Source organism: Camelus bactrianus, chromosome 12 (genome assembly GCF_048773025.1).
Source record: "Camelus bactrianus isolate YW-2024 breed Bactrian camel chromosome 12, ASM4877302v1, whole genome shotgun sequence".
Classification (NCBI taxonomy): Eukaryota; Metazoa; Chordata; class Mammalia; order Artiodactyla; family Camelidae; genus Camelus; species Camelus bactrianus.
The window spans coordinates 59,467,809-59,537,762 of record NC_133550.1 but is presented as its reverse complement, the minus strand read 5'-3'; the positions used below and the strand labels follow the sequence as shown (position 1 = coordinate 59,537,762).

General features: G+C 53.9%; 2 protein-coding genes across 3 annotated transcripts; both read right to left on the bottom strand.

Moving 5' to 3' along the window:
* Positions 1-40,476: 40,476 nt before the first annotated feature.
* Positions 40,477-57,459, bottom strand: MCM5 (minichromosome maintenance complex component 5). 2 transcript variants are annotated; one of them, XM_045509820.2, is made up of 17 exons: positions 57,309-57,459; positions 56,888-57,062; positions 55,639-55,765; positions 55,425-55,553; positions 52,991-53,163; positions 51,260-51,415; positions 49,522-49,688; positions 48,899-49,070; positions 48,268-48,379; positions 46,882-47,025; positions 46,505-46,570; positions 46,097-46,273; positions 45,603-45,715; positions 44,165-44,293; positions 43,053-43,195; positions 41,646-41,773; positions 40,477-40,785 (listed from the first exon to the last, which is right to left on the bottom strand). In XM_045509820.2, the coding sequence occupies exons 2-17, from the start codon at positions 57,052-57,054 to the stop codon at positions 40,684-40,686; spliced, it is 2,205 nt and encodes a 734-aa protein (XP_045365776.1). In that variant the 5' UTR covers positions 57,055-57,062; positions 57,309-57,459; the 3' UTR covers positions 40,477-40,683. The 2 variants fall into 2 exon arrangements, with proteins under 2 accessions (XP_045365776.1, XP_074231555.1); XM_074375454.1 differs by having other exon boundaries at positions 57,235-57,316.
* Positions 57,460-59,930: 2,471 nt separating this feature from the next.
* Positions 59,931-66,752, bottom strand: HMOX1 (heme oxygenase 1). Its single transcript, XM_074375453.1, has 5 exons — positions 66,578-66,752; positions 65,331-65,451; positions 62,572-63,063; positions 61,420-61,519; positions 59,931-60,454 (listed from the first exon to the last, which is right to left on the bottom strand). The coding sequence occupies exons 1-5, from the start codon at positions 66,598-66,600 to the stop codon at positions 60,324-60,326; spliced, it is 867 nt and encodes a 288-aa protein (XP_074231554.1). The 5' UTR covers positions 66,601-66,752; the 3' UTR covers positions 59,931-60,323.
* Between the last annotated feature and the right edge of the window lie 3,202 nt (positions 66,753-69,954).

Sequence of the window (69,954 nt, the reverse complement as noted above, 5' to 3'; positions counted from 1 at the left end):
TGCAATACCTGTTGGGATGTTTGAAATCTAAGGAGGCTGAGAAGGATTTCACAGTGGTTTACAGGGCTCACGGGTCAACACAATAGAAAAGCTAAACGCACTGCTTCCTTCCACATGTTACAGAATCAGGCTCCATTGTCAAGCCCCTTGGATATTTTCAAGGGTTTGAAACCATTCTCCATACTAAGTACTGAACCACCCCATGCTAATGGGTCTTGATTCGTGTTCTTTATCTTTGTGCTGTGCGTATGGCTTTTCTCTTATTTTCAATTAGATATGTCCACAGAATTACTGACATGTTGAAAGGAGGGGGAAAAAGGAGTAATTGGGGTCAAACAAATATTTTCATTTATTTTTTTAAAAATGCCCCCCAGCTCCCCAGTGCGCTCTCTCCTCTCTTCGCCCTCTCCACCCCACCCCTTCCCTGGTGTTATCAGCCAATCCACAGTCTCCCACTGAGCAGTTTTGCCCCTTCCCTCAAGCTCCTCTGCCCTGCTACCCAGCCCCTGCACACAACAAGGACTCAGGAAGAATCCTGGGGCTGAGGGACCACATTGGCCAAAGGGTGGCTGGGAATGAAGGAGGCAGGTCAAGGTGAGGTCCGGACCACCTTAGCGCAGATGGAGGACTCTCTTGCCCTGTGGCACTTGCGTTGGGAGTCCTCTGGGGACCCAGTCCTTCCCATGTCCATGAGATCCCTCCTGAAGTGACTGGTTCTGCTGACCTGATACCCAGGCTTTGCCTCCAAACCAGACACAGAAGCTAGATGGGACCCTAGGACCAACAAGACCAGCTGCCTCGTTTGACAGAGGAGAGGAGACACTTGTTCAATGTCACAGGGCACAGTTTATGGTGATTAGATGCCAATCTGACCAGCTTCTCCTCCGCACAGAACCTTGCAGTGGCTCCCACTGCCCATAGGACAGGATCAGATGCCTCCACCTTGGCATCCAAGTTTTCAAGTTCTGCTCCTGCCTCTCCCCCCGCACTCAGCCCCACCTCTCACAGGACTCATCAGCCTTACCTCCTTCCCTCAACCCCACCCCCACTGCATCTTCACCCAGCCAGCTCAAATCCCCCTGCAGGGTCCTCCTCTCTAGGAGGTCCACTTGCCCAGGTAGCAGAGCTGGTAGCGTGAAAGCCAGTCAGACTCCAGAGCCCATGCTTCTAACTCGCTCGTGCCCCAGCCAGGACTGGGAGAGCCGATGGAGACCCAGCTTCTGATCCCCAAACCTGCGCTTTCCCTTTCACTCCCTACACACCGCTGGGCAGAGGCGGCCAGAAGTCAGGAGGAGGATGTCTGCAGAAGCAGGCAGAGCCATCCCACCCTCTGCCACGAACTTCATCACTCTGGTTCTCGAAAAGCACAAAGGGAAGGCAAATCTAGAGTTGGACCTGTGCTGGGTAGAAAGGAAGATTCTTCTGCTTCCTTCTCACCCCATACCTTTACTTTCAGGAGCCCAGGCAGGACCATATGAGGGCAGGATGTTGCCATGTGCTGAGGGTGGGGCTCTGTCCCACCCCAGGACTCATCCTGCCTCACCCTTCACACCGCCTTCCTCGCTGTGACCCCTGACCAGACACATGCTCTCCCCACCGAGCCCCACGCCCTCTGGTCCACCATCAGTCTCAGCCTCACCGAGGGATGCTCATGGCGTGCATCCCGGATAAGAACATGGTCTCAAGAGCCAGCCCCACTGGGTTTAAATCCTGCATTTGTCACTTACTGTCTATGTGACCTTAGGCAAGAAATGTAACCTCCCTCTGCCTCAGTCTTCTCATCTGGGAGATGGGGCAGTAGCGGTGCCTACCACATAGGGTCGTTGTGCCGAGGAAACAAGTTAGAACATGGTAAGTGTTTAGAATTGTGTCTGGTACATAATTAGAACACTGAAAGGGTTACTCATTATCAGAGGGCACCAGCCACGGAGCTAAGTTTTCATTCTTATCTCCACTAGCCGTGTGACCCTGGGCAGGTTACCTAAGCCACAACCCTCTTCCGCCGATATTAAATGGGCATAGTCATTGCATTGTTTCAGAGCACTGAACGCAGCAATTAGCACAGGGGTGGCCATTTTCAAGATGGTGTTATTGACAATTATGTGCTTGCCCTCGAGGAGCTCCCAGTCCAGCAAGGGCAGCCGACGGGTAACTGGCCTTTTATCTCGCAGCTCAGCAGCTGTGCTCCGGGAGCCCCTGGGATGGGGTGCGGGAGCTGACCATCTGCCTGGCAGCTCAGGGGAACCGGCAAGTGCCAAGGCGCAGAGGGAGAGGATACCTCATAGGCCTCCTTAGCCTCTCCAGGCTTCCTCCAGTGCAGCTGAGGGGATGGATAGGCTAGAGGTGGCCAGCTATGTGTCACCGAAGGGATAAAAAAGCAACTCATGTCCTAGTCATCTCCAAGGAGAGAACTTGGGCAAGGAGGAGGAAAAGAAAAAAAGGGGCCATAAATCTGGAGATCTGGGACCAGCTGCTATGTGACCTTGGACAAGTCCTCTGACCTCTCTGGACGTCAGCTTCATCTTTGGTCATGCATATGGTTTGGGATGCTGATCAATCCGCACTTGCCTGGCTGGCCTGGGAAATCAAGCCTGTGGCCTGGGATGGGCGTCCCTGGTCTCCATGCAGGTCACGTCCCAGATTTTTTCCTGTCCCCCGGGACTTGCCACATGGGAATGCCAAGCTCAACTTTCTTTAAAACCATGGGGTATCCAAGCAGCCTGCCACCCCCCACTCCTACCCCCCCCCCCAGCCTACAGCCTCGAAGCAAAGGCGAAAGTCTAGCAGAGTCCCATTTGCTGGAAGGCAAGAACTCAAGTTTGCAACCCACCTACTATGTGCCAGGTTCTGGGCAAGGATTAACTCCTTCATGCCTCACAGTAACCCAGTGAAAACTGTTAATGTTTCCATTTTATAAGTAAGGAAACTCAGATTCAGAGAGGATAAGTCACTTGCCCAAGGACTCCCAGCCAGTTAGTGGCTGAGCCAGGATTCTAAGCGTGTGCAAAATCAGCAGTTTGGCCTCTGTCATGATGCTCTGGGGACCAGAGGCACACCAGAACCCTGCAGGTTGAGATGGGGAGCAAAGAGATGTAAGGCCAGAGAGCATGGAGGCCAACCCAAGCAGGGGCTAACGCTGTCCTCACCTCCAGAAATGGCAAAGAAGTTCTATTCCTTCTGGGTCTTTTAGAACCACCTCTGTAACTGTTCATTTGGGGAGGAATCACAGCCATACACCAAGCATCTACCATGTGCCAGCTCCAAGCTGGACATGGTCACAGTGACCAACACACAGTTCCTGTCCTCTCAGGGCTTATGGTCCAGAGAAGGAGACAAAGGAAGGTCAGGAGTGTGCTAAGTGTCACAGCAATGTAGCCTGGAGACTATGTGAGCCCAGAGGAGGGATCCCTACACCAATCCAGAAACCAGGGAAGGCTTCCTGGAGGAGGGTACATGTACTAGTGGTTTTTCAATGGGCTCAGCCAAGGATAGTCTGTCTTTTTCACCTCTATCTCCCTAAGATTGAGGACAATGCTTGGCAAAAGCAAACTCTCAGGAAAGAATGGCTGAAATGGTTTGCTTCACTGGAAGCCCCATGACAAAAGGTGAGAGCCTTTAAGAATAATACCAGGAAGGATCTGAAAAAAAAAAAAATTAGGGTTCGAGATGCTACAGATGCATGGGGACCAGAGGGGGCAGTGGGGATGGGCAAGCTCTGTCTTCAAAATCTGCAAGGCATTCACAGGGAAGAGGAAACTGATTGTACCCAGGGAACCCCAAGGGGCAAAGCCAGGACTAATGAAAAGAGGCATATTTGGCTCAGTTTTAAAAAGAGTGTTTTAATAATTGCACATTTAGAAAGGTTGAGAGCTGGTTCAAGAAGTTGAGTCCCCTGTTAGAGGGGCTTAAGTTGAGGCTGGATGATCACTTATTAAGGCTGCTGGAAAAAATAAATAGATCAAAGGGCTTGGTGGGAAGTGGTGTCAGCTGACTTTGTAAGGTCCCATCTGTGGCTGAGTCTGGGATTTGCCTACCCAACCACCCATTTAATTTGACCTTGCTAACGAAACTCCCATTCAGGGTGGAACACCATGATGCTCAATACGGGGGCTGACAATGATTACTCTGAGCCACTTATGTCTATCTCATTCCCCTTTGACAGATCCTTCTCCAGCTTGCTTTGCAGTAGCAGTAGCTATGTTACCCACTTCTGGCTGATAGTATGTAAGGGAGGGTCTTGAGGGGGAAGGATCTTGTGTCCTTCCCACACTCCACCCACTCACTGCTGAGCTGGCCCTCACCCATCCTTATAGGGATGATGGTGTAAGGACATGGTATTTGGCAGCCATTTTGAGACCATGAGGCAACAAAGCACAAGCCTGAATAGCAAGCACTCAGGATGGAAAAGTTCCAGATAGGAAAGCTTAGCAATTCTAAGATACACCATAATTTCACATTTTGACATCTTTTAAATCAAAATATATCTTAAAATAATCATTAGGTATCAAGAGTGTAACTGGCTTTGTCTTTAATCATTAGAGGCACAGCATGGGATTTTCCCAATACTCCATAAATAATATGGTAGAACCAAGATTCCAATCCAGGTGTTTTCCAACTTAGCATGTGAAACATGGTCTAGGAGAAGAGAGGGAGGGATAAAAAATGACTAAGCCCCTTCCATGTGCCAGGCACAGGGCCAGACACTTCACAGGCACCACCTCTCTTAACTCTGACACCACCCTGGACTTGACCACCAACACCCACCTTGTAAGTGGCAGAAACTGGATTTCTACCTAGATCTGCTAACTCCAGAGTAGAGGCTCACATCATTTCTGTCCCTCTGTCCTCCTGCCTGTGCCTCCATCCAGACCCACAGCCAAGAGTCGAAGCCCAGGAGCCATTGCCTCCCTGCCAGGCACCACTATCCCTGTGGTCTTCATCCACTTGCCTCTTTCCCTCTGCTTTTCACCCCCAAGAGCTGGAATTCATCCCAAAGGCCAAGAGAAGCTACACAGTGCTTTCAAGGGGAAATCTTTCCTTTGAGTTAAGCATTGCCCTCTTCAGCCTCCTTGCTTAAAATGCAGGTGCCCCTGAGAGGCACACTCCTAACCTGAATCTTGAAGATCAAGCTGATTGCGGTCCTGGTGGAGGGCAAAGTGGGGGACACGTCCAGGGGAGGCCCCCATGTCAGCCTCGCTGGCTCCCCTGGTTGGCCCAGGGCCAGCAGAGGCCCCAGGCCGTCCCTCCGCCACGTTACTGCCCTAGCACTGACTTCTCCACGCTGTCCGCTGTCACCCAGGCCTCAGGCAGATGACGCAGCCAGCCTGGCTGCCTGAGTCTGTGTTTCTGCTCCACAGAGCCGTCTCCCTGATTCCACTTGAAAGTGGAGGCAGTGAAAGACAGTAGTTAAACACTTGGGTCTTAGATTCAAGCCAATCTGGGCTCAACTTTTGTCTCTGCCACTTACAAATAGGTGACCTTGGGCACGTTATTTATTCTCTCTGAACCTCGGTTTCTTTATCTGTAAAAGGGGAGTATTAAAACCTTACCATGCAGAGTGTTGAGACAAATAGGACAAAGAATATGCAGTATGTGGCACTGGGCTGGAGCAGAGAACATAAAAAATGTCGCTATTACTGTTACTACTGTTGCCATTGCCTAATCTGCAGGAACCAAGGCTTGAAGAGGGGATATGAACCATCCAGAATCACACAGTTGGAACCAGAACATGGCATTCTCTCCACCTAATATAATAATAAAAATAGCAGTAGCAATATATAAAATAGATAAACAACAAGGTCTTACTGTATAGCACCAGGAACTATATTCAATAGCTTGTAATAACCTGTTATGAAAAAGAATATGAAAAATAATATATATATATGTATGTGTATAACTGAATCACTGCGCTGTATGCCTGAAACGAACACAGCATTGTAAATCATCTGTACTTCAATTTTAAAAAAGCCATAACAATAATTGCAGCTAACACTTACCACGGACCAGGCACTGTCCTAAGTGTTTTATGTCTGTTTTCTCATTCAACTCTCACAGCTCTGTGAGTTCAGTATTATTACTATTACTATCCTTATTTTATATAAATGAGAAAATTGAGGCCCAGAGAGGTTAAACAATTTTCCCAAAGCCACGGAGCCAATCAGTAGGGATTTGAACCTAAGACATTCTGGCCCCAGAGTCCAACAAGTGCTTGTCACATGTGTAACCAATCCACTAAATGCCTTTACCCTCGACACATCTGATAAAAAGACACAACTCTAGTGGCAGCGGTCAGGCCCATGACAGGGGAGTTGGGGAGGTCTGGTGGGGGCACCCTCTGATGGGAGCTGCCGCCACCCCTCCTGCTCCCTCAGGCACAGACAGCGCTTACCAGCGCCTCCTGGGGCCACTGGGCAGGGCAGATGCTGAGTTCCTTAGCCAGCACAGTTACCCAGCACCCCAAAGCCGTCCCTGGCTCTGCACAGTATCCCTAGATGTCCGAAGGCCGTGTTCAGAGAGGCAACAAGACCAGGGCCAGGAATGCATGGAGGCCAGCCCAGTCTGTGGACCCCAAGGAGGCTGCAGGCCCCGCCTGCCCCCCATCCAGGCAGCAGGAGAGTCAGCTGTTCAGGATGGAGCCAGCCTCATGCTGCTACCCAGGCCTGGAATATTCGCTTCCTCCTCCCAGCACAACCTGTCCTTGGCCTGCCAATTCCTCCTCACCCAGCGCTCTCAGCCCAAGGGGCACAGCTCCCAAATCCACTCTGTCTTCCCTTTGCCAAGGGTGAGCAGCCTGCTTCTTAAGTGCCGTATGTGGAGTAGAAAGAATTTAGGAGGTGATGGAACTGTTGTGTCTTGACTGTTGTGGTTTCACAACTGCATGCGTTTGTCAAAACTCATAGAACTGTGCACTAAAATGCTGGACTTGACGCTGGTAGGTTACACCTCAAGAAACCTAACTAAAAATCATATGTAAATATAAACAAAGAAATAAGCATATGATTAAAATAAAGAAAGAGAAAGACCCCTCTCCCGGAGCTTTGCTGTCTAAGGCAAAGGTGAAGCCCAGGAGGGCGCTGGCCACCCTGGACACCCACAGCCCCTGGGGTGCCACCACTCAGGCCAGGCCAGCAGGGAGGACACAGCACAGTGGGAGAGAGCCTGTCCCCTCCCTCCGCCACCTCAGCCAGCCCATGCACATCCTGCCGGCTCAGCCTCCCAAACACTCCCAGAACATATGCCTTTGCCCCGGGGCATCCATCCCTCAGGCTTCTTGGGGCTCCCCGCCTGGCTGAGCCTTTTCCACAAGTGAGGTGCATGCTAGGTTTATTCTCATCTCATGTGAGACCAAATGGGGGCTTGGAGGAACTAAGGAACCTGCCCACGGTCTCCCAGCTGAAAACATGAATAATGACAAGGCTAAGCCCCTGGCCTTCATTATCCATTTATCCTCAGAGCTACCTTGATTTTCTAGATGAGAAAAATGATGCACAGAGAGGTCAATTAACTTGCCAAAAGTCACACAGCTCACAAAGAGGCAGAGTTAGGAGCCAAACCCCAAGAGACAGGCCCCAAGATTCAGCTCTCAGCCACTATTCTCTTTTCCCCCTAAAGAGCCACTATCTCACTCCTCTCCCCAGGACTACGCTTAGAGCCATCACTGTCCCTAGTGGTCCACTGTGGCTCCAGGCACCTTCTTCTAAGAGCCGACTGGCAGGATGGGCAGTCCCTAGGGCAGTCCTGTGGGAAGGTGCAATTTAGCCCAAGGCCTCACCTCCTGCAATGACCATCCAGCATCATCAGCTTTTTGGAGCCCCCTGAGTGTTCTGCCTCTCCCTCAATTTCTTCTGCTGCTGGAGGGGTAGGGGAAGGGAGGGCTGGGAAACTTCAGGACCTGCGGGTGGGAGAAGAGAGGAGAAGGGGTGCGGAGGGGGGCAGGGAGGCAAGGCCAACACCAAGGTCACCTTGAGGGTGGTTTCCCCCAAAGACAGCCAGACTTGCTGCTCAGTCATGAGGGTCTTACTGTGCTAAAATAGAGTCTGTCTTCTTCTTGACCATAAGCATTACTACAAAAGGCTGCCTTCTCCAGAGCACAGCATCATCCTACAGCATTTTGTTTAATTCAATTATTTAATGACTGTCTTCCAGATGGATGAGGAGAGGGGATGGGTTTCTCTTGTTTACAGCTGTATCTCCAGGGCAAGTGCGGATGGATAGATGGATGCGTGGAAGGATGGATAAATGGTGAGTGGGTGGATGGGTGGGTGCCTGGATGGATAGAGGGATGGATGAATGAGATAAATGATGCCCAGCAAAGGCTGGCGCTGAGGCTGAGGGAGACCATTTGCCTCCTCTCCACCTGCTATTCAGGGCTAAGAGCTTGTGATATCCCCTCTACTGGTCTTTTCAGGAAACTTGGTCCCTATAATCAGTGGGTCTGAGGCCCCCAGACAGGGACAGAGTGGCAGACTAAAGAGCAGGATCCAACAGAGGATAAAGGCAAGATGAGGGAGACCTGGGCGCAGGGGGTGAGGTGGGGGCAGATCTTCGCAGAACAAAAGTCTGGGGAAGCAGAGAGAAAGTCTTCAGCAGGTAGAGGAGAGAGTGGGTGGGGGCGATACAAAAGCTGGAGGCAGAGGGAAGAACTTGATCAAAGGAAAGACAAATTGGCAGTGATGCTCCCTGGTCCCCTCTCAGCACTTTGATGAGCTTGATGTGGGTAAGAGCCCGCCTGGCTGATTCCTGAGCCCTTTTGCTCTCCATTAGCGCAGCTCAGTCTCAAAACATCTCTGAGGGGTGGTTTTATTATTATCCTTCCATCAGCCTGGCCCCAAGAAGGAAGACACCAGCACTGCCTCCCTGAATCTGGATCTTTCTCCCCGATCCCTGGCTCCTAGGGTCAGGATCCTCACCTGTCATGCCGGGATGACAATGATACCACCTGGCAGGGGTGTCACAAAAAGGAAACTAGAGCATGTGTACAAGGGTCTGGTACCCAGGCAGCCTCACCATCCTCCTTTCCTCCCTCTTCCTCTCCCAAGACTGAGATGCAGGTGCCCGTGGAGCCAGGGTGCAGGCAGAGCCGTTCCTGCAGAGGAATCAGTGGGAGGCATCTCCATGGCTTCTCCATAGACCAGTGCTGGGTCTGCCCCAAGAGACTCCGGTCTCATTGACATGGGATGGGGCCTGGCCACCAGGACCCTTAAACTCCCCAGGAGATGTTAGTGTGCAGCCCACGCTGAAATGCTGTGGTCTGAGGCACAGACTCTGCAAGGAGATCCAAGGAACTGGTCACAGTTGGCAGTGAGGAGGGCAACTAGGTGACCCTGGGCACAAGGGTGGGAAGGAGGAATATTTTTCTCTGAATACTCCTGAACTTCTGAATTCTGTTCCATGTGCCCATATTATCTATTCAAAGGGTAAGTTTAAATGCCTATAATAATAAGCAAATGGAATTAAATCCAGCTCAACCCGCCCCCGAGATTGACAGGAAGTCCTTGGAGCAGCATCTTCTGTTCCTTCTCCTTCCCATGGATGCCACAGAACCCCAAGGTCTCCTGGTCCCTGGGAAACGGCGGTGGCACTGGCCTCAGCTGCAGTGGTTGCCACTACACAGCTAGTGTGACTGAATCGTGCTCCCCTGAAATTCATGGGTTGAAGTCCTAACCCCCAGGACCTCAGAATGTGGTTGCATTTGGAGATAGGCCTTTACAGAGGTAGTTAAAGTGAAAATGAGGTCTTCAGGGCAGGCCCTGATCCAACTTGACTGGTGTGCTCATAAGAAGAGGAGACTTGGACACAGATGCGCCCTGGCACAGAGGAAAGGCCGGGCGAGGACACAGCGAGAAGGCGGCCGTCTACAAGCCAAGGAGCGAGGCCTCAGAAGAAACCAACCCTGCCAACCCCTTGATCGCAGGCTTCTAGCCTCCAGAGCTATGAAAAATAAATTTCTGCCATTTCAGCCCCCCCGGTCTGGGGTACTTGGTTACGGCAGCCCAAGCACAGTGGCCTTTTATGCAGGACAGTGGGTCCCTCCACCAGTACCTTCCAGCCTGGCCACCAGGGGTGGCCATGGGAGGACCAGCTCAGGCCTAGACGTCCCCAGGCCCAGTCACCCCCATCCTAGACCCTAACCCTTGGGGGTGCCAGGCTTAAGGCCCAAGGCCTGAGGGGCCCCACAGCCCCTCTGCCCTTCCAGCCCCGAAGTTGGGCACACATCCCCCTGGACAATCTTACTCAATCCCTAGACCTTCGGACAACAAGGCCTTCAGGGCAACCACCTTGTGTGACAAACTCTCTTCATCAGCCTTGGAGAACAAAAAGTCCCTTATACCGCCTCTAAACACAAAGGCCCGGCTAGTGCCCTCCCTTCCTTCCCTCCCGGAGCATCTGCAGGGGTAGACCCAGCGCAAGGACATTTCTCAGCCTGCCCGCCTTCCCTGCGGTCATCCTCCTGCCCTCCTGCCCCTTCCCTTCCTCCCTGACCTCCTGTCGTCTCAGGACTCTGGCCTATAACAGACAGAACCTCACTTTAACCGAAGAGAATTGATTGTTTAAGGATAGAGCTGAAGAGTGAGGTGTGGGCTTCAGGTCTGGCTGATTCAAAGGTCTCAAATGACACCATCAGAGCTCTATTTCTCTTTTCATCTTGTAAAGAAACTGTCCTCATACATCAAGTATGAGGCCCACAAGCTGCCAAAAAAGTGTCACAAAAATCACCAGGGAGGATTCCACTTGAACCAGCTAAGACATCTATCCATTCCTGAGCTCTGACTCAGGGGACAGGGGACATTCTGATGGGCCAGCCTATTCTCTCACCCACAAAATGGGGAATTACTATTCCTACCTCCCAGAGGGTGCTGTAGGAACTAAATGAGAGAGGAATCTGAGGTGTATGGCTCTGTGCACAGGGTTTGGTATCTAGTCCTTCACTGAATCTTTTTCTGAACCTCAGTTTCCCCATCTGTGAACTGGAGCAACAACACCTCACCACAGGATTTGGGAGCATCTGGAGAAATGCTGTGTGCAAATCACTGAAACATGAAAGACCCCAAGGCACGGTGTTAGTGGTGTTCCCTCCAGTGGCTCTGGGACTCGGGAAGTTCATTTTCCCAGAGTTGAGGGCAGTCACCGGAATCTGGCAGATTGTGAGCTGTCCGGGGAGGAGCCAGAGGCTGCCTGCCTGGCCGGGGCCAGTACTTTTCTACTTCTTTCTATCTGGGGAGCCTCTGAGTCTTCCAAACCCTTCCTTTCTCTCCGATGTTTGACCCTCAGGGACTCTTGTCTTCCACCCTGACCTGAAGTCCCAGGCAGCGTGATGCAGAGAGTGGAGAGTTTGAGGGGCGCACAGACCTGGGGTGGAGTCTTGCCCTGCACCTTCCTGGCTGTGTGACCCTGAGCCAGTTACTGACCTCCCTGGGCCTCCCTTCTCTCTTCTGGATCCTCTGCTGAGAGGTGGGCAGAGGACCTTTCTCTACACCAGCTGGATGCTCCCCAGAAGCTGCTGTAATTGAATCCCATTTTCTGCACCCTGGGGGCTGACAGTTGAAAGGAACCCAGCTGAGAGCCCACTGAGAACATGAATGAGGAAGTTGACATGCAAAGAGACCTGGGCACCAGCTCTCCCTGTGCAGGGGGAGGAGTTCTTAAACTCCTTAAAGCTGTCCCAGGGGACGGGGAACCACCCTCTCCTTTCCAGGGCCTGGGAGAGTCCTGGAGAGAGTGACAGTAAACGGCGCCCACCAGGGTCCTGGAACACTGAACTGTCATCGTCACAGCTTCCATTACCCCTCCCCTGCCCCCTGCCGGCAACCACACTCAGTGACGCTCTGGGTGTAAGAAGAGTGGAGATGTCAGCGCATCTGAAGATGCCAAGGACCACGTGAGCGCCGGGGCTGTCACTGGGCCGGGAAGAAAGCAGAGTGACCAAGCAGGTTCTCCCACCCACTGTCTCAGTTCCCACTAGGGATTCAGAAAAGTGAAGCTTAGTGAGTCCCGTGCACACAGCTAAGGAGCAGGAGTGAGCTTCCAACCTGCATCAATCACAAAGCCCTGGCTCTGTCCCATTACAGCCTGTGGCTTTGTTGTCTTCCATTTGTCCCCTCCGCCCCTCCCCAACCCCTGCCATCTCACCTAGGTGGCTCTCCTGCCTCATACCTCCCTCCACTCAGCTTCATCCTTGAGCCATTTGCAGAAGTACTTTTTCCACAAAAGCTTGCAAGTGTTTCTGTCCTAGCCTTGCTCAAGAACCCGCCGTGGCTCCCCATCACTTCTAAGAACCAAGTCAGAAATCCCCAGCCAGGCGCAAAGTGCCTCTGAAGCACCTGACTCCGTCACCTCTATAGTCCGATCTCTCCTTCCCCCTAACCCCACAGTCCCTCAGCCCCAAATTGGCTCTTCTGCCAGTCCCCCAGCTGCACACGCTCACAATAGCCCCTTACCCCTCGGAAGCCCACGTGTAGCAGGCAAAATAATGGCTCCCCTAAGAAATCCACCTCTTAATCCCTGGAACCTGGAAATGAATTATGTTACATGTGACGGCAAAGGGGAATTACAGTTGTCTATGGAATTAAGGCTGCTAATCAGCTGATCTTAAAATAGGGAAATGGTCCTGGGTTATGTGGGTGGGCCCAATATAATCACAAGGGCTCTTAACTGCAGAAGGAGGAGGCAGAAGAGGTCAGAGTGATGCACCGTGAGGACTCGACTGCCATTGCTGGCGCTGAAGATGGAAGGGGCCACGAGTCAAGGCATGTGGGCAGCTGGAAAGGTAAGGACACAGACCTCCCATAGAACCTCCAGAAGGGATGCAGCCCTGCCCACATTTTAGCCCCCAAACAGCCATGTGAGCCCTCTCATCTACAGAATTGTAAGATAACAGATGTGTCTGGTCTAAGTCAGTGGTCATTTGTGATAGCAGCATTGGGACCTGCCTTCTTCATGGCCTTTAAAAAAAAACCTTTCTTATTATTAGTGATAACGGTAGCTATGATTATTCCAGCGGTCCTTGACCACGGGTGATTTTGTCGATGTCTGGAGACATTTTTGGTTGTCACAGCTGGACGGCGCTGCAGGCATCTAGTGAGTGGACGCTAAACACCCGGCGATGCACAGGCCCGTCCCCACAACCGGGGATGATCCAGCCCCAAGTGTCAATAGGGCACAAGCCCAAAACACCTGTGTTGTTCAGAGGCTGGTTTTAGATGTTGCAGCTGTGAGCCCCAAACCTTGCAGCAACTTGGCAAGGCAGCGCGAACAACCAGAAGACAAAATTTAGGCTCAGAAACATCAAGGAGCTTGTCCAAAATGACACAGCTGGAAGGAGGCCAAGGCAGGGCTCCATCACAGGCCTCTGCTGTCAGTCCTCCAAACCCTGACTGAGACCGCCTTCTGCAGATGGGGCGTGGGGGGCGGTCTGCGGCCCGGCTCAGTGTCTACAGGAGCCCCTTGCTGACGAAGACCTTGGCACCCAGGCTTGTCCCATCCGATCAGAGTCCACGCCTTGCCTCTGGGTGTCTCATGCTTTAAGGACAAAAACAGTGCATAGGGAAGTCGAGCTTTTCAAAGACATCACCCGAAAAAACCCACCCCGTGTTTTATAAAGTGCTTCATTCACTTAGCTGGTGAGTGAAGTTCTGTTGCACACCACACGCCAAGCACTGTCTGAGCCTCTGAACACACCTCCGTGGGGCCTGTGGACTCCGTGGTCTCTGAGGGGTGGGCACCAGCATGATACAATGGTTACAAGCGTGGGCTCTGAGCTTGAACTTGGCCCTGCTAACCCACTAGTTGTGAGGCCTTGGGCAAGTTAACCTCCCAGGGCCTTGGATTCTTCAGCTGTACGACAGGGACCATCGCATCCCGTCCCCCCAGGGTCACTGTGAGTTACATTTGCACAGTGCCTGACACACACACCATATATGTTAGCTCTCAGCATGGTGACCTGTCAGCAAGTAACAGGGACAAGTCGGTATGAATGTGGGACCCCTCATCCTCTCCCCCAATCCCTGCTGGTTCTCTGGGGTTGCAACCTGCAGGACAGACTGGTTTGGATCAACATGTTGCAATCCAAGCAAAGGGACAAGGGCAGGGTGGGGGCAGTGGGGAGAGAGGCACTGAGCAGTTTGGGCTCGGAGTCTGGGGACTTTGCAGGGTCAGAAGATGAGAGCAGGGGAGAGAAGCAGCCATGGTCTATGTGAAGAATATTGAGAGAGAGAGAGAGTTTGGGAGAGAGAATTTCTAAATGCTGCTCTAAATTATGAACAAACTTCTCCCTGACCCCAACCCTCCTGCCCACGTTGGGACTTCCTAGAAAGGCAAGAAATAAAGACCTGAGGTTCCTCTGACTATTTCCTGGTTGCTAGACTGTTCCTTGCATGTGTCACCAAGCCAAGACTGGACCACACGGAACACAGTTACAGGATGGTCACCCCGTTGTACAGACGAGAATACCGAGGCTCTGAGAAGGCAAGTGCTGGCCTGTCCCCTGGTCACAGGACAAGACGAGGGCACAATAAGAGCTCAGCCTTTGGCTGCCTGCCTCTGATTTTCCGTGTTCCAAACGGAGCATCTGAACCTCCCTTTCATATAAGTATCAGTCAGAGGAGACAGCTTCTCTGGTGCATCTACAATAGGATTTGGGGCACAAAGAAAAAGCAGGGTTGACACACTTGGCTTAGAGTCAGAGCTACTAGGCCTTTTCTGGCCACCTGCCCCCCATGCCATGATCTCCCTCAGCCAAGTGCCTGTGCTGGAGAGACTGTCCTGTTAAGACAGAATCCTAGTTCAAGAGGTACCACCAAGCCCCACTCCCCAGATCTCCCCAATACCCTGGCATTGTCCTCTCCCTCCCCTACTGAGCCCCTAGAATGAGCTGCCATCAGGAGAGGGTGGCCACCATTTCCCTGTGGAACATGAGATGGGTGGGCAGACTGCCTGGGCTGATAAAAGAACCCAGAGCCACTGATGCGTGTCTCCTTCTGCACCTAACACCTGCTCATGAATTGTGCACGTTCCTCAGGCTCGCTGTCTCCGTCATGGCTACTGTGCTGCTCTGGCCAGTTTGCTCAACTTCTCTGAGCTCAGCGGGAGTCACGACACCAAGGCCTCCTTGTGAGAAGTAGGTGGATGGGAAAGGAGCCTTGGAGACAGTATGGTCTTGGGCAGGCATCTCCTAAGATCCCGGGGGAGAAGGGGACCCTTTTCCTTCAGCGTCACTGTTAGTTTAACAGAAGGCAATTACATTCTCCAGAACACCCTCGAGGTGTAAATATTTACCCATGGAGAGCTGTGGGAGGCCCGGTCCAGGGGTGAAGTGAGGTCCTGAAGAACAGGGCTCAGGCTTGGAGGGTGGGGCAGAGGGAGGTAGGGGAGGTGGAGGAGGAGGTGAGAAGAGGAGAAACCACACGTACATAAGTGGCAGAACTGTTTAAAAACCATCCTGTTTCCATGCGAGCTGGCCGCGCCGGCCCCGCGGTCTCAGCCCAGAGGGTGGGCAAAGGTGGTTCCTGAACAGAAACCCACATGGAGGGCGAACCACCAGCTGGAAAATGGGGGGAGGGCTGGGCTTCTGCTCCTGGACATTTCTTCTGCACTTTGCACAGGAAGTTGAGAGCGACAATTGTCGTCATGGACACCCGGCCCGGTGCCAGGCATTCCCATGTGGAAGCAAGTGTGATTCTTAGTGTCACTTCTCCCGGGGAGCCCCTGAGGCAGCCATCTGCCCTCTCCTCCCGCATGTGCCCACTGGGCCCCGCCCTGATGCCCTCTAGGCAGGGAGGGGCAGATGAGTGAGACCGAGTTCCCTTTGCCTGGAGACAGACCTGATTCAGTGTGACGCCAGCAACGAAGATACTGGAGAAGGGGGTGTGGTGTGATCCAGAAGAAACTGGAGAAGGGGGTGTGGTGTGATCCAGGCCAGGGCGTGAGAGGTGGAGGGGAGTGAGGTGTTTAGAGGGACCGTGATCTGGGCAGGGGCTCCACAGGTGCAAAGTCCTGGAGGATGGAGCCGAAGGCATTTGGGAGATCAGGGCAGAGGCACTGGGACATCCATAGTTAAGGGGACCATGGAGGAGGGCAGGGCGGGGCGATATGTTCATCCCACCTGGTGAGTACTTACAGCAGGCCCTGGGTTCAACCCCCATCTCAGTCCAAGCAAGTTTCCCGCAAGGGTTAGAGGACAGCATTGGAGCAGAGGCCAGGGCTGAGGCTGCCAGGGCTGTGGGCCCCATCCCTGCCAAGCCAGCCTCACCCCGACTGCCCTACAGGACAGAAAGCCGACCCAGGTGGGGCTCAGACAGTCCCCGGAGGAGGCCAAAGGGCCTGATTGCCTTCAAGTGGCCTCATCTATTCACGGATCAGAAGGTGGCCGCTCCTCGCCACCTGCCAGCCTCAGTTTCTCCCTCCTTCTCCCTAGAGAGATGCTCATTCTTTTAACCCACACAGCAGCTGCTGCTGACACAGCCAGGGACACATTTCTCTGTACTGAGAGCCCTCGTCTGCTTCTGCCTGGGGGGCAAAGGACAGACCAGTGAACAAAGGAGGGCAGCGGTGAGATGGTGACGAAAAAGCACAACCCAATATGGAGATGACTGAGGACACAAAAGTCATGCTCCAGGAGCTCCGTCCACCTGAGCCTGCCCTGCTCAAAGCCACCTGGGGTTTATCCCTGTCGGAGAAAACCAAAGGCTGCAGAGTAATCATCTTGGCCCTTCGAGGCAGGCCCGGCTGCCACCTTGCCCACAAATGCACAGCATGGTGTTGGAGGAACTGCCTGGCAGAGGGGCCGAGTCTGTCTGACTTGCTAAGGGTGGTAATCTCCCCACACTGAGACCCACAGTGGTGTCTGACTTAAATAGTCTGGTTGCCGTGGCAACCTTCTCCGCCATCACTTCTTCCCCTGTCATTCTCCATCGCAAACCGTGGTAGGAAGTTTTTGCTTCAATTGGAAACTTATGGTTGCCAAGGCAACCCCCTAGAGCATCCTGAGGATGACAGTGGGCTGCAGGTGAGGTGGGGTTCTGTCTACTGTGGACCTGAGATGGCTGCATGGTGGGCAGGGGAGGGGCCCGGGGCAATGGTGGGGTGAAACTACCAGGTTTGGGGTAGAACATGGAGGGAAGAGGGGTTTTGGAAAGAGGACAGTGGGCTTCTGCAAATGCACACATTCATTCACTCCCACCCTTGTAAGTCATTCGTTCATTCACTCACCTGCACACTCTCCACTCAAGCATCCATTCTGCTTTCTGGCTCTTTTGCCTGCATACTAAGTGGATGGAGAGAGGGCAGAGCCCTCCACACACACGTGCGGCCCACGTGGAAAAGCAGGAACAGAAAGAGCCTGGCTTAGGAGTCCGACAGACCCCGGTTTTCATTTAGACCTCTGACCCTCTCCTCTAATAAGTGGCGTGTTAAAACTAGGACCTGCTTCTGAAGATGCTGGAAGCAGCAAACACCTGCGTGCCCGAAACTGCACATTGAGACAGGTCTTCTGCACCTGAGGAGTGTGTGGGCACAACCGTGGCTCAGGTCTGGTTCTCCGGTGGGGGGAAGGGCGGATCCCGAAGGGAAGCTGTTTGGAAACTGGGAAGGGTCAAGTCCGAGGGCAAGGCCGGGGAGGTCCTCACCCACTTGGAGAGAGACAGGAGCCCTCCTTCCTCCCCTGAGGTGGGTTCCAGAAGGAAATGAGGGAGGGATGGGGCAGAGGCAGGGGGAAGAGAGGGGTGTGATATTCCAGGAGGGCCTCCTGGCCCTCACTTTATCCCAGTGATCCCACCAGGCAGCCTTCTTTCCTGATTTTGTAGATTAGGAAATTGAGGCTCAGAGAGGTGGAATTAGGTCACCAAGGAGGTACGCAAGTCAATCTGGAATTCAACCGTGGGCAGAGCTCCTTCCATAATCCCTCATTTAATTCTTACCACAGTCCTTGGAGGCGGATTCCATTATCCCCACTCTGAGGATGCGAAAAGCTATCTGAAGCAAGGTAAGGCAGCTCACCTGAGATCACAAGGCGCCTTCCCACGCCCGCTCAGCCCAAACACCCAGACCTTGGGACGAGAGTGTGCCCTTCCCTGTCCAGAGGTCCGCACGGGGAGACGGACAGGAGGGGAACTGACATCAATCCATTATTTCTGCTCTACCCTCAACCCCCAACAGCCTGGCTTCTGGTCAGGGTGCGAGGTCGGGGAGAGAGGCTTGGGCAGGGCTGGCGGAGCTCCTGTGGCCACGCGGAATGTGGACCCTGGGCTGGGAGGCCAGGCAGGCAGCTGGGACGGGACAGCCCCATTTCCTGCTCCTTCACAGGAATTGTCCGTAATAGACGTCCTGGCAGCACAGAACAGACCAGAACCCCCTCAGACGACGACATGTGAGGATTGGAGGTGGCGGGGGGGGGGGGAGGAAGGAGGTGAGCCTGGGAGGTGGAGAGGTGTGTCTCCCTCCCTCCAGAGGCGGAGACCGTGGTTCAGAAACGTTAAGTGATGCATCCAAGGCTCACAGTGGCCAAGGACATGCAGATCTGAGACTCAGTCCCGGCCTGTGCATCACCTCCAGGGCCGCTCCGGCTGCAGAGGGGCAGCTTCTGTTTCTGAGCCCCTCCCTGCTTCTCCCCACACCGGCAGGGGCAGCCCCAGGCCACAGACCCTCAGACCCACCAGACCTCGTCCTCCCCAGGAGCTTGGCCCCTGCTCTCCTTCCCACCCACAACATTCTTCCCCCAGATGGCCACTCACACGCCATGCAGGACTTTGATGGCATGTCCCCTCTTCTGAGAGCCTTCCCTGACCATCTTATCTGAGATTCGCACCCCTTTGCTTCAAACAATCAGCTTTGAACCTACAATGAAAATGAATATGAAAAGGAAAACACACACACACACACACACACACAAAACTGAATCACTTTGCTATATACCAGGAAATAATACAACATGGTAAACTGACTATACCTTAATTAAAATTTTTTAAAAAGAACCAAAAAAACAAAAATAGCATTTTTTTCCCTGCTTATGAATTAAATACTAAGATTCATCTCTGGTGTTTCACTTTAACTTAAAAGAAAGTTTCATTTAGTTTGCATGTTTCCGGTCTACTGTAATAAGGAAATTTGAATCTTTTATCACAAGTAAAATTGTTTGGAGGTCAAAAAATAAACAAATAATCAGCTTCGGGGGTGGGGGATGGGTGCCAGACCAAGGAGACTAGGTGGCCGTGCTGGGTGATGGGCACCTTGAGTCGGGGGTGGTCATGGATCGGTTCTCTGTACCTTTGTATACGTTTGAAATTTCCCATAATGAAAGTTTTAAAATAACAAAGAATAGACATTCCTTCCACCCTTCTCTCTCCCATCACCCCGGTTCATTTTCCTTCGTCGTGTTTAACTCCCCTCGACCTCATGGCATGTGTCTGTCGGACCGTTTGTAGGCGGCTCTGTGAGAGCTGGGCTCCGTGTGATTCACGTCTGAATCCCAAGGATCTCCCTCGGTGCCGGACCCAGAGCCGGCGCTCAGTAAATATCTGCTAAGTCGACGAAAGAATCAGATACGGCAACGGAGGTAGGTATGTTCTAAAACACAGAAGTACCATGGATCGGGCTTTGAGCCTGGGCCCGTCTTAATCATAGGTGTAGGCCTGAGAGGGGGATGGGCTTATTTTTCATTTATTCATTCCACAAATGTTTAAGGACACCTCTTCTTGGCAAGGCCTCTGCTGGCACTGAATTCGCCGCGCTGCGTCTCCAGGGAGTGTGTTGGAGGCAGGCCCGGTGCTACGGGAAACCTCGAAAGGGAAACCTCGCCCAGTCTCGGGCACCGGGAGGGCCTCCTAAAGGAAATGATTTCCAAGTTTAATCTTAGATGAGTAGCATTTAGCCAGGGGAGGAGAAAGGGTGATCCAGGCAGGAGACACAGCGCAGCCAAAGGCCCGGAGGCAGGAAGGGCTCTGGGAGATCGGCCACACTCCAGCAGGACAGGGCAGAGAGCACCAGGGAGGCGCCTGCGGGCCAGGGCAGGGCTGCTTAGTGTGGACCGGAGGGTGGGCCCCTGGCGGGCGGGCAGCAGAGCCCGGCCCCGGGCTGAGGGCAATGGAGAGCCCGCCGCTGCCACTCCCGTCCCCTCTGCCTCCGGTCGGTTCCAACGACGCTGCTACTCATTCCTACTTCAGACTTCAAGTACTTGCTCTTTCCTCTGCCTAGAATGCTTTTCCCTGTCTCCCCACGGGCTCTGCTCCTCCTTCAGGTCTAGGCCTGAGCCTGGGCGGCTCAGAGAGGCTGACCCTGACCGGCCACCTGAAACAGCCACCTGGGTGATTATCCGTCTCAGCTTCCTCCCTGCTTCCTGCAGAACCCGACACAGTCCCTCCTGCTCCCCATTCTCCCGCCCTCCCTGCATCCACACCGCGCGTCTTGTGGCCTTGCAGGATCTCCCACCAGAGGCAAGGGATCTTTTCCCAGCAACCGAAGGTGGACGTGACCGTGAGACTCACTTTGGCCTATAAAACATGGGCACAAGTGCAGGTGTCCCAGTTCTGAGCCTTAAGAGGCATTACAGGTTTCTCTCCACCCCTTGCCCTTCTGCCATCCCCATGGGACAAAAGTGTGGCAAGCAGCCCAAGGATGAGAGACCTGGGGAGCAGCCCTGGAGCCAAGCCCCCTGAGCCCAGCGAGATGCGTTGATCCCCAGCAGACCCACAGACCTGGGAGTGAGATTAAGTGATTGTTACTTTAAGCCAGTGATTCTGGGGTTTGTTTGTTAGGTGGCATGATCGTGACAATAAATGACTGATACACAGCCCTTAACACGCTCTCTCATTATTCTACCCGTTTTGTCACCATTGTCTTGTCTTATGCCAGAGCACTGCTGTGTCTTTGTGCCTCGCACAGGGTCTGATGTGATGAAGAACTTCAAGTATGCGTTGAGTGAGTGAATAAATGAATGTGAGATCCTGAAGGGTCTGGAGCAGAGGAGAGGCGTGAGCAGACACGGGGGTTAGGACGATGTCTGGTTGCTATAAGAGGAGACAGATGTGGTGGGGGAGGACTTTGCAGAGGGGCCGGGGAGGAAGCTCTCGCCATGGCCCAGAAGGGGACAAAGGGACCAGGATTCGGGAAGGACCTAAGAAGGATAGCCACAAAGCTAAGGCTGATTTAGCCCGTCCTGTAGGCCAGGCTTTCCCTACATCTCACTTCATTAACTCCTCACAACCACCATGCAAGGCGGGTACCTTGATAATCCCCATTTTCAAGAAGGGGAAACTGAGGCATGGAGAGGGTCAGAAACCTTTCCAGGCCAGGCAGTGAGTGAAGGGCTGTCCAGCCCCAGCATCCTGGCACCAACCCCACCACCACATCTGGTGCTCCAGTCTCACAGTTCAGAGCAAACATCTGCAGACCCGAGACACTGATGGCATTGAGAGGGACCGAGAAATTCACCCCCAGCACACAGGTGAGGAGGGGATGCTTTAACACTGAAGGGAAACTGGGGAGAGTGTGGTGGCTTTTTGTGGTTTGAGTCAACCTGCTGGGTCATGCTCCTAGATCACTTACTGGGTGCAAATGCCAGGCTCCGGAGGCCCCCTGACCCCAGGTGGCCTTGAGGGGCTGGGGGGTCCACAGACAACTCAGCTGCCTTTCCCTCCCCAGTTCCGTTTTCTTGCCACCGCACCCCCGAAGAAAGGCTACTGACCCACACATAGAGCACCCACACCCTCCTCCCAGGATTAGAGAAAAGCAGAGAAAACCCCTTAGTGATGGAATCTCAGGCACCGGTGAGAGAAGAGGGGAGCAAACGCAGGAGGAGAAAGGGGTCTCTGTGCAGGCCCCCCAAATCTCATCTGGGTTGGGAACCCCCAAACCGGCGGAGAGGAAGCGTGAATAGTAACATTCCCATCTGTTCTGCTCTTTGCAGTTTACAGAGTGCTTTCCTACACGTCCCCACATTTAAACCTCACAGGAGGCTTCCGTCTTCCCCACGGAAGATGAGGACACTGAGGCCCCCTGACTTTTCCGAGCGCACATGACCTTGAGGGACCGGAGCTGGCTTGGGGCCCTGGGCTAACTGCCACTCCTCAGCTGGTTTCGCAATCTGAGCCAAGTGGAGATTGTTTCCAGGAGGTGGAGGTGGAGGGACAGATGACGGTGCAGGTGGGGGGGATGCTGAGGCCCCCGGGGGGCTCGGCGCACACGGGGCGTCTGGGCAGCAGGTGGGTCGGTGGAGGGGAGCGGACTCTTTAGAGCAAACCTCACATTCAGGAAAGACCCTCAGAAAGAACCTGGGTGATGAGACGCTCAGAGAACCGAGGCGAGAGAAGGAAGCAGGAGGTGAGAGGGAGCCGAACGTTGTGAGGAACAGCTGTCTTGGCCTCGCCCGCAGGCTTTGAGCTGCCCCTCAACTCGTCTGTTGACTCGTTCATTCACTCACAGGTGGCCTGGCCATCCCGGAGCTGGCGACGCAGTGACAGCAGGCTGGGCGAGGTCTTACATATCAGTGTACAGGGGCACAAGGGTCAGGAGAAAGGGCTTTCTTTCAGTCCCACACCTGGACACCTGCTTTCTCGATGAGGACACCAGGTGCTAGCATGTTCCAGCTGAGAACTGGTCACAGTGGCCCACTTCCTCCCCAAAACAACCCGGCATTCCCCAGTGAAGGCTTTGTTCCTCTCACTCCAGACAATGCTCCCTGTTAAATCAGATCTGTCCCCCCAGGAGGAACACCCTGGCCCTTGTCCATCAGTGACCCCTCATGTGTTCTTGGTTTCATTTGTTCCAGTGCCTAATTCAGGGCCCGGCACAAAAAGCCACTGTAGGGTGTTTGCTGTCTGGATAAAGATGAATCCGTCCATTCAGTCAATATCTAGGTGATGCCTGCTGCGTGCAAGGCTCAGGGCCAGGTGATGGACACACAGAGGGAAACCAGACACACTGTCACTAGCCTTGAAGAACACAAGGTCTGGGGTTGGTGACGGGCACAGATCAGAATGTTGCAATACACTGTAACAAGAAACCCCATCAGCACAGTTGCTCCAATTTTCTGGGTATCAGGTTTCACTAAGAATGTCTACTGAACCGAATTGGGCTAAAATGCCAAAAACATTTCCAAAACATAGTCAAATGCACCTAACACCGTATTACATTTTCCTGTCATGGCCTGAAGGCCCATTAGGACTATGAGACACAGCGAGGTCTCAACGGTGCTCACTCTTCTTCCCATTTCCCAGGTGAGACAACTGAGGCTCACGAAGGTCACACAACTAGTGGGTCAAACTCTGAACAGTGTGGCCCGGCATCTATATTCTTTCCATGACAGCCCAGTTCCTGTTTTCCAGACAGCCTGGCTTCTCTCCTGCCTGTCTTCCTTGGCCAGTCAGAAATGGCTCATCTGTAGCAGGAAAGCAGGAGACCAGCACGGAGACTTGCAGAGCCAAGAGGTGGGGACCAAACAGGAAGACAGCAGCTTTCCCGGGGCCCTCCGAGCTGACCTCCATTTGCATCTCATTGGCCAGAAGTAGGTCACATGGTCAACCTAGCTGCAAAGGAGTCTGGGAGGTGGCTGTGTTCCCTGGGCTGCCCCAGACACACCTGGCTTTCTTTGAAAGGAAGGTGGATGAACATGGCTGAGCAGCTTTGCTGTGTACACTTTATTTTTGATGATGGTAATGAAGATGATCACTATGGTGATTATTATTATTTTTATGGCCATTTCCTGCCTGTCCCAGCACTTTCCCCGACCCCAGCCTACCACACACACACACACACAAGACCCAGCAGAAGGGACTCCTAAGCCCCAGTCCCAGCCACTCAAGGTCACAGGGGCTCCTTGCCAGACTCAGGACCGTAGGATCCAGGGCCCCAGGATGTGTCCAGACAGGGTTCCCAGCCCTGACTCTCCCCCAGCCACAGCCCCGACTCTCCCCCAGCCACAGCCCCAGCAGGAACAGCTATTTTGAGAGCAGCTGGCTGGCAGGTGGCACCTCATGACAGAGCATTTCTCATCTGAGCCAGGCAGACCAGGGCTGACGCCCTCTGATCTCACTGCCTCCCCCCTCGCATCACACCACCTGGAAGCCTTCGTTCCCCAGCCTCATGGCCTCTTTCCGCCTCCTCTCCCGCCCATAAAACCCTTCTTAACCTCCTCTATCTCTCTCCCTCTCTCTATAAATTTTTATATATATATAGTCTATACATACTGTCATATATATATATGTATATGTGTGTGTGTGTGTGTATATATATATTATATTTCTCCCTGCCTCCCAGTTCTATTAAATCCAGCCACCATTCCGAGTCTCCAGCAATGACCACACCACTGACGCTGACACAGATGAGCCTCCACTGCCTGCCAGGCACCAGGCTATTCTTTTATAGCACCAACTCATTTAACCATCAAAGCCCTCCTATGAGGCATCCCTGACCCCATTTTACAGACGTGGTGCAGCAAGTTCCAGGCAGGAAAGGGCTGGGCTGGGATGAGGAGGGCGAGGTGCTGGCACGGCCCTGAGAGTGGGAACTCCTTTAAGTCTGCACCCCAGGTGCCACGCCTGCCGCTCCCCTATGCCAGCCCCACACACGCCACCAGGGGAACTTCAGCCAGATTCATGAGAGCCAGGCCGAGGAGGGCCAGGGCCCCGAGAGCAAAAGCCAATCCCACGCTGGCCAGAAGCAGAGATGCAGCCAACTCAACAGCCATGTGGAAGGGAGCCCAGAACCCTCACCCCAACCCCACTCCCCGCCGCATCCACCTCCAGCGTGTCCCTGACGCACATTGGTCAAACCCAACAGGAAAACAAAAGGGCAGAATGATGCTCCCCAAAAGTGTCCACAGATGCATCCCTGGACCCTTACACAGAAAGAAGGACTTTACAGATGAGATAAAATTAAGGATCTTGAGATGGGGAGAGTATCCCGGATGATCCAGGTGAGACCAATGTAATTACAAAGGTGCTTAAAGAGGGAGGAAGGAGGATCAGAGTCAGAGAAAGCAGATATGATGTTGGAACCTGAGGTCAGAGAGGCCGGAAGAGTCTCCACTGCCAGCTTTGAAGATGGAGAGGGGCCAGGAGCCAAGGAGTGCAGTTGGCCTCGGAAGCCAGAAAAGACAAGGAAACGTCCTCTCCTGGAGCCCCCAGAAGAAACCTGCTCTGCTGACGCCTTGACTTGAGCTGTGTGAGACTCATTTAGGACTTCTGAGCTCCAGAACTGTAACAGAAGAAATTTGTGTTGTTTAAGCCACTGAGTTTGCAGTCATTTGTTAAAGTAGCCACCGAAAAGCGCAACACCGTCTCTTTAGGCCAGCCTCCCAGGACAAGGAGCAGGGAGAGCAGGGCAAGGGCAGCTCCGGGAGGGCAGACAGAGTAGCCACCACAAGGGCAAAGGCACTGTGGGCATCAAAACACGAGGTGTGTTTAGGGGACAATGAGCAGTCCGCCGAGACTGGAGCATAAGACACAGGGTAGTGTGGGGTGGCAGGTGGGGCTGGAAGGTCTTGAAACAACACCAAAAGGCAGAGCTCGGACTTTATGTTCAGGCAATGAGGAGCCATGAGGGTTCCTGAGCAGGAGCAGCCCGGTCAGATTTGGATTCTATAGACTGATGAGACTGGACAGGAGTAGGGAGGCTGGAAGGGCAGAGGGAGGATGTCAGTCAAGATGAAGTTGAAATAAGTTTGCTGCCCAACAGGAAGGGCCCTCTGAACACAAACAAGGGACCCTGCCTGTAGCTTTGTGTCTCCTCTAGGCAGTTCCAGCCCTGGCCCATTGGTCCCCACCCAACCCTCACACCCACACCACATTCTCACCTCCAGGCCTCTGTATGAACCACTTCCCTGACCTCAAACCCCCTTGCTGCTCCTCTCCATTGAGATTTCCCAATCTTCAAGTTTTAGCTTAAGGGCACCTCTTCCAGGGAGCCCTCCCAGATGAGTCTCTAAAGCCATAGGAGCCTCAGGGGCAATCTCACCCTGCCCCTCCTCCGCTCTCTTACATCCTTTTTCACTTCTGCTCACAGAGCTCCACTGTCAGGATGTTCATCCCCTGCATTCAGATCCCACCCCTCCGCTTCCGAACAGGTGACTTACCCTTTCTGTGCCTCGATGTCCTTGTCTGTGAAATGAGGACACGTACTTGGTAGGGCTGTTGTGAGGACTAAACAGACAGGAACACGTGGAGATGGCTCGGCACAGTGCCTGTGGGTGCATGGTAAGCAGTGAGTAGTGCCGGCATCCGGTGTGACGATCCCCGAACTGAGCTCAGGGGTGTGGGGTCGCCCTGCTTGAGCTGAGTGTAGCCTTAGGCTCCTCCTCCCGCCGGTCCCAGCCCTGCCCCCGGGCCACCAGCACACTGCTAATCCATCTTCCACATGGCATCATGTCCCCTGAGCCTTCCTGCCTCCAGGTAAGCAGTCCAGTCCCTTCTCTCGAGCCTCCCACAGTAAGTTTCCAGGACTTTCCACTCGAGCTCCTCTCCCCAGCGCTCTCCCGGACAGAGCTCCCCTTGGACACAGGGTCCCTTCACCACACGCCCCCTAGGCTCCTGCTTGGTGCTGGGGCTGGGGACACCGAGGCAAGGGAAGCATCATCCCTGCCCCCGAAGCAGCTCTTGACTTTCTTGGACACTATGAAAGCCGGAGTCCTGCTCCAACCACCGGGACAAGCGTAGCTGTTTGCACTGCTGTGGTTGGAATTCTATTCTTCTGTATAATTCCTGAATAATCGTTCTTAAGTTGGATTTTGTGGCTTGGTTTTGTGGCTCGGCTTTGTGGCTCCAACTGGGCTGGAAGGTCACTGAGGGCAGGGTTCATGCCTCTCCCGGTCTTATCCCCTGTTGCACCTGGGGTGCCAAAAATATTCCAGCCAGTTCATGGGTCACAGACCTCAAGGACCTCAAGGGGCCTCAAGGGCCTTCAGGGATCACCTAGTTCAATGCTCCCATTTCACAGATGGGGGAGTTGAGGTCCAGTGAGATTCCAGTTCACGGCCATTTCCATCATGACTCCCCAAGGGGCCTCCTGCGTGCTTCTCCAGCCCCAGAAGGGCCTGGATATCTCCCTCAGGCTCTGTCTCCAAGCCGAATGTCCCCATTTCTCATGATTTTTCCCCACTAACATCCTTTATCACAGGGCCTTGTCAAAGACTCTTTGAACATCTAAATATTGTGATATGATATTAGGGGAAGTGCCAGGACCCCAGGCTGCATCTCCAATATGGTCACAGCTGCATGAAAGTGATGTCTGCATGTGAACTAGAATTTCCGAAGGGAAATGTGGGAACTTGACAGTGGGCAACCAAGGGAACCAGTGGGATTCTAGGGGGCTCTTCTTTCTTTACTAACACTTCCGAGTTTCTCTGAAATCAATGCATGAGGAAGAGGGGTGCAGTCAATACCCCCGTGTGCCACTCTGCTCGGGCACAGAGCAAGGCATACCCATGGTTCAGTTTATCGCTACAATAATCCTGTAATGTTCAACATCACCACTTTCCAAATGAGGAAAATGCAGTTCCCAGATGTTTCGGAAAAGTAAGTACCCAGCTCATGTAGCTACTATGTGGTAGAGACAGAACTTGAACATAAAAGTCTTCCAGTTCCAAGTTCAGTGTTCTCTCCCTAAAGGGAGAGAGTGGGGGTGGAGAGACAAGGAAGGTGGAAAAGAGGGGGGAGAGAGAAAAGACAAAAATAACTTAAACGTGCTACATTAACTCGTTTGTCCCAAGTATGCACAATGTTTACTACTTGTGGGATGGATGGATGGATGGATGCATGGATGGATGCATGGATGGATGGATGCGTGGATGACAGATGGGTGGATGGAGGACACCAGGCAAGCAGCAGTCCCCAGGCTAAGAGCACGGTCATTTCCATGTACCCCCTCAGCTTCTGTCTGAGAGGCAGTGACAGCTTTGCCTAGGAGATGATGGCCTATGCCAGTGTCCCTCTGCCTGGGGGATCTTAAATCTTTCCCCTCCTAGCTCTCACTCCTGAAGTGGTGAATAGGAAGATAGGAGAGTGGGAAAAGGACACGTGCGGAAGTACCACTAACCTGCCGTGTGTCCTTGGGCAAGCTGCTCCCTCTCTGGGCCACGCCCAGGAGCGGTATAGGGCCAGAACCTCCTGTGGGTGGGCTTGGTTGGGTGGGCAATGACAAGGAAACAGGAAGAACACCAAGCTTCTCAGGGAAAACATGAAGCCGTGGGTTTGGGTTCAGTGCAAACCCTCCCACCTTCACTGCCTCCCTCCATCATCAGTGAAGTCTGCTGCCTCACACAGGAGAGAGGGCTTTTGTGGAAACTGAGAAAGGGGCTGACTTCCACATCTGGAGTGATGTCATGCAGAGGGAGCTGAGTGACACCCTGGGAGGCTCCAGAAGCTGGATTCCGTCTGAGGAAGCAGAGCTGGGGGTCCTGGGGGAGGGGAGGCAAGAGTTGCTTCTTCGGGATCTGCAAGGACAGGGGGCCCAGGAGACATCTGGATCACAGAGTACTAGACATTCTCCTTCCATTTGAGGAAGTCCAGCAAAAACATCATCCTCTTTTCACTCTCAAGGAGACAGAGGCCCCAGAGGTCGCCCATCAGGCCCACAACGGAAGTAGGGCTAGAACTTGGCCCCAGTGTCCAGTCCAGGCCAGAGAGGCAAAGTCTGGGTCCTGGAGGGAGGAGGCAGGGAGGCCTGAGGCGAGGCCCAGGAGGAACTCCTCTCTCCCTCCACCTGCCCCTCCCGGCCCAGGCGTCAGGGGACAGGCCCACAGGACAAAGGCCGCAGCAAGAGGGCGGGGGGACAAAGCGGCTGCTGTGTGGACCAAATTCTAAAATAAGCCCGACTTGCCGCCAGTGTAGTCACCATGGCAACGGGAAAGTTGTTTGGCAGAAGGGGAATCGAGTGCTGCTGTTACTGCTGGCGTCATAGGGCCTGCTATGGCCAGACCCTGGGGTAGGCACTTTCACACACACACCGCCCCATCAAAGCCACTGTCACCGTCACTCTGCAGATGAGAACACTGGGGCTGAGACAGAGGCCCTGGCCAGAGTTTCACACAGCCCAGGCCTGTCTGGTTCCAGGTTCAGCAGTGGATGGGAACTGGGGGGACTGGATCCAAACACCCATCTCCTTCCCTGTCCCCTGGCCTCCCAGGCTCCCCCATTTCTTCTGAGCCTTAGTTTTCCCTCCCCACCCAAAGTTTGTCAGGGGTAGAGATGGGGGGTAGTTCCACATCCCTCCAGCGTGGTAGGGGTAAGGAACAGACATGGCTGCCTAGGAGCAGGGGCTCTGGGGCTCCTATAATAACCTCCTGCCCTCTGGGCTTACAGTGATGGCCTCCGCTGGATTCGTTAATAGGGCTTCCTTTTGGGAGGTAGTGTCAAACAAACTCATTATTTAATGCTTTATACGTGCCTGAGTTTTCTCATCCCCCTCTTCTAGGAACAGGCCACTGTGGCAGGAAAGGAGCCAGGTCTGACCAATCAGTCATTGACCCCATCTCTCTGGCAACTGTGATTGGTCCAAGAGAGAAGGACTGGCCCAGCGGAGCCAATCAGAGAGCTGCCCTGGGTCCGATATGTGGATACCAAGAGAAGGAAGCTCTTGCTTTCCTGGAAGGTAGGGGAGGTTGCTGAATGGGGACTTCTAGTGACCTTGTCCTTGGAGAAGGTGTGACTATCAGCCAGTCTTCAGTGATAGACAACAGAATCTATTCTTGCTAGTTTGATCAAAAAGAGATTTTTTTTTTTAAAAAAGCATATGAAATGGCTGAGGATCCAGGAACAACGGTCCAAAACAACTGTCTAAAACTGCAGAACTGGGCCACCAAGGGGGCTGCAGCTCTTGCCTCCATCAGGAAACTGTGAAAAAGGGAAGTGACCACTCTGTTGCCAGCCCTGGTACCATGCCTGCTCTAATGCAATCCAAGCAGCAAAATGGGTGCTCTGTGCTGTCTCTCTCCCCACAAAACTCAGTTCCAAATTCCAGTCTGTGCAGGTGTTCTTTATGGCAAGATTCATGTTACAGCTGGACTGCTACCTGCAGGAGAGCCTGAAAAATGTCACTGCAGAGATTTCCAGCTTCTACAGCACAACAGGCACGCTGTGTGGAGAATGTGGCCAGTGTGGCACACGGCACAGGCAAAAGCTGACCCTCACCATCACTGCCGTCATCGCAGGAAACGCTGTCACCCTTTCCCACACCGTCCCTGACCTGGCGTCAGAGGCCTCGCCTGGGCTCTGCTGTTTCCTCGCGACGTGTCCTCCAGCAAACCATCTCTCATCTTGGGGTTCAGTCTGTTCTTCTGTCATTTGGAGATGTGGAGACCTGTCCTAAATTCATCTCCAAGCGGTTATGAATCAAAGTGAGAGGCTAGGTGAGAATGGCTGTGTACATTGCACAGACCTGTGCACCTGGGAAGTTATTACTAGTCAGTAAGTGGCTTTAAGCAAGAGGAAATGAACCCAGAGAGAGTGAAATGGCTTCCCCAAGGTCAGGTCAAGGTCAGGCAAGAAAATGTGGAGAACCAGAACTTGAGACTGTGAATTCTCCCTTAGGTCTCTGGGGAGTGAGAGGGAGTGGGGAGGACAAGCGGGCAAAGGCAGGACAGCACAGGATCCGAACCTGCACTTGGCTGTGCCCCTTCCCCTGCGGGAGGCGGTGGTAGTGGTGGGTTGGATTAAGTTGTCCGGGGCTGTGTGGCCAATTCCCCCCAAATTTAGTGGCTTAAAACAACAAACATTTATTATCTCAGTTTCTAGGATCAGGAATCTGGGCACAGCTTAGCTGGGTTCTCTGGCTCAGGGTTTCTCACGAGGTTGAAGTCAGGGCGTCAGCCAGGGCCGTGTTCTCATTGGAAAGCTCATCTAGGGAGGGTTCACTTCCAGGCTTACTCCCACAGCTGCTGGCTGGCCTCGGGTGCTGGCTGGCTGTTGGCTTAGCTGGGCAGCTCACATCATAGCAGCTGGTTCCCAGTGAGCAAGAGAGAAAGGGAGAGAGGGAGGATGCACCACAGACGCAAGCCACCATCTTTGGTAACCAAATCTCAGGAGTGACATCCCCGTCACTGGTGCCGTGTTCTATTTTTAGACTCGAGTCACTAAATCAGCCCACATTCAAGGCTGGGGAGGATGACACAAGAGTGCACGCACCAGGAGGTAGGACAAGTCAGGCCATCTGAGAGACTGCCCAGCACAGGTCTTGAAGGAGAGACCCCACCCCAGGCCCCTGCCCCGACAGGTTGCCTCTAAAAAGAAGGTGGGTACACAGGGTGAGCAAGGCTGCTCCCAGATCTTTTGCAGCAAACATGCCCAGCCCTGGGTTCCGCGGGTAGAAAAGCTGAACTGAACCTACACTTGGCTGTGCCTCTTCCCCTGTGGGGCAGCCCCACAGAAGCGGGAGGCAGATGGAGGGGGAGAACAGGATGGAGGGCAGGCACTAGCAATGGCAGCAACATGGCCCCCCTTACTTTAGGGTTTCCCGATAAAACAGTAGGCCTCAAGGCCCCAAAAGGCAGTGCGGTATCATGTGAGGAGCACTGGACTGAGAGCCAAGAGGTCTGGGTTCTGACTCTAGGTAAGCCCCTAATTGGCTGTGTGTCTATGAGGAAGTTACATGCCCTCTCTGGGCCTCAGTCTCTCCAGCTATAATGCAGGGCTGATGATCTGATATTGCCCAGGTCCTCTTGGGCTCCAATGGTCAGAGTTCCCTTCCATGTCAGGGGGATGAATGGACAAAGGCAACCTAGGAGCTTGGCCCGGGCCTCCATCACCTGCCCCCAAGGCACCCGCCCCCAGCAGCCCTGACCTTCCCCTCCATCCTCTCTTCCTCAGCCTCTGTCCTTGTGCGTGATTCCCTGGCCTTCCTTCCTGACCCACCATCTCTATGTTCACTCAGCCCAGCCAGCTCCCAACCCCTATCCTCCTCCCCTCTCCTCCAGCCCCCTACCCCTCCACAGAGCTGGGTGAGACCAGACTGGGCTGGAGGAAAGGACTGAGCAGATGGCTTGGGCCAAGGACTAGACGGCGGCTACAAGCTGTTCACCCGAGGCCAGGGGTCAGCGCTGGAGGCTGGCCTCTTGTCTTCTTCCCCCAGGAAGGTGGAGGAAGATGCTTCCAGACTTGAAGCAGCTGCTGTGACGTTCCTCCTCCCCCGTCGCCACCCCAGCCCTGCCGCAGAGGAGCAAGGTGCGCGTGGGGGCCGCAAACAGCACCGGTAGAGCAGCACACTGGCTCCCAAGCTGGAGGCCTATGTAACTGCTGCGCGCTACCCCCAGCCAGGCCCCTGGGCTCTATCTCAAAGCACAAGGCCACCCTGGTACCCACACACAACAGCCTACACAAAGCCCCTCCCTCTCAGAAGATGCCATAGCACTCTGTGCTCACTCACAGGCCTGCCGCCTCCGTGCTGGCACCTACATTCTTTTCTGGGCCTTTCTCTCCCAAGGCAAGAAGAGATTAGCTTTGTTCTCTCTATTCCCAGAAAACACAGTGAATGCTCAGTAAATTTTCATAAATGAACTAAAAAAAATGATAACAATAATAGAAACACTTATATAGTATTTACCATATGCCAAGTACTCTTTTAAGAACCCTACACACATTAATGCATTTCATCCTCATCACAACCCTAGATCGGAGATACTATTAATATCTCCACAATACAAATGCATGGATGAGTGAATGCCATATTCTTACAGTGGGAAGCCACTGACCCATGAGAAATCTGACCCATCACCAGATATAAAGCACGAGAGGGGATGAGGGTGAGTGATAAGGTGACAATCTGCCCCCTGTTGTTACATACATCTCTTTTGATGATCCCAACTTCCCAGGGAAGTGTAAAAGGCAATAATCCCTGTTTTCCTGACCTGTATCAGTCAGGATATGTAACATCAAGCTGTGTAACAAACAGTCCCCCCCAAAATCTCAACAGCTTAAAACAACAAAGGTTTACTTCTCACTCACACAACATATCCAGGAGGGTGGGGGCAGGGCTCTGCTCCCTGCTGCCCTCATGGAGGAATTCACCTGGAGGTTCATATCACTGCTCATGGGGAAGGGAACAGGGAGAACAGACACTACTTCTGAAAGGTCTCCACCCAGAAGTGACATATTACTTGAGCTCCTATTTCATTGGCCAGAGCGTATCACATAGCTAATTTGAGGGGCAGGGATGTGTAATCTTTGGTGGGTCCAGAAGGAAGGGAAACTGTGGATTTGGTGGAAAGTACTGGATTAACTGAGTCATTTATAGAGTGTCTGCTCAGTGCTCAGCACTGGGAAGAAACAAAATTTGGCAGGGCCCTGTCCTCCCAGAGCTCACCTTCTAATGGGGAAACAGATAAACAGAAGAAAATTACAACCCAGTGAGACTAGAGCTCTGACAGAGGAGAGGGACACTCAGAGGGGTCCCTGACCCAACCCCAGGGAGCAGGAGGGCTTCTGAAAGAGAAGATAACAGAGCTGAGTAAGGCTGGCTCTCCAGTCCAGATCCCAGGTGGAGAGAGGGGACCTCAAGGCCTGCCCTGGATGGACCCACCACCCCGAGCCCCTGGCTTGCCAGGAACCCCATAGGGAGACAGGGCTCCAGGCTCAGCGCTCAGCACGTGACTCAGCACTTCTGCTCCCCCCCCCCCCCCCGCAGGGGCAAAGGGAAAGCAGGCCAGCCTTTCTGGGATAAGGACCCATAGAAGGGGAAGGGTTAGAGAGGAAACACAGAACCGACCTCCTTTGTACCAAAGGGGACACCCTTCCAAGTGCCAACAGCCCCTTCTAAAGGAGTGGGTGGGCTGGAAGCTGGGGACTCCAGGAGCCCAGAAAAATCCTCCAGTTCACCTGGGCTGGGACAGCAATACAAGCAGAAGCCTGAGGGCAGGGGGTGAAAAGCAGCTGGGTCCCCGAAGACCAGGTCACCAGAAACCCCATCTACCTCTGACATCTGGGAAAAGAGCCAAGAAACTAACTGCGGTCTCCTCCAGCAAGGAAAAGTGGACGGCTGGGGACAGCCTGCAGAGGAGGGGGATTGAGTCCTTCCTTTGTTACCTAAGTGGAGAAAAGCATTAACAAATATATATTTGCCTTGAATAAGAATTTCTGAGCCTAGGCCTTTTAAGCCTCTATGAGTGTTAAGATCCTTCTAAGACCAGGACTCTGTCATTCTCGGAGGCGGATGACAAAGATTTGGAGGTGAGATGCCCCCGGGTTGGAACCCTGGCTTCACTCATTGCTCTGACTTAACGTTGCACCTCTGTTTCCTTGACTGTAATTGGAGGCAAGGATACACGCTTCAACCCAGAGAATCGTAAGGTTAAATGTCCCAGGGTCTGGGACAGCCTTTGTCTAAACAAAGCCAGTGGTGAATATCCAGAGCCTAGAGGATTCTCCAGGCTGAGTCTGAGCCAGGGTTTCCGGGTTCCCAGGGAGTGGGCCGGAGGTCCCTGGGAAGCCGCTCCTGAGAACTGGTGGGCAGGGAGGGATGGAGGCAGATGGCTGCTATGGCTGGTGCTCTGGCGCCCCCTCCTGGACACTGTCCTCACACCTCTGGGAGAACAGGAGGGTTCACTTTAATCAAAAATCTCCCATTGCTTGGGGTTAAAAAAAAAAAAAGGACCAAGGCTAGGAACAAGGTAAGAGGCCCAGTGGCTCCTATGGGGCCCCCAGCCCAACACACAGCACTTGGCAAAAGTCTGGCAGCTCTTGACAGTGACTTAATAGCCACATTATTAACCACAGACCCTACCTGCTCACCCGAAGCCAGTGCACACACTCTCTGAATGAAATGCTGTATCTGAATTATTTCCCTTCATCCTCCCCGCAGTTGCTCAGTTTGCATTACTATCATCTTCTTTTAAAATCTGGGGAAATGGAGGCCCGGGGAGATAAAGAAACTGAACTCAGGGCACACAGTCGGGGAGTGGGGGCGCTAGGATCCAGGCTCCGGCCAACCAACCCCCACCACGCACTCTGCATGGAAGGATCTGTACTGTATCCCCCGTTTACTGAGTGCTGGCCCTGCGGTGGGTACCAAGCTGAGTGCTTTCACGCGTGCCCTTTGACTCTGATCACGGCTCATCGAGATGAGTTTTTACTTCCCCCATTTCTAGGGTGACCGACTGTCCCAGTTTGCCCAGGACTGAGGGAGTTCTGGGATGCAAGCCTTCAGGTGAGAGCACCAGAAAGGCCCTACCCACGTTACAGACAAGAAAACTGAGAACCAGAGAGGCTGAGAGCACAGGAGAAAGCTCTCTGACCCATTTAGGACGTGGGCCCCTCCTCCCTCCCTCTGCCTGGCTCCTGCGAGTTGGGGTTCACCCTCCTGACAGCATCTGGTCCCCTAACTACTGATCTACTTCCTCAGATTTAACTGGCGACCTGGCCCAGCCCGAGCAGGACCTCCCTGTCCCCAGAGCTCTCTGGGAGGGTGGACTGGGCTGTGAGGACCCTCCTCACCACAGCGAGGCCAGCACCAGCACCCCCTCCCCGCACTCACCCAGGAGGCATTTCCCTGCACAGCAGGCTGAGCACTCCAGCCTCCCAGTGGGCAGCAAGCAGCTCCAGGCCCTTCCAGCTTCTGAGGTCCATCCTGGGCCCAGGCCTCCCACCCCTTCTGGGGCCCAGGACGAAATCCTCTCTGGAGCTGCAGGCGCTTGCTTGAGAAGAGACCCCAGCAAAGGCCTCAGCGGTCTTCAGACACCAAGCACAACAAAAACATCACTCTTTTGTCTTTTGTCTGATGCGTGTGTCAGACACATGTACCACTCTCAGGCAGCTCGACTGTACATGAGAGTCAGAGTCCTCAGTCTGACCCCAACACTATCACTCTCTAGCTGTGTGACCTTGGGGGAATTACTTACACCCTCTGTGCTCGATGTCCTCATCTGTAACATGAGGGTAGTAAACCACGAACCCACAGGCTCTCAGAGGATCAAATCATAGAATGTTCCAGTGCTTAACACACACAGTAGTGCTCAATAATGTTACTAGCAAGCACTTCTCTAAAATAACACATTTCAACTGTGGACTGCATCTCTTTCTAATGAATAAAAAGCCAGACTGACATAATCTTCACATTTCCCTTTATAATACTGCAATTTAGCACATCTGCTCTGCAAGACTTCTGATCCGGTGCGTGCAAGCCACCAGGCCTGGTGACGGTCGTGTGGAGCAGAACCTTACCCTCACCAACTAATCAACTACGATGGGTATAAATGAAACCATAAAGGACTCAGGACAATGGAAACTGGGCGGAGAGACTAAATCACAGACGCTCCTGTGCTCTCTCCTCACACTCCTCCTAGATTTTGGACTGGGTGGCTCTCTTAGTGGGAATAGAAGTCCAAAGACCACAAAAGCCAGGGATGGGGTGGGGGGCAGGGGTGCTGAGCCACCTGGGTGGGAAAAGGTGAAACTGGGAATGCAGAAGCCGGAAGTAGAGAAAACAAGATGCTCCACCCATCCTGGGACACTTCTTCCAGGCAGACATGTCACCTCAGTGAGTCCTCGCAGCCACCACAGGGAAGAGGACCACTGTCACCTCCTTTTGACAGATGAGAAAAGGGAGGTGAGACTCAGCAACCCACCCAGAGGAGGAAACTGCAGAATTTCCACAGGGAACAGGAGGGAGAGGTCTGAGAGCCCTAGGACTCAGGTAAGGGAGCAGCTTGAGAATCAAGCCCAACCCAGGTTAGGATCCTTCTCCTCCATTTCACCCAGACCCCAGCCCAGCCTCATCCTGACTCCCAGAGTGCTCCCTGCTCCCCTTCCCCTCCATCCATCAGCATCCCCACTCTTTCCAGCGATCTTCGTGGAGGCTTGGTCAGTTCCTTCAAATGCCTAAGTACCTTCACAGCCCCTCCGCCTGCTGCCCCCTCTGCCTGGAAGGCCCTCAGGGATCCTGACTGGAATGTCGCTAAGTTCTAAGCAGGGGCCCCTCCCAACCCCGCCAGCCACAGCCAAGCCAGTCACTCCCCCATCTGGCTCCTTGGCCCCCAGGCTGCCACAGTCGTGCCATCTACCCCAGGGACAGAGACTATGCCCAGGCAGCCTTCCCCCTGAACCGGCACCTCCACCAGGCCACGACCACAGGGACGCCCCGTGAGGACGTGGGCAAGGCGGCAGCGTGCTGGGCGGTTCTGAACCCTGACCTTGCCCTCACTCACTGTGACACAAGCCTGAGCCTGTGTGCCCATCTGGAAAAGTAACAGCACACATGACTGCTGGGGGAGCAGGCACATCCCAGCTAACAGATGCAGGTGGTGGAGCTGGACACTCGCCGCTTTGTAGTCTCCACGGGCGCGGGTACCAGCTGTCACTAGATGAGACCTCAGGTGAGCACAACCCCGGAAGAAAGCTCCCTCTCCACCTCCAAGAAATGCAGACCCGGACGCAGGGTTAACGAGCGTTCGAGGTCCAACATTCAACACACCACAGGAAAAGAAGGTCCAATCCTGCAGTGGATGCAGAGAAACGCTCAAGAGTCTACCAAGATAAACCACAAGGTCCTTCTGTGCAGCACAGGCAACTACATTCATATCTTATAACGTATAATGATAAAGAATATGAAAGGGGGGAGGGTATAGCTCAGTGGTAGTGTGCATGCCTAGCACGCACGAGGTCCTGGGTTCAATCTCCAGTATCTCCCTTTAAAAAAAATATGTGTAACTGAATCACTATGCTGTACGCCAGAAACTAACACAACACTGCAAATCAATTACACTTCGATTAAAAAAAAAAAAAGCCTCCACTGGAACAAGATAAAAGGTAAAGAGGGACCGGAAATGCTCAGATGCTCTCAGGAAGCCCAGCATCCAGAAGAGACAGCCAAGACCTGTGTCAAAGGCTCTCCAGTTATCAAAGCAGAAACAGGATTTAAACAAGAGCGAGTCATGTGATTGAGCTGAAGTGGATTTAGCTCCTCTCATCTCTCCATTTCCCAGAACGGTGTACAAAGGAAGAGCTTTAAGCAGCTGGAAACTGTTGCACAAAAATACACTTGTGACTCAACAATGAGCACACAGAGGCACCAAGCTTTCCTGTCCATGTTTTTAGAAAGATCAAATCATTTTACTTTGAGTTTCTCACGATTATCTTCATTTTTACATGGTGATTATTTGTAAAACACTTTATCTGCTAATAATTTATTAGGATAAGATGTTTTAACATATATTTGTGTTTTCATTGAGGTTTCGTATTTCCAAATGTATTTTAAATATCAAATATTTTACTTCATGGATTTGTTTTTAATTTTGTGAATTCTACCTTCTTAAAAACAAGATATACTCACATTGGTATTTCAATATGAGGCAAAATAATGACCAAAAAACGAGCATTGTTGATTTTCTCGAATATTACTGTTAACTAGCACTTTCTGCTACTCAATCTCACAACTGATGGTGACGACTCCTATGACCCCCAGTTTACTGACAAACTCAGGTGCACGCAAATCAACGGAACAGAATAGAGAGCCCAGAAATAAAGCCACTCATAAACGGTCAGTTAATTTACAACAGAGGAGCCAGAAATACACAATGGGGAAAGGACAGTCTCTTTCATTAAATGGTGATGGGAAAACTGGACAGCTACATGCAAAGGAATGAAATGGACCACTATCTTACACCATACACAAAAATTAACTCAAAATGGATCAATGACTTAAACTTAAGACCTGAAAGCATAAAATTCCTATTAGAAAACATAGGCAGTAGGCTTCTTGGCATCAGTTTTGGCAATAATTTGGGAGGTTTGACACCAAAAGCAACAAAAGCAAAAAAATGAACAAGTGTGGCTATATCACTAAAAAGCTTCTGTACAACAAAGGAAAACCATCAACAAAATGAAAAGGCAGCCAATGGAACAGGAAAAAATGTTTGCAAATGGTATCTGATAAAGGGTTAATACCCAAAATATATTTAAAAAAAAAAACACTCATACAACTAATAGCAAAAATCAAACAATCCAATTAAAAAATGGGTAGATCTGAATAGCCATTTTTCCAAGGAAGACATGCAGATGGCCAACAGGTCCATGAAAAGATGCTCAACATCACTAATCAGAGAAATGCAAATCAAAACCACAAGGAGACACCACCACATGCTTGTTAGAATGGCTATTATCAAAGAGACAACTAGTAACAAGCGGTGGTGAGGATGTGGAGAAAGGGGGACCGCTTGTGCACCACTGGTATGAAGGTAAAGTGGTGCAGCCAGAGTGGAAAACAGTATAGAGGTGCTTCAAAAAATTAAAACTAGAACTACCTACGATCGAGCAGTCTACTTCTGGGTATGTATCTAAAGAAAACAGAAACAACTAACTTGAAAAGATACCTGCACCCCCACGTTCACTGCAGCATTACCTACAGCAGCCAAGCTACGGAAACAACCTAAGTGTCCACTGATGGATGAAAGGATAAAGGAAATGTGCTGTGTGTACACGACGGAGTACTTTTCAGCCATTAAAAAAAAATAAGGAAATCCTGACGCTTGTGACGTGGACGGACCTTGAGAGAACTGTTAAGACAAGCTAAACAAGGCACAGAAAGAACGATACCGCGTGACCTCACTGACATGTGGAGCCTGAAACAACAACAAAGAAAAACCAAGCTCAGAGATGGAGAATAGACTGATGGTTGCCAGAGGTGGGGGGTGGCAGAGACGGCACGAGTGAAGGGGGTCAAAAGGTACAAACTTCCACTTATAAAATAAGTCACAGAGACGTAATGTACAGCATGGTGACTGTAGTTAATAATATATAATAGATATCTGCAAGCTGTTACGGAGAATAGATCTTAGTTCTTATCACAAGAAAAGAAAAGTGTGTTAACTATGTGTGGTGATGCGTGTTAACCAGACCAAAGGGGAGGGGGAGGAAATGCCAAAATAAATTATGGCATATCCAAAAAAACAAACTTGGGCCCAGGAAGTCAGGTGCCTCACTCACGGCCACACACTTTGTGGGTGGTCCCACTGGGGAGAAGCAGTCTACAGAATTCCAGCACCTTCTGCTCTTACCTACTCTGCTCTAAGGCCCAGTGGGAATCCATGCCCCTGAACACAAAAGCCATCAGTCTCTCCACACTGCCTGGCCCTTCCTGGACACGTCACTAGCAGTAGCTCACTTATGCTAAGCACAACCCTGTGCAGGAGACACTGGTGTCGCCCCCATTTACAGATTGGGAAACTGAGGCTCAGAGAGGGTCGTGAATCCAGCCAGTCTGATGCAAATGCCTCCAGCCTTGCCCGCCCATTAAGCGGCCAGGGAACAGCTGAGGCGAGTCAAACCGACCTGCTTTACGAGGCACTCCCACACACCCTGGGTCCTGTTGGATTCTCACCAGCACCATCAAGACACTGGCAGGACCCTCCCCACTGAGCCGGGGAAGGTCCGGAGCACAGAGGTGAGTGCCGTGCCCAGGAGCCCGAGAGGCAGAGCAGGTCAGAAACCCAGATTTGTCAGGCTCCAAAGCCTGTCCTTGCCCCACGAGGGCAGGGTGGGGTGACAGGCCACCCACGGCAGAAGCCCACAGATATCCAAACACAGCACAGCTTTATTATTTCAATAAACTCCAAAGGCACATTTCCTGGGTCTGTGGCCGAGGCAGACACGGAAGGCAGTGAGGCAGGACGACGGTCCCTGCATCCAGAATGCATGGGAAGTTCAAGGTGGCAGTGGGGAGGCGGACGTGATGGTGGCGGCATTCCTGTGGCGGGAGGGACGGGAGGAGGCGCAGCGCCGCTCACTTGAGGCGGTAGAGAACCTTGCGCTGCATGCGATGCTGGATCTCGCCACGCCGCAGCATCAGCTGCAGGACCTTGTGGACGGCATGCTCCGGATATTTCTGAAGGACACGAGGTTGAATGCAGGCACATGCCTCCGAGGGGACTCCAAACACCCCACCACTGGAACCTGAGGAGCCCCAGGGGAGCCCAGGCACCCCCTGCTCACAGGGACCCTGCAGCTGTCACCCCATCTGACCGGATCCAAGAAGGGCTCACACTTCCTGAGCACCTACTACGTGCCAGGCACTCTTCTAAGTCTTCACACATTTGCTCAAGGTCACATAGCAATTAAGCAGCAGAGCTGAGACTTCAACTGAGTGCATTTGTTTCTAGAACCCAAGCTCCTGACACCCCCAAACCTCTCTAAGTCTCAGCCTGCTCACCCCTCAAATGGGCATGGTACCACCTACTGCGCAGAACTGCTCTACGGATCAAGAGGAGACGATGCACGTGAGAGGGAGCTGAGGCCCCAAACTGGGATTCTTCCTGTGACCTCAAAGATGCTAACAAGCGCTCCACAGCATCTAGAATGCCCATCACCTCACCATGGGGTCAGGCACACTGTCCCCAGAGAGCTGGATGGCTTGCCCTCCTGGCTCACCCCCCACCCCCAAAGACCAGGCAGTGAGGAGAAAGGACAGACAGGAGGGCTGGGAAGCCTGGGAGGTTCCACCAGCACCTCTGCCACCTGTCCTCTCCCTCTGGTTAGACAGAGGAAGTATCCCTGCCCCAGACTGAAGCAGTCGCCAGGGGAGGAACACTGGGAACAGGTCTGAGCCAAGGAACAGCCACCCCCTCCTCTCCCAGGCCTGCATGCCAAGCAACAGGATGCTGTGCTGGGTGCATGGGAACCAGGCTGCGGGGAGCCTGCAGGAGCACCGCCCCCAGCCTACCCCACCTGGCCTCAGGCAAGGCCCACCTGCTTGGTGAAGTCCTGGATGATGCTGTGCTCCGACACCTGGGAGCCGATGGCAAAGCGGCGCTTGAGCTGCTTCTCGATGCGGCTCAGCAGCTCCTGGTCCTCCTGGCTGGTGAAGCCCTCCACCCCTGTGGGCGTGAGGAGGGAGGTCAGTGTGTCCTCAGTGAAGGCTGGGAGAGACGGGGGCCTTGAGCCCCAGGAAGAGTAAACCGGGCCCCAAAGAGAAAATGAGAGGAAGAGACAGAGCGTGCCAGGCACAGCCAGGGCCTGACCTAGGGGATGACTGACAGAGCTCCTTGGGGAAGGAGACTGCAGGCAGAGGGGATGGCTGGCGCAAAGGCACAAAGGTGGGAAATACGCCCACCTCGTTCACAACCCAGTCAGGGGCTGGGGACACGGCCAGAGTGGCACCAGGTTCTGTGGGCCCTGGAGGCCATGGCATAGCTTTTTTCTTTAATTCTGGTGAGCCGAGCAGCCACTAGAGGGCTCTGGGACAGCACGTGGACCCATGCAGCTGGACAGGCAGCAGGGACGACTTCTGGGAGGAGTCTCTCTAGGATGGAGACCTGGAGGGGACCCAGCAGTGACCCCGCAGCGCATGCAGGCTGCCCCGGAGACCGGATCCGTGAGGCACCCGAGCGGCCCAGGCAAGCAGGAGGCTCGTGACTTCCCACACCTGCCGCAGCGTGGGTCTCCCCCGCTGACCTGGGGACCTTGGTGTTTCAGCTAAGTAAGGAGAGGGTGGGGCCGTGGTGGGGGAAGCCACAGAGAGGGACTTCGAGGCCCCAAGCAGAATTGAGTCTGCAAGGCAAACTCTTACACAGCCTGCAAAGCCCAACTCCAATTTCACTGCCCCAAATCACAGCTGTCCCCTGTATCCTCAGAATCCCAGAGAGGGCTCTGTTCGCAAATGTCTAATGGGACAGGAAGCCCCTCACAAATGTCTAATAGGACAGGAACGGCAGAGACTGCGCTATCTTCAACAAGGGGAGGGTGGGGTAAGCAGACCCACCTCCCTGGCTCCAGCCACACTGGCCCTTGAACATGCCAAGCCTGCAGTCCCTGGGGTCTCGCCACTCAACCTTCCCTATACCTGCGGTGAAGGGGGCCACAGGTCCTCACTTCACCCCACGCCTTCCTTCCTGCCTCCTCCTTGGAGAAGCCATCCCTGACCACCCAACAGGGAGGCATCCCCACCCCTCTCCAATGTGCCCAACCTGCTGGAATTCTCCTCTCCGCACTCTACACCTTAACTTGATTAATTTGCCTCTTTGCTGGGTCATCGCCCCATCTCATTCCCACTCCAGGAGAATGGGAGCCTCACCAGGTGGGGCGGCAGTCCCACCCACAGAGTCCCAGGCTGGGAGCCCAAAGACCACCCAAGCCTGTGTCCCCACATCTGCTCACCTGACAAGGTGCCGGACAAGGCGGCGTCCAGTGTGGACACTTGGAAGAGCCTCAGAGCCTCCTCCACATCTGCCTCTGTGGCGAAGGGCTGCAGCTTCATCTTGCTGAGGGCCTCGGCGATGCGCACGATGGCCTCCAGCTGCCTGTGTGGGAGCAATGGGATACCAGGGCGGCCTCAGGCCATCTTCCCTCCCCTGTCCCACCCCAACCTCCGGGAGGTGCCTGCCCAAGGTAGTAAGACTACAGGGGAGACTGCTGGCTGTCCCCATGATCCATCTCCCTTTCCTCCTTAGTAATGGAACCCCAATTTTTATTCCAGCACCTGGCACCCAGCTAAAAGACATTTTTCGGCCTCTCTTCCATTTACATGTGTCTGTGTGACTAAGGTATGCCCAGTAAGTTTTAAGTCCAAACATTTTACAGGAATTTTAGGAAGTGGCCTTATGATGGGCCCTTCTTTTCCTTCCAGTCCTGACACCTGGGATGCGGAAGCGATGGCTGGTGTTCCAGCAGCCATCCTGAACAATGAGAATAAGGGTGAGCCTGAAGGAACCAAGACTGCTGATGACTGAGGAGCCACCACACAGTCCTGGACTACCTAACCCTCTTACGTTTTCACGTAGAGGGAAATAAACTCCGAATTTACTTAAGCTATTTTATTTGGGTTTTCCATTACATACAGTCAAGTCCACTTCTATACTAATCAGTGCTGGAAGCAAGATTCAAACCAGGTAGGTCCAAGCTCTTAATCATTCTACTGTACTGTATAAACTCACAAGAGTAAGGAGAGTTTAGAGACAAGAAAAGTGAGGTCCAGAGAAGGAAAGCCATTTCCCTGCAGTCACACATGGGCTAGAGACTGGTATCAGGTCTCCTGACCCTCACACCTGGCCCCTCCCTCACCCTCAGGCTTTCCCACAGCAGGGACGCCAAACAGAATTCAGAAGAGAATGTTGTGGATTTTCTTAACACTAAACAAACCAAGAAATACAGATAATCAGGGAGACCACTGTCTTCCCTCCCTGCACCCTGGCCCTGGCCCTGCTGGGCACACAGCACCTTGTACATTGAGGCCATCACCCGGCCCAGCCCTGGCCCGCCCGCTGGCTCACCGCACAGTGATGGGGATGCTGGAGCGGCGGTCGCTGTCCCTCTCGTGCTGCCGGGCCCCACTCCGCATGATGATGTACCGGTTCTTCAGCTTCTCAGCGGCCGCTGCCGACAGCCGGGGGCCACACTTCCTGCAGGACGAGGGGATCAGCTGCCATGAGGGCGGGAAGGAACCCACCCCGGCCCTGGCCCTTGGCCAGCGTGCAGACACACACTTCCGGGGCCCACAGGCCAGCAGGCTCACAGCAGTCCTCCACCCTACGTGTTCAGGGGCAAGATGCACAATGACACCTGGGAGAGGCTTGGCAGTGACTGCTGTCCAGAGGCAGGGAGCTCGCCAGACTCTCGCAGGGGTAGCAGGGATGTCTGCCCAGGATCTCCTCCCACCCTATCCCCTCCATTCTGGGCTCCCCGCCAACAGTCACTGATTTAGGGGAAGCCTTAGATCATCTAAGCCAACCCTCATTCTGAGGATGATGAGACAGAGGCCAGAGGGAGGGAGCAAACTCCCCAAGGCTACCTGGAACTTGCTATCAAGGAGGGACTAGAATCCAGGGCTCTCAGACTCACACCCAAGGGCCCAAGCCTGAGGATGAGGCCATGAGGAGCTCCGAACGGTGACGAAGACCCAGGTACCACTTGGCACGGCACCACCCATCACCCAGGCAGAGGGGGTGAGTAGGGACCAGCCCAAATACAGCATTTCACTTCCCATCGGAAAGACACTCAGAAGATCTCTCCACCTTGGGTTTTAGTTCCAACAAGAGGCAACAGAAGCATGTGTCTAGGATCTTGGTGCGGTGGCTAAAGGCACAGTCTCTGGAGCCAGGTACCTGGGTTCAAATCCTGGCTCCACTACCTCCTGCCTGTGACCTTGGACAAGCTACTTAACCATTCTTTGCCTCAGCTTCCCCACCTGTAAAATGGAATAATACACCAACTTCATAGATTTGAGAGATAAAATTACACATAAAAGACTCACAATAACATTTGGCATAATTACTCTATGTGTGACTATTATTACAGGCAATCTGTGAGAGTAACGATAAGGCTGCAGCTGCCACTTACTGAGTGTGCATTCAGTGCAGGGCTGTGCCAAGCACTTATTCATCATCTTGTGCAAACCTTACTAAAACCCTAGGCCACAACCCAGGGAAAGCAAGGCTCCAAGGTCAACGGACTCACCCAAGGTCACACACTGGGGGCAGGCATTGCCTGTGTCCATACCGCCTCCCCGCATGTCAGAGTCAAGGAGGTCTTTGGAGCATCTAAATCCTCCTCCCCCCCCGTTTCTGAAATGGGGATTCTGAGGCCAAGAGCCACTGAGTGATTGTGCAGGGTCGGAAGGAGCAGAGCTAGGGCCCAAAGGGCCTCATCGCAGGCATCCTGAATGGATCCCTCCCCACTCCCACCCCCATGTGGCCTGCATCCAAGACTCACAGTCGGCAGTAGGCGATGAACTTCTTCAGCTTGGCCAGGTCCATCTCACCCTCCACAGCCTGGGTCTGGGTCAGCGCGCTCACGTGCAGAGTGATGACATGTTTGGCCAGCATCTGGGAGGTGGAGGGACACTGGGTCAGCCCGCAGGCCTTCCCAAGTCAGGTGGCAGACAGAGGCACCCTGACGACACTGAAGCTGGACCCAGCTGGGCCTCACACTTCAAGGCTTGTGGATTACATCTGCCCTTGAGCTCCTTTCAAAAACTAACCGACCAGAACTGGGGTGCTAGTACTTGTAACCCCCTTATTTCACATACAAAGGACCAACGCCCAGGGAATGACTGTCACAGCATATCACACGCAGGAGAGGCAGGATTCTTGGAAGTCCACAGCTCCCGCCTCCTAGGCGGCCCGCTCACAGGCCAAACCCCTGGTCTGGCCTCCCCCAGAAGCGTGGGTCTGGCTAGTGCCCCTGTGGCCCCGCCCCCGACGCACCACATCCCGCTCCTCATTGTGCTCGTCCTTGACGATGAAGATCATGTCGAAGCGGGACAGGATGGTGGGCATGAAGTCAATGTTGTCCTCCCCCTTCGTCTCGTCCCAGCGGCCAAACACAGAGTTGGCAGCAGCCAGGACGGAGCAGCGGGAGTTGAGGGTGGTGGTGATGCCAGCCTGAGGGAGGAGCGAGGGGCAGCAGAGATGAGAATATGGGGTTTCAGCCCTCTCAGGGTGCACACCCACACATATACACACGATTCCAGGACCACCGCTGCTGCCAACAGAGGCCGGGCCAACAGGCCTCAGCACTGGCCGCTCAGGGCAGCCTGAGGTCACGGCCAGATCCCGGCCCCTCCCGGTACCTGGGGCCCGGCTGGATCAGCCTGGACCAGGGAGGCTGCTCACCTTGGCAATAGAAATGGTTTGCTGCTCCATGGCCTCATGGATGGCGACACGGTCATCTTCTCGCATCTGTTTGGGAGAGAGAAACATCCACCAGGCCCAGGGAAGGGGACCAGGGAGCGGCGGCAGCAGGAAAACCTACAGCAGCCACCATTCTAGGGTCCCGACCCCGTCCCAGGCCAATGGCAGGACTGGGTCACCTCTAGTCATGACAACAATTGTGTGGGGTTGGCTCTCCTCTCCCCATTCTCCAGGTGTGGAAACTTCCCTATAAGCGACAGGCCCGGGGACTGAAGACAAGTTTCCAGATCTAGTGGTTTCTGTGTTCCAAGCACAGATCACACCCCCAGCCCACAACCACCTCACCCTGCCAGACTCACCTTGTCAAACTCATCGATACAGACGACTCCCCCATCAGCCAGGACCATGGCCCCGCCCTCCATGATGAAGTTCCGGGATGAGGGGTCCCTCATCACCGAGGCTGTCAGGCCAGCCGCGCTGCTGCCTTTCCCAGACGTGTACACCTGAGAGAGGGTGACGGAAGGTGTCAGGACCCAACTGGTAAGTCGAAGGGCGTCGAGGGCTGGAGCTTGCCCAAGGTCACACATCATGGCTGGCTGTAGAGCAGATGACCCCAGCCTGGCCAATCCCAGCCTGGCCGGGAGGTTCTCCCCGGGGAGGTGATCACATCCATCACTCACCTGAGCCCTACCATTGCCCCATGAAGCAGCCCTCAGGGGCCCGGCTCACAGAGGAGCACACTGAGGCCCAGAGGAAAGGAGTGGCATGCTTCTAGGGGGCCTCGGGGCTGGGGTGGACTCCTGACTCCCAGGGAAAGGCTTCCCTACCCTGAGTCCCTTGTCATCTTTGTATAGACCTGGGAGCCACGTGCTACCACTGAGCTCTTAAACTGCAGCAGTCCAAAGCCAGACGTGCTTAAGTGTAAAATACACAGGGAATTCAAACTTAGTGCTAAAGGGAAAAAAGCGTGAAGTCCCTCCTTCATGCTTTTGTAACATTAAGCTACACGTTGAAATAACGTCTCAGACACACTGGGTCAAACAGAATGTGGTGAAGATCAATTTCACTATTTTCTATCACTTTGTAAAGTGGCTACTAGGAAACATACAATCCCCAGGAGGCTGACATCTGTGGTCCACGTGGATTTCCACAGGGCAGCACTGGCACAGGTCACCCGGCCCAGCTCCTCACACCCAGAGACCACACCCCACACACAACCCTGCCCACTGACACAGCAGTCACCCCCGCCAGCTCTGACCCCCAGACCCACACACTGAGGCACAGAGGACCTGGCTGACCCAACAGCTGGGCTCGCATCCCCTGACCAGCATTTACTCGCCATGGGATCTTGGGCAAACACTGAGCTATTCTGTTCCCCAGTTTCCTCATCCATCAAAGAGGGTAAGAGCACACACCACCCAGAGGTGAGGTGAGCAGTAAATGAATAAACATAAAGAAAGGACTCCAAGCAGGGCCTAAGCCTGACTTCAGCCAGGACTGTTATTGACACTCTGACTAGGTGGATGGACAAACTGAGGCTCAGGGGGATGAGGTAACTCACTCAAGATCCACAGCCAACTACTGGCTGGGCTGAGACCCAGATCCCATCCAGTCCAGTGCTCCGCCCACTGCCCCGAACCGACACACCCTGCTGGTCTCCTGCCTCCCCCTCCTCCACAGCCCGCCTGCAGCCTTCCTCCCTGCAAGGGCAGCCAAGATAGACCAAAACTGTCCGGGAGGCTCACCCCAATGGGAGCACACTTCTCCACAAACTTCAGCAGCTGGGACTTGGCCGTCCCCGGGTCCCCCAGCATCAGCAGGTTGATGTCTCCTCGGCGAGTGAGTCCATCGGGGAGCCTGGGGGAGAACAAGCAGGTGGGCCAGGTGAGCAAGGCGAGAATCCCCGAGGGCTGGGACTCGGCGCCGGCAGTAATTGGTAGCTACTAGTAACGTTACTTTCTGTACCTCCACTATTTTAGAGTTTCCAAAGAACATGTGATGTCCCCTGCGTGTTAGGTTTTCACCTGTCTTATTCAGGTGGAGACCTGGGTTCAGAGAGATGATATCTCTTGCCTAATGTCGCACAGTAAACCCCAGTCTCCTGACTCCAAGCCCAGAGCTCTTCCCACTACACTTGCCAAGCCCCCCATAGCCAGGGTCGGGGTCGGAGGGATCGCTCGGGAGAGGAGGGCATGAATTAGCCACCAGCCCATAGACAGCAAGCCTGGGAATTGGGGAGGGTGCCTGGGAGCAGCAGGCAGGGCCAACGGTCCTGGAAAAACGAAGGGCGTAAGTCCTGGCCATCTGGCAATTAGTTGCCCACCTATGGGCCAAGTCACCCGTCCCCCGCCGCGGACCTAGGGGCCCAGACCCCACCTCTTCCGGGAACCCCCGAAGAGCAGGCAGGCGATGGCCTTCTTCATGTCCGTGCCCCCAAAGATGGAGGGGGCGATGCTCTTGGAGATGACCTCGTAGACATTAGGGAGGGCGGCCAGGCGCCGGAACTCCTCCTCCTCCTGCGGGGTCACGGCCCCCGCAAAGCTCCGGCCTGGGTGGGGCAGAGAAGGGAGGGTGCATGAGAACCATGAGGGAGAGCCTGCTGCAGCCCACCACCCAGGCCCCAACCCAGGGCAGGGCCCTCGGAGCAGGACAGCACAAGCGTCAGTCTGAGCAAAGACAGAGGCCCCAGTTCTCCCCCTCAGGATGGGCTTGTGTGCTCCCGGGTCCAGTGAGTGAGGGGATGAGTAGTATGTGTGCTGAGGGGGCAGGGGGGAGGCTAGCAGTCTGAGGAGTTGGAGAGCCAGGCCCCAGGGACATCTTCCATTTTGCTACTGGGCAGGGGGTGATGACGTGTCTTTGGTTATGACAGCACCACTCACCCTGGCTGTTGTGCAGAACAGGGTGTAGGCGCGAGGGTGGAGACAGGAAGACCAGGAGGCCTGCCAACAGCCCAGGGGAGGGACGACAGGGGCTCGGCACACGGCCCGACAACCACTCACCAGAGCCATCTGTGTCCACCTGGATGCCCAGGACACGGATATAGGAGCTCCGGATGCCCACGCCCACTCGGTCTCGGCCCCTGCTGGAGGTCAGGCCAAACTTCTTGATGGAGTAGATGCCCATGATGGTGACCCTGTTCCCAGGGACAACCTTGTCACACAGGTACCTGAGAGGAGGAAGGAGAAAGAAGATGAGAGCCTGGTGGGGACAGGGAGTCCCTGGCCCCACCCACCCCGTCACACTCCCAGTCCATCTTAGCAACTCTACTGGAGGCCCCACGACCTGAGCTGGCTCCAGCCTGTACCACCACAGGGCCCTCGCCCTCTCACCACAACCCAGCCCACGCGTGGACGGCCTAGCTGCTGGAAGAACAATCCTTGGTCACAGTGGTTGCTAGACTCTTCCACAGCCTTCAAGAGCTTATCTCTTATGCTGGTTGGCATTGCAGGGCCCACCCCAGCCCCTCAGATGCCCCATCTCCATCACATCTGCTGTCGGATGCACCCCAGGGCTCCTACACCAACCCAGGGGAACCTTCCCCCTCATGCCCTCCCTGCGAGGGTCATCCTCCATTTCTGCCTCTTCATGGCTCCATGATCTCAGCCAAGTGATTTTGCCTCTGGACTTTTATTTCTTCTTTAAAAAATAAGACACTGAAATCAGAAAGTCTACAAGGCCCTCCAGCCAGAACTACAGGTGCGTGGAAAAGACACTGGGGCACGTATCAGTACCCAGACACTTAGAAGCTATGTGACCTCAGAGTCACCGCACCTCTCTGAGCCTAGGGGCATGACAAAGTGACCTGACCTGCTCAACTGCTGTGGGTATAAGACCCAAAAGTGCTTTATACACCGGAAAGAGCCACAGCCCATAAAAGACCACCACTGTCATTATTAATGTTCTAGGAAAGGATCCTGACTCCTCTCTTCCCGTTCCCCATGTCTTCACTTTGTACATCACAGACCACTTGAATGATCCAGTAAACACCGAATATACCATTTGTATTAAAGAAGCTTTAATGCTCCACACTCAATATGCATTTTCCAGTTGAAATCTCCCAGCATCCTGATGAGAGAGACTGACGCCTGTCATGATCCCCACTTTCCCAATAAGGAAACTGAGGCTCAGCAAGCACGTGGGACTTGCTCAGGAGTCTGACTCCTACACGTTCCACTGCCGCTGAGGAAGCTAACGTGACCTACGGGTCCACTGCTCAGAGAACATGCACGCAAAGGCCACCTGCACGCGACGCCAGGCTGTGCAAGCCCAGGTTAGGGACCTCTGTCCACAGCTCCACACCTTCACCCCAGGTCCCGAGACCAGGCCCAGGCCAGCACCCTCTCCCCCATCACCCAGCAAAATCCAAGGAAGAATCGGAACAGAAAGCCCAGGGCAGGGGGGTCAGGCTGGGAAGAGGCTCCCCCAGCCACTGGCTGTCTTAGCTGTGCCGTCTGGGGCCTCCCAGTTCTAACAGGGCTGGAGAGATGGATTCTCCAGGAAGAACATAGACTCAAAGCCAGGCTCCTCCACTCACTGAGCCGGTGACGCATCCTTGTCTGCAGGCGGGGGCTGACATGCCCCTGAGGATTAGGGGAAATGTAAGGGAAGCACCCAGCACGGAGCACGTGTTCCCTAACTAGCATCCTCTCCCCCGCTCCTGGCCGCGCTTGGTGGTCTACAAGGGGCACCTGACTTAGGGACGCGGCCAGGGAGCCCGCCCATAGGCCGCTGGCTCACCTGTCGCAGTACAGCTGCATGTGTCTGGGCATCTCGCCGTGAGGCACCGCGTCTGGCAGCTCCTGCAGCTTCAGGGTCTGGAAGTCCACGCACTTGCACTTGTCTGGCATGATGAAGTACGGGTCCAGCGGGCACCTGGGGCGCCCGGCCTGATCCCTGTCCGGGGGAGGAGAGAGGGTCACCAGAGCGGCCCTGAGAGCTCAAAGTCCAGGGAGTCCAACCCGAGAGTCGGCGACAGGACTAGCCGGCAGCGAGCCAAGGGTCTCCAGGACCGGCCCTAAAGGAGGGCAGCTCTTGGGGGATGCAGCCAGGTTAGGGTGGGGAGACCAGACTGCACGAGGCTTTTTTTTTATAAGATTTTTTTTTAAACCTGGCACCAGACCCTTGGTTCACTTATTTTTTTAGTCTTTTTACTTATCTATTTCTTTTTTATCACTCTATTTTTTTATTTTCATAGGAGAGGGGAAATAAATAGGTTTATTTATTTACTTATTTTCAGTGGAGGTACTGCGGTTTGAATCCACGACCTCATGCACGCTAAACGTGCATGCTACCACTATTTCCTCCCCTGACACGAGCTCTTAAATTACCTTGCTGGGAGGCGGACAAGCCACACTCCCAGCTTCCCGAGGAGACTCAGTGACCCCACAGGTGAGAGAGGGGCCAAATCACCACTGATCTTTTAAACCCCACTCAAAGCCCCAGATCTTCCTCCCAGTGAGGCCCCTGGAGACCACACTCAGGGCTCTAAGCACCTTTGAACTTCCATGTAACGAAGCCATTATCCCACCACCACGGGAACGTTACAGCGAAGCACCACTGTGCCGGTCACTATTCGAGGTGCCGGGGACACGGCCATGGATGAAAAGCCCCTGCTCTTGTGGGGCTCGAGTTCTGATCAGCGGAGAACGAGAAAACCCACCAGCAAAGAACCACATAACAAAACGACAGGCAGCCCTGTGCCGTCATGGAAGCGGGGATGTGAGGGGGAGGGACGTGCGCTCCAAGCCTAAGACGGAGGGGCGTGGAGGCAGCCCTGGGAGAAAGCCGCCGGAGCGAGCGAGGCCACGGGCCGAGGAGGTCGGGGGGAAGAACGTTCTGGGTGGAGGAAACAGCAAGTTCCAAGGCCCTGCAACACGAGCGTATTCCAGGAACAGGAGGGAGGCAGCGAGGCCGGGCCAGGAGAGGAGGGAGGACATGAAACCGCGGGGAGCTGGGAGCAGACCTCGAGGGCCGTGCAGGCGGACATGGGACTTGACGTTGAAATGTGGCAGAGCCCTGAGGTCAGGAGGCTGAGGGGACCCAGCAGCCAGAGAGGGAGGAGCCCTTAAGATCGATCGGGGTGGAGGGCGGTCAGCAATCCTTTTCTGTAAGAAGCCAGAGGGTGAGTATTCTCCGTTCTGTGGGATAAGAGGCCGCACACCCTGCATCTGTAGTACAGCCACAGCAACATGTAAACGATGGGGCCTGGCACGGCCCTTGGCACGCCCTCGGTTTGCTTTAGAAGGTTTGAGATGGACTCCCAACCCCAGCTCCCTGCACAGTGGTCCGGGTGCCCTGGAGGGACACCACCCCCAGTTCCTAACCCTGAGTTCCCAACCATCAGCTCCCACCAGGCACAGCCCTGCCCGCACCCTCCCCGCTGCCTGTGGGGCAGGCTGGCCTCATCCTGCACGCCTCCACTCAGATGTCACCCCCACAGCCCCGCAGAGCCGCGCCAACCCCACTCACGTGTTGCACTTCCTGGGCAGGGGGTAGCCCTCCAGGCCGGGGCGCATGGCGATGTTGGTGAGGGTGTTCCGGCAGCTGCGGCACTGGATGGAGATGCGGGTGGCCTTGGCGCGGACCCCCGACGCGGCAATGATGATGCCGGGGATCTTCACCAGGTGTGACATCGTGTCCGACTGTAACGGAGCCACAGGGAGGGTGGTTGGCTAAAGGGAGTCAGGGACACCTGCGATCCTGTATGAAAATCTCTTTTTCATAATGCACGTGGAAATACTTAAGGATCAAGGACCACGTTAGTAGCTTTCTTTAAAATACTTCGGCAAAAAATAAAAACAAACAAAACAGAGAAAGCAAATAAGGCAAAGTATTAACAGTATTAATCCAGGTGGAGATAAGTGAAACCTGTTACACTACTCTTGTCACTTCTATGGGTGTGATTTTTTTACCGTAAAAAGTGAAAAACAAGAAAAGTCCCTTTCATCATCTTTTCTTCCTGCTCCCAGGAGTTTTTTGGGGGACAGAGGTGGGTGACAGGTTCCTGTCGATGCCCCCAGTGGAGGGGAGGAGGGAGAAAGGCAGGAAGAGGGCTGGGCCCACACTCTCCAGTAAGTGAGGCCAGGGGCGCACGTGGCTGCCACAGCCCGGGGAACACTGGAACTGCTGAAACCACCAAGTCGTTTTCTGAAAAACAGTCTACGAGCTGCGGGGGTCCCAGCACTCCAGAATCCCAGGGCTGGAAAGGACTAGGGCGGCCTCAGCCCCCAAGCCACACCTGACCAGCATTCCTTCTAGAGAGGGCTCCTCCCGTCTTACAGGACACCTGACCCCCAAGGCAGGCCGTTCAGAGTCTGAGAATGGGAAGCTTGTCCCTGGGGCGGGGGAGGGGCGGGCTGAGGCTGGCTTCTCCGAGGAAACTGCTGCCCCACAAAACAGTTCACTGCCACCTCCACAGACAGGCCAACGTGTGACACTCGGTTTAGTTCCACACATGGTCACAGGGTCCCTCCCTGGTGCTGGGAGCAGAGATGAGGCCAACACATTCCACAACCATGAGACCCACAGCCTAGCCCTGCTTCTGGAACAGACCTGCCATCGTGCTGACCAAGGAAGGCTGGACAGGGACCCCAACAGAGCCTCAGGACACAGGAATTCCAGCAAAAACCAGCACCTGGCCTTCCTGGCCTCTGGTGCGGTGACAGGGAGGAGGTGACACTATCTGGGCACCACTGTAGAGTTCGCCAGGCACAGCCACGTGCGTCCTTTCATTTGCTTCTCACAACCACCTTGTGACACAATCAATGTCGGGACCTCACTTCCTCCTCACGGCTCTCCTGGCTTCCTCCCACTCCTGCCTGTTTTATAAATTCTCCTTCCGCACAGCAGTCGGAGGGAGCTTTTCAAGATGGAATCAGCCTGGTCTCCTACTGAACTCTCAATCCAAGCTCCTTTCCACAGCAGCCAAGGCCTTGGCCATTGGGTCTCTCCATCCACTTCCTCCCTTCCTTTCCCCCAACCCTCACTCCCTAGGGTCCAGCCATACTGGTTTCTTTCTGTCCCTTGACACCTGCTGCTGTCCCCCACCCCAGTGCCTTTGCACCTGCTTATCCGTGAGCCTGGAACGCTCCTCTCTCTGGCTGTCACCTGGCTGGCTTTGCATCCCTCAAACTTACACCAACATCACTTCCTCAGAGAGGGCTTCTCTGACTGCCACCTACAACCCCCAGCCTCTGTAACATTGCCTCTGTTTCTTTTCTTCATGACTCTTGTCATGGTCCCTGAGATCAGCTCACTGCTCCTTGTCTGTTTCTCCCACAGAAGCTCCACAGAACCAGGTGAGGGTCTAGGCCAGCAAGTAGCACATGGCAGCCGTTCAATCAGTATTTGTTGACGAAAACAAAGAAATGACTGGATGGCAGACCACCTCTGCCAATCTCTCCTGCTTCCTCACCACCCTCCAGCCATGCTGCCTTGCCCCACAGGCTCTGCACCAGCTGTGTCCCCCGCCCTAGGAATGCTGGCTGCTGGTCCCCGTCCTTGGATCTTCACTTAGACATCCCCTCCTCAAAGCAGCCTTCTCTGTCTTTTCCACACTTGCTCATCATCCTCCTGACTTCTCCCATTCTTCTTACGAAGTAATCGTGGGTGATGTTTACAGGTTTACTCGGCCTCCTCTGGGGGGATACCCACTCCTGAAGGACAGGAACTTGTCATTGAACTTGTCGTTGAGTTCACCGTTGTTTCTCCAGGACCCAACTCAATGCCTCACTCACAGGAGGAGCTCAGCAAACATCTGTCCAAAGAGCTAATTTTTCAGAGGAGGAAACAGGCTCAGAAATGTCAAGTGAGTTCCTCAGGGCAACACAGTGGGCACCCAGGTCTGCCTGTCTCCGAAGCCATTGCCACTGCCACCCTCCAAGCGGCCTCTGAGTGGACCCACCTTCAGGCTACGAATGCTGGACGGGCTGGCGTCCGACTTGAGCATGACCTGGATATCCTGGAGCACCTCATCACCCGTGGGCCGGGGCCGGGTCACCTCATCAGCCACCTCTTTCGCAGCTTCCTCCAGCTGGAGAGGAGGAAGGGGACAGGCTATGAGTGCCTGGAGCAAGGCCAGCCCAGCCTGGGAGGCACAAGAACAGGGTCCCACTCACCAGCTGCAAATGCTCAGCTGGTTGCTTGTACAAGTAGTCAGCTAGGTCCTCGTCAAAGCTGGCCAGGTCCTCCATCTCCACTTCGATCCAGTATTCCCCCAGGTTATAATGCCGCTTGAGTTCATCCCTGGAGTGGGCAGGTGGTAGGGCAGGGGCGGGGAGAGACACAGAGAAAACAAAACTGGCTAAGGTACACTTGCACCCGGAGTCTACCCACACCAGTGCCCCACCACTCCTCTTCCTAAACACGCATCTAGTCCAGGTGGTTCTGTTATTTAACCCTGAAGAGGCTCCCCACTGCCGACAGGGCATCCTCCAAAGAACATTCTGTGGGAGCGATTTGCGAAACAGTCAAGGGACGTTTCAACACTCACACAGACAGGGTTCTGTGCACAGCTGTCTGGGAGACTCTCACTGCAAACCAGTCCTTTCACTGGGCTCCTTGGAGCCTTTAACTTTTTTTTGGAGGCCAACGAGGCACATGGCTGGATCTTGGAGGGCTCCTCTGAGAGCCTTCCCTAACTCCCCTTGAACATTCCTCCTCTGAGACAATCATTATCTTGTAATTTATTTGTTGGTCCTACTGACTTAGAAGCTTCTTGAGGGCAAGCAGTATGAATCTTTCCATCTTTGCATCTCAGGGTCTGGCACAGAGATGGTTAATGACATCAGGCATGTGAATAAACGGAGGCAACATGATTATGCCCATTTTACTGATGAAGAAACTGAGGCCCAGAGAGACTGTCACTTGGAACTCACTCAGCTAAGGATCAATCAGGCCCACGCCTGGACCTGTAAACTCATATTCTCTGCATTTTAAAGGCCTATGAGGATCTGGCAAAATGTCACAAATGTACAACGACTAGGAGCAGGGACCCTGCCAAACTCACTCAGTGCTTAGCCCAGCACCTGGAACAGTGTCTGGCATGCAGCAAGTGCTCAGTCAACAAAAGCTGACTGAGTGGAATGAATGAAGGAAGGAAGGAAGGAAGGAGTGAAGTAAACCTAACTACCATCTTCACCTTTGGCACCCACAGAGAACTTGGTTTACAAGCTATCACGGACATTATACGGAAGGACAGTGAGAAGCAGATGAATAGGAACAAGACCTGGAAAAAGAACCAAAGGGCCCCGAGACTCACTCAAAAGTTAACCTCAGATATGAAACGTACAAAAACCGTATTCCACCGGGGTGCGGGGCCCCAGTGAGCGGACAAAGCCCCGCTGGGACCGCATCTCCCGCCCGCACCTGTATTTGAAGGTGAAGCCGGTGCGGTCGGTGCCCACTCGGTACTGCCGCAGGAACTCCTTGAAGCGCCTCTGCAGCTGCGACTTGCGGGCCTGCCCCTCATCGGTCGCGTTGTCGCCCCCGAAGCTGTCGCTGTAGAAAATGCCGGGGTCGTCGAAGCCCGACATGACTGCACCTGGTGCGGGGACAAGGAGCTGGAGCAGGCGGAGGGGGGAGTGTGGAGGGGGACGCGCGCGCGGCAAACCCTCCGACACCCGTGTCCTCCGCTCCGAATGCGGGGCGGTGTGAGCCCGGTTCCGCCTCCCAGACCCCGACCCCAGTTCTCCCAGGAGAAACCACTGCCTTACTGCGCCGTCAAGTGCAGACTCCCAGGTGCCCACTCCCAACCCCGCCGGCCTCACGTCTCCCTTCCCGCACTCACCGGAACCCGAGAGACAGGAACCCCCACAGACCGCCGCCGAGTTTCGCGGGAAAAACGAGACGCCGCGTTTGGACGCCGCGGTAGCTGCGCTCTCATTGGGTAACCAGAGCCCCTCGGCCAGTGATTGGACTGCTCTGCGCCCGCGAGTCCCGCCTACCGGACCTGCCGCCAAGGCGGATTGGCTGCAGGGCTCATGACGTCAGGCCTCCTCGCCTCCTTCCGGGCTCCATTTTGCTTGCCGTACAATTTGGCGCGAAACTGACCCGGAGGAAGCAGCGGGGCGGGGCGACAAGATGGCGGAGGGGCGGGCCGAGGGGCGGGCCGAGGGGCGGGCCGAGGGGCGGGCCGAGGGGCGGGCCGAGGGGCGGGCCGAGGGGCGGGCCGAGGGGCGGGCCGAGGGGCGGGCCGAGGGGCGGGCCGAGGGGCGGGCCGGCGAGGGCTGTTTTGTGTACTCTTCTTAAGCCTTTTTCAAAGTCTCGGGAGGAAATGACTCCCTTCAGAGCCACGGGGCGGAAAAAGCTGTAGGTCCGTGAGAAGTACACCCTTGCTGGGTGTGAGCCTGCTGCCCCCTAGCGGCTGGAGGGGGCGCTGCCCACCTGCGCTCCCCGCTCTCACGGAGAACATGCTTCCAGAAGTTGCAGGTCAGAAATGCCACCTCGGGTCACCTTAACGTCTCCAGGACGAAACTCAAACCTGGGGCTCAAGGGATGTTTTCTCAAACCCAAAACGGTGAGGTTTTTTTTTTTTTTTTTTTAATTGCGGAAGAGCTTTCATCATTGAGCAATGCTTAAAATTTGCGAAAATTCACGACCAGATTCCCCCCGCCTGGCTTGAAAAATGGGGAAATCTGCCAAACTCGACAGATTCTCAAGCTTGGACTGCATACTCTCGCTCCCTTCTTTTCCAGTCTCACTCGCAACACGAACTTTTTATTCCGTGTGCTATATTTGCACATATTTACGAGGCATATTTGATATATCTTTTTACAGGGTGTTGAAATTACATCAAATGAATCTGAAACTGGCTTTTCTCCTTAATACTTCGTGGAAGTCCCTCTGAGTGGAGACATAGTTTTAACTCATTCTATTTAACAGCTCCTTAATTTTCCACAGTGTGAATGGAATACAAATTCTTTAGCCATTTTCCTGTTAGTAGAATTCAGGATGGTTTCTCTCGGTCTCTTAACTGCCCCCACCCCCTTCCTTTCTTTGTGGCTACAAACAATGAGTATTGATGCCCTTGTCACAGAAAACTGGAACCTGGTCCCAGGGTCAGAAGAGCTCTAGCCGCTCTTTGAATGCCTACCCTTGGCATACATAAACAATGGCTTCTGGACCTGGTTGCACTTTGGAATCGCCCAGTAAACTTTTATAAGCAGTGATTCCAGAGCCCTTCCCCAGGTCTCCAGAATCAGAATCTCCTGAGGTGGGTCCCAGGATACTGGGTATTTTGATGCCACCATCCACAGACTGGTGTTTGGATGCTTCTTGACCCTCCTTCCAGCGGGATGTATTGTTTTTGGCCTCTGAACACAAGGAGACTAGAAGTGACTTGACCAAGTTTCCAGACTTAGTGACAAAGTCAGGACTAGGGACAGAGTCCTCACGTATTGGTCGTATAAGGAAATGCCTTGTCCCCCTTCCCTCCCAAATAACAACATCAGCAAGGGGCTTTCACTCTCGAGATTGGGAGAGTGCGTTTTCACTATTTCAGTGGCTTTCAGGACATCAGGCAGTGGGAACATCTTAGTTTAGTGCTGGCCAGACCTGGTTGAAATTCTTTCTGACCCTCAAGAGAGTGGTAGCACTCCTCACAGCTTCTCTCTGAAGAGGAACTGAGATGACACAGGTGAGGTCACTCACACAGCACGAGAATCACTGCAAAATTAACAAAACACTGATCTCCCTTGATTTGTAATAGGAGTCAGCATTGTACAATGTTGGCATTTTACATACATCTCATTTGCTTTTTCTCAAGGCAGGCTGGTGAGCCTGTATTCATGTTAAAGGTGATACAGCTGAGCCCTGGAGAGGTTCATGACTAACCTCAAAGGCAGAGCTACAAAGTGGAGTTGTAGGGATTTGAACCAGGGAATCTCACTCTAATCCCTAAGACTTACTATACAGGACACATAAATTTCACCCCAGAATCTGCTTACTTCAGGGAATCCTGTCTTCAGTAAAGCTCTCTTGCATCAAGCAGGGTTCACCACCAAGATTCGCCCACCAACTTCTTAAAGCTCACCCCCCCACATTCTCAGAACAGAGCACAACATCCTAAAATAGCTCCTGCCACTCACACCTTCACCCCTCCTCCCCACCAGGCTTTCAGGAAACAAGTGAGGAAAAGGTCAGTTCTCCAAGGGGAATAGAATCCAAGAAAAACACTTCAAGTTACTATCATGCAATGTAGTTTATTATTTCACAGAAAAGTTAGAGACCAAGGCCACAGTGCTGTTAGACGCCTCCCTCCCCAACCCCCAACAACGGACCCCAACCCCCACCCCCAACAACCCACCCCAACCCTGCTATAAAAACAGAACAGAACACGACGAAATACCACAGTCCAGGCTGAGCTGGGGACAAAACGTGGCTCCAACACAAACGACGGAAACACAAGACAGAACATCTCTGCACATTTATATAAAAATCGCCATGGCCCACGGGGAAAGTGGTCACAGCATGTCAACAAGGAGACCGCAGATCCGAGGCATTTGGAGCTGCCACCTCTGGCTACATCTTCTGGGCTCTGCTGCAGGAACAGAGGGTAGGGAGGGTGCTGAGGGGCCGGGCAGGACCCTCATCTCACTCTGAAGTTCAGGTCACTGGCTGGATGTGCTTTTGGTTGGGGAAGATGCCACAGGCTCCTTTTTCCCAGAGGAAGAGGGACGCAGGGAGAGGGCAGGGGCTGCAACGGCCTCTACCCTTCCCCTCCCAGGCCCAAGTAAGGAAGGCAGCCAAGAGATCGCCCCTCTCCAGAAGAGTTCACGGCCCCCAGGAGCCAGCATGCTCGCGTTCACATGGCGTAAAGCCCCACAGCGACCGTTGCCACCAGAAAGCTAAGTGTGAGGATCCATCGGACGAGCGGCACCTGGGAGAGGATGCTGGGCTGGGGCTTGGCCCTGGACGTCTCCGTGGGTGTAGAGCCTGAAAGAGAAAGGGGACAGTGTCAACACCAGGACAGGGGTGGGCACTTCTGATGTCACAGGAAAACAAAGCAAGGGGGGGGGGGGCTCAGCAGTGTCTAGTACAGTTCCCACTCAAGGCCAGGATGCTGCCAGAGCACAGAGCAGTCACCCTCTAGCCACGCTTGAATACCTCCAAAGACGGGGAGCTTACTATCTCTCCAAGCTGTCCATTCTTCCCTTTTCAACCACTTTGTGAGAAAGTCCCCTCCAGGGGAACCCAAGGGACTACCCTTTGAGAACTGGTGCATCCAGGTGAAGTCCCCTCACCTCCATCAGGTCGCCAATCCCATCAGGCCTGGCCACCATCCCAGCACAGTGAGAAAGTCACAGGGCAGGTGGGCTCAGGTGGCACCAGGAGCAAAGGCCTGAGGTAACCTGCCAAGCAAGCGGCTGAACTCCCCGCTCTCCACTCCCCAGACTCCCAAAGACACACTCCCGCCCCTGGGGGTGTCAGGCTCAGGGAGGGGGCATTTTGTGGAACACATCGGTGCTTTGGGGAGTTTCCCAGACCCTCTCCCAGCAGGGTAATAGCTAGAAGCAGTCCTGGATCATCCCCTGCCCCACGTCAGGGGGTCTCTGCTCAGGAACCATTAAAGGGCCCCAAATGGAACCTAAATTAAGAGGGAGGAGGGATCTGCCATGACTTCCAAGGGCCCTGTGTGTGCACGTCTTTCTTTCCAGCCAATGAACTAGAACCAGCTCAACCCTCCTGATTCTGGAACTGGGGAAACTGAGGCTTGGAGAGTCTCACGTGTGCCCAGTGTCATCCACTGAGGGTGGGCCCCATGCCCTCCAACTGCATCCAGTTTCTCATTTAAAACATTGAGAAGATGGGAACAATCAAGTGATGCTGGAGACAGACAGCTGGGCTTGACGCCCCTCCAACAGGGCCCAGAGGAAACACCGCTCCCAGGAGGCCCTCACCTTGCACCCTGCTGCCGGCCCGCCTGTGAAGGTCTGGTGCTTGCGAGGGACTCTGGTCCTTGGCGTCCCGGGTCAGCAGCTCCTGTAACTCCTCAAACAGCTGCAAAACCAAAGACACACATCTCAGTGAGCGGTGGTGCTAGGCCGGCTGAAGGTAAGGTCTGAGGTTTGGTTATGAAACATTAGGACATAACAAAGTCACAGGAAAAACACTGAGCATCGAGTAGCTTTCACTCAGCTTACAAGAGATGTCCCACCTGCCTGCTCTCCCCTAAATGCTCCCCTAACAGCCATCCTGAATTTGAGGTTCCTGGTCACCACGCATGCCCTGATCCTGTGTCCCTCTGCAAAGCACAGTTTCATGAGTGGTCCCCTAAGGGATGCACTCTGCTGCAGCCCGCTGCCTTCTCTCATTTCTCTTGGTGAAATCTATCCTTAGTGTGTTCCGTGGTAATCATTAGCCAGAGTATACAGGTGAGGAAACTGCAGCTCCCAGAGATGAAGCGCCTGGGCTGAGGCTAACCCAGAGGTCAGGCAGCAAGAGCCAGCCCTCCGATGGGGCTCTGGCTCCAACCCTCCCGTTCCTTCTGCAACACCTCGCTGAAACACACAGATTTTTCCTGGAGGACTGACCAGGTTTTGTGGGTTACGCGGTGGTCGTTTTTTAGGGAAATGCAAGGAAGGGGCATTTTTCCAGTCTCTTCTGAGGTCCCAGGCTGGGAATAAGCCACAGGAGAGCACAAGCCAGGAGACCCAGTCCCCATAGGGCCTCCGGGTTGTCCCAGTGCGCTACATCCATAATGCTCGTGGCCCCAGTAACAGTAGCTAAGGTTAGAGGGGCAGACCCTGCGCCCGGCCTTGCTATCGGGCCTTTATCGATTCAAATTCACTTAACCCTCACAAGAAACTCTAGGAGGTAGGTCCCACTGTATCCCCATTTTACAGATGGGGAAACTGAAGTCCTGAGCGATGGAGGGATGTGCTCAAGATCACCCAGCAAGTAAGGGGGAGAGCTGGAACCCTGCCCCGACCCCCGACCCCAGGCCCCTGCACTTAACCGTGACCCTCAGCCCCCTCCCTTGCTCTAAGAGAAATGTCCCTGGAGGAGTAGCTGGGAGAGGTGGTGGCCAACCTGAGTGGCCAGACCCTCACCTGAATGTTGAGCAGAAACGCGGTCTTGGCCTCTTCCAGGACCCTCTGCCTGACCTCAGGGGTCATCTCCAGGGTGTTCATGCGGGCACGGTAGAGTTGTTTGAACTTGGTGGCGCTGGCGATGTTGGGGAAAGTGAAGAAGGCCAGACCCTCCCCGGAGGTGGGCAGGTCCAGGGCCTTCTGGGCAATCTTCTTGAGGACCTGGCCCCCGGACAGGTCGCCCAGGTAGCGGGTGTAGGCGTGGGCCACCAGCAGCTCGGGCTCCCTGCGCCCCACCTCGTGGAGTCGCCGCACGTAGCGCCTCGTGGCCTGCGTGTAGGGGATGCTCTCCTGCCAGCGGGGTCCATACCAGAAGGCCAAGTCCTGCTCCAGGGCGGCCCTGCGGTGCAGCTCCTCTGGGAAGTAGAGCGGGGCGAACACCGGGTTCTCCTTGTTGTGTTCAATCTCCTCCTCCAGGGCCCCGTAGATGTGGTACAGGGAGGCCGTCACCAGCTGCAACCAGAGCCAGCAGGTCAGGCCGCTGCCATGTATAAGACCCCATCCACCCCATTCACACTACTGCCTTCAACATAGACCCACATCCCCACCCCAGGCTGGGCTCCCACCTCTGGCTGGCCCCTCCAGTCCTCTCCACACAGCAGTCGGAGGGAGTGTCCCAGGAGAAAAATTTCCTCAAGCCCTTTCTGAGCCTAAAACCCTTTCCTCACGCTGGATAAAACACGCAGCCTCGCTTAATCCTGGTAAAAATCCTACAAAGGAGTTGCTACCTCTCATTTCACAGAAAAGGTTCAGAGAGGGTCTGAGACACGGAGGTCACACAGCCAGGAGACAATGAAACTGAAGGCAAGCCCAGGCTTTCCGAGGGGGCCTCCTGGCTCTGGAGCAAGGGAGGACCTGAATGAGGGTGTTACTCTGGCCTTTGATCTCTGGGTGACCACCTGCAGGGCGTGATCCTCCTTCCTGGAGGCCTGCTCAGAACCCCACCGCCGCTGGAAGCTGGGCTGGGTGACGGGCCCAGTGCCCCTTGGCTCAGGGAACTCCCATTACACATTAATTCTCTAGTTTCAGTTTGAAGGAGGACAAAGTTTAAGAGTTCTGGTTAAGGTTCCCAGGTTATTTCTGAGCCACACACCTTCACAGCAGCCCCATTTCTCACCAGAGCAGAAAGCCGGACAGCCTGGTAGAAAATAGCTCGTGTTTTCACCTGTGAGCAACCGGGTTCTAACTCGGCTGAGCTAGTCCTCAACTGTGTGACTGCGGGTAAGCCGCTGGCCCTCTCTGGGCGAGCTGAAGTCTGGGAGTGACTCTGTGCAAGTCAGGCCTCTGTTCCCTTCCCTGCGGAGAGAGATCACCTGACCACACCCCAAGTGGGGCTGGGTCGAGGGTCGAGCAGGCTGATGCAGCTAAAAGCTCTGGATGCAGCCTGGCACGTAGCACTCAAATCAGAAGCCGTGGTGATTTAAAAAAAAAAAATGCCACCTCCCTCAGCATAATCTGAGTGAGCACTGGGGCCATCAGTGGATATTCAGGATCCAAAGTCCATGGTGCAGGGGGAAGGATAGCTCAGGGGTAGAGTGCATGCTTGGCATGCATGAGGTCCTAGGTTCAATCCCCAGTACCTCCATTAAAACAAATAAATAAACCTAATGACCTCCCCTTACCCCCTCAAAAAAAGAAAAAAAATTTAATAATTAAAAAAAAAGTCTACAGTGCCTGGGGATGGGATACTCCAACATCCACCTCCCCAGCCACATCACAGCAACCAGGTGTTGGTCATCTTTTTTGCGGAGACATCATGGGAAGGATGAGGGAGAAAGAGCTAAACCCAGCACCCACAGGCCATAGCCCAAGGCCCTTGAACTGTGTGTTAATCTCCCTTCACTGAAGCACCCCTTGTGTTGGAAGTGTGTCCAGAAAGCAAAAGGCAGGGGGTGCAGGAATGGTGGGATCCAGCTCCCCACCCCACAGTTCAGCTCCAACAAGCCTCACACCCAGCACCTTTCTGGTTCTCTGTCAAGTGCTTGCCTTCTCTCTGCATGAATTTCACAACTGTGCCAGGAAATAACAAAATCTGCCTCACATAGATCTGTGCCCTGACGAAAACTCTGCTGTTGAAAATCTCACAAGGAGAAGATACCTGAGGGAAGTCAGATAAGGTGCCCACAGTCTTACTATTAGGAAATGGATGCGCTGTGGCTCGAACCAATACTACCCCACCCCGCCACCCCTCTGCTTTCAGAGGCAAACCAGAACTAGGTCAGAAGCACAAGCTCTGAAATGAGGCCAGTCTTGGTTTGATTTTGGCCTTTCCCATTTCCTTACTGTCTGTGTGATCTTCTGTTAGTTACTTAACCTCTCTGAGCCTTCCCTGCCTCATCTTCCTTATCAAGGCTGAGGCACAGATTAGGAATCAAATATGAGGGAGTGGATATCGCTCAGTGGTATAACACATGCTTAGCATGCACGAGGTCCTGAGTTCAATACCCAGTACCTCCATTTTAAAAAAAGAGATAAAGAAAGAAAAAAGAAATCAAGGAATAAAATGCTGGGCACAGACTAGGTGGTCAGTTGATGGTACAACTGCCCTACCCCCTCCACAATACCACGCGGGTCACACCACATAGGTCACATGCTGTGTGACCTTGGGTTAGTCACCTCCCCTCTCCGAGCCTCAATGTCATGCCTATCTGGTCCTTCAGCATCCCTGGTCCCAATCCCCACTTACACCACTGGCCACCCTCTGCCACCTGGCCACATACCTTAAAGCCTTCTCGGGTCACTTGGCCCCTCTGAAAGTTCTTCATGAACTCGGCATTCTCTGCCTGGGTGTGCACCTCCTGGGTGGCCTCCTTCAGGGCCTCAGACAAATCCTGGGGCATGCTACAGAGGGAAAAGAGAAAGGTGAACAGGGGGATGGCTCTGAGCAGGGTTCTTCCTGAGCCTCTGAGGGTACGCCCACCTGTCGGCAGGCCTTCAAGAGATTTTGGCTTTCATCAGGCTTCTCTGCAGAAATCCAGACTTCCATCTAGTGCACAGGCCACAGTCCCAAGCGCCTTAAGATGCAACCCCAAATTAACTGTATTACATAAAACACTATGCAATACGGTCCCCAAAACCAACGGGGAAATCCTGGTACCAGTTCTTCTCAATATAAGAGAGGAGGCAACACCACCCAGGGAGAAGCAGCAGTCGGCGGGGTGAACCCTCAGATTCAATGTGGCGATTGCTTTGATTGATTTGAGGCCCAAGATTTAATTCATTAACTTTGTTGAGGTTTCAGATTCAAATCTCATGACCCCCTATCATGTTATGCTCATCACCAAAGTGTCTGAGTGAAGAAGCCACAGAATTGTCATTTCTCCTTTCTCTCCTGCACCCCTTCCAGAAGCATCATCTCCTATTCTGTATATGCTGATCAAATCCTTAGGAAAAGGGAAGGAGCCAGATTTGGAGGTGGACAGATCAAGGTTCAAAACCCAGCTCTGACACCTGCTAGCCAGGAGCCCTTGGCCTTGCTGCCTCCCTCAACTGTGCCATCCTCGTCTGTAAGTGGGGACCCCGCAGTCTCCGTCATGTCTGGCTCAGCTGCTGTCCTGCCCAGGCAATCAACAGCTAGTGAGAGATGGATGTGGCCAAGAGGGGGCTCTTGTAAGAAAACCAGGCACTGTCACCCAGGTTCCTGCAGCCGCAGGAATCCTCCAACCACATTCACAGGTCCAACGCCAAGAACAAAGTTGGAGTCCATAGCAACACTCCCATCGCTCACCCACCCGCAGCCAGGGAGCCAGGCATGTAAATCACCTTTCATCCCTCCAACTACCCTACCCGGCGAGACTAGAACCCAGCTCCTCCCGAGACCAAAGCCCAAGTGACTAGCTGCTCAGTGAGGTCGCTTCCTGCTTCCCCATTCTGTCTGAAGAGCTCGGCGAGAGGGTAGGGGCTGCCCCGCCGGGGAGAGGCCGGTCCCCCGCCCCGCCGCCACGCTGCCCCGCCGCCTTGCGCTTGCCTGTCGGGCTGCGGTTGCTCCATCTGTCCGGCGGCTCTCGGTGCGGGCTGCGGTGCTGGCTCCGATGGCTCGGATAGAGCGCGAGGAGGCGGGTCGGAGGGCGACGTCCCGAGCCCCGACCGCGCCGTGCATTTATCCCCGGGGCGGGTCACGTGGCCGCCGCCCGACAGCTGATCTCCACTTTCTGGCCCGAAGTTGCAACACCCGCGCCGGCCTACGCCCCGCCTGCCCATAGCCAGCGGGGGTGGAGGAGGAGCGGTCATATGATCCTTGGAAAACAAAGCTATTTAGAATAGGACGTTAAAACACAGACACACAGACACACACACACACACACACTTCTAGAAATCTGGGCAGCTGTGTGATTTTGCCCCTTCCAGAGCCTCCCAGCCATTCATGGGACTTGAGCACCCCAGGAATCTGAAAAGTTCCAGAGACCTGGGGGCAGGGCTTCTCAGAGCAGGAGGCTGGGGGACAACATCAAGCACTCACCCGCCCCCAGACCCTGCCGTCTCCTCCTTCCCTGCTCTGGGAACCTGCTCCCTAAATGTCACCTCCTCCCAGGACCCTTAGCAGGCAGCCTGCCCCCTCACACCTGTTTTTCCATTGTTCTTGGTTTTGTTTTTTTCTTGAGCACCTACTAAGTGGTCGAGGCTGTACTGTTTTCATGGCTCATCCCTACAGTTACCCTGTGGAGTAGATCACTACTATTTTACAGAGACGGAACCTGAGACTGGGGGAAATAAAGTGGCCAGCCCAAGGTCAAACAAACACTGGAACCTAAACCCCAGGGTGAGTCCAGGTCTCCGCCTGCCTCCTGCAGGCTCGCTAAGCACTTGGTACCTCTTTAAGCAACTGGACAGAGATGCTGGCTATACAGGCTACCTCCCAGCTTACCTGCATAGGGCGCTCTTCCAGGCATCATCGGGTCTGATTGATCACATCCTCAGTGCCCACTCCGGGCCTGGAACAGATCAACTAAGGAATAAATTCTGCATGAGATTGATCATTTAGGGCTGAGGGAGGCAGGTCCCTAGGTAAGCCCAGAGGACGAAATAAATGGACTAGGTGATTCCTAAAGTCCCTTCCCCATGCCACAATTCTGGATTCTAAATTAAACAAAACAAAAAAGGTGACTCTAGCTGGTTACAAGGATGTTGTTTAGAAACAAGGTAGCAAGTGCCCCACTTCTGATAGAAGGTGAGCACAGGCTTGAAGACGGCTTGTGCAGCCTGGATTCCCCAGCTGGGGGAACACAGTGGCTAAGGCGTTCCCCCCCAGCCGTACACGTATAGGAGTCTCTGATGCTTGGAGACAATCTGGAAAAACCAGACAGGTCCAGGAGGTCAGTGTGTCCATCCAACCCAAGGTCAGGGCCCTGGCCATTGATCCATCCTCCTCTGGGGTCATTAACCTGAGTTTCAGTCAGCAGATCAATCCAGCGACCTGGGGGTTGTGGAGCCTCCCAGGTAGAAGGGCTATGCTGAGAAGTTTAGCTCTTGATATAAACCATATATCCACCTTCTGCTTCGATGAACAGTGGTAACAATACTGATAGCTAATATTCACTGAGCACTTACTGTGTGCCAGATGCTACGCTAAACACACATATTAACTCATTTAATTCTCATAATAACAACAAGAGTGTGAGGGTCTGAATGCTTCCCCATCAGCAGATCCAGAGCCAGTCCAGAAACCTCAGAAGGTAAACCTCATGTGATCTGACACCATCATACTTAACTTGGGGGAGGGAACAGGGACCCCAAGAGGGGAATGACTTGCCTCGTAGGACACAGAGCCTTCAGTGACCCCAGTTCCTGGCTCTAGTCCAGGCTCACTTCTCGTTCCAACTTCTTCCCTGGGAGCCCCCGACTTGGCAAGAACAGACACCGAAACCGCACTCCACCCCTAGACACACAAGCCTAGGGCAGAGGAGGCCAGGTCAGAGCTGATCCGGTGTCTCCTTTGTCCCAGTGTTGAGCTTGGGGCCCTTCCCCCTGCTGATTCAGCTCCCTGACTTCCCCTTCCCTGTCCTCAAGCAACCAGAATGTTTTGAATGGTATGCTTTTTTTCTCCTTCTATGGTAGGCGGAATAATGGTCCCCAGGGATGTTTGCACCCTAATCCCCAGAACCTCTGAGTATGTTACGTTACATGGCAAAGAGGATTTTACAAATGGGATGAGGAAGGATGCGGAGATGGGGAGGTTATCCTGGATTATCCTCGTGGGCCTAATGTGATCAGAAGAGTCCTTATGAGAGGGAGGCTGGAGGGTTACAGACACAGAAGGTGATGTGATAAGGGATACAAGACACAGAGAGAGAGAGAGGCTGGAAGATGCTATGCTGCTAACTTTGAAGAAGGAGGTAAGGACCACGAGCCAAGGAAAGCAGGCACCCCACCCCCAAGCTAGAAAAAGCGAGGAAACGGGCTCTCCCCTAGAACTCCAGAAGGAATGCAGCCCTGCCCACCCATTTCAGGCCATCTTTCTGCCATCCCCCACCATTAAAGCTTCATGCCGTCAGAGAACCCACCGTCCTCTCTCTGGGCTTTCCTCTCAGAGTCAAATGCTTGAGCACCTGGAACGGGCCAGTTGTGTACGAGCGCTGGAGGTACAAAGCTGAAGAGACTAGAAGCCCACCTGGATAGAGCATGCACGCTCAGGACCCTAATGAAGGAAGTCTGGGCCCAGGGAAATGATCCAGAAAGGGGGCAAGGGACACCAAAGACAAATATGGGTGTAAATCAGAAAGAAACACCGGGGCCAGCTCTGAGCCAAGTACGCTCCCAAGTGTGGTCCCACCTCATCCTCACCAGACCCAGGAGGTGGGCGTGTGTCTGTGATGGGCAGAATGGTGGCCCCACAAAAGTGTCCTTGCCTAGTCCCTGGAACCTGTGAGTATGTTCTATTACCATCGAATAGGGTGATCACACTTTGCAGAGGTACTGAAGGTTACAGACCTCAAAGGACGGGTGAGAATTGGCCTAAGACATTCCTATTTTAAAGGCAGCACCAACAAGAATTTCAGAAGAATAGGAAGCAGGACATGAGCGAGAAGAGGAGTCCGCGATAAGTCCAAAGATTTTGGTTTAACCAATTGGGAAGATGGAATCGCCACTTTCCTGCGATGCAGAGTTTACTGTGACGGGAGATGCTCCGCGGCTCAGCCTTAGCCAAATCCATTTTGAGATGCATGGGGCAGGGTTCTGCCAATACTGTGCAAAAACTTGAGAGTTAAACAGGAAACTTCTGCCTTTTTCCAGAAGTTTCACTTCCTCCTGCCAGCTGTGAAAGCTGCCCTTGCACCACGCACCCAGCGGGAGACTGAAGCAGCAGCTAGTGACTCAGCGAAATCTGCCTTTCCGGTCTCCCTGGTC

Excerpts from the sequence above, each read along its gene's own strand:
- MCM5 (XM_045509820.2), bottom strand. The coding sequence starts at position 57,054 with ATGTCGGGCTTCGACGACCCCGGCATTTTCTACAGCGACAGCTTCGGG. Across the intron at positions 51,416-52,990 it reads CTGCCCAGGAAGTGCAACAC|GGATCAGGCCGGGCGCCCCA; the intron begins GTGAGTGGGGTT and ends TCCCCCGGACAG. Across the intron at positions 40,786-41,645 it reads TCCAGGACTTCACCAAGCAG|AAATATCCGGAGCATGCCGT; the intron begins GTGGGCCTTGCC and ends CGTGTCCTTCAG.
- HMOX1 (XM_074375453.1), bottom strand. The coding sequence starts at position 66,600 with ATGGAGCAACCGCAGCCCGACAG. Across the intron at positions 63,064-65,330 it reads TGACCCGAGAAGGCTTTAAG|CTGGTGACGGCCTCCCTGTA; the intron begins GTATGTGGCCAG and ends CTCTGGTTGCAG. Across the intron at positions 61,520-62,571 it reads CGTTTCTGCTCAACATTCAG|CTGTTTGAGGAGTTACAGGA; the intron begins GTGAGGGTCTGG and ends TTGGTTTTGCAG.